The sequence below is a fragment of the Mauremys mutica genome, unplaced genomic scaffold (assembly GCF_020497125.1).
Source record: "Mauremys mutica isolate MM-2020 ecotype Southern unplaced genomic scaffold, ASM2049712v1 Super-Scaffold_100406, whole genome shotgun sequence".
NCBI classification, from domain to species: Eukaryota; Metazoa; Chordata; order Testudines; family Geoemydidae; genus Mauremys; species Mauremys mutica.
Window position 1 is genome coordinate 120,162 of NW_025423333.1, and position 72,089 is coordinate 192,250.

Sequence of the window (72,089 nt, forward strand, 5' to 3'; positions counted from 1 at the left end):
CTGACAACTGTATGTTTTTTATCATGCCTTTTTAGTTTATTTTCTGCTTATGAAGATAATGCTTTTATTAGATATTCCCACGAGGTTAAAACTCGTATTTTAGGAAATAGAAGTAATTGCTGGGTATGTACTCAATTTCCAGTAAATGCAGAACAGGGACTCCCCTTCACACCCATTCCCCTGACTACTGCTAATATGACTTGGATGCCACCAGCTAGAGTAAAAGATCCAGTCCAACACAATCTTACATGGGACAAAACAGAAGTGCCAATTAACAGATATCTCAGGGTGACCAATCAGACAGGATCACTGTGTTTTGTTAAAGAAAAGGGGTCAACTTTTGTGGGAACAAGTAAATGCAACATGTATTTTAATGGCACCGCCTTTAGTAAAAATCTTGGCTTCAAGCCTTGCGCATCCCACTTATCCCATATGTAGATCCCTCACAAGCCTTCAGAGTCAGCTTTTAAGAAACCCTGTGGGTCAGTTTATTCTTTTCCTACTTCAGCCAAAGGCCTTACTCTCTTCGAGTTGGCCCAGGCTGAAATTGCCAAGCGGCCCTTGGCTCCTTAAAATGGGGTGTAGCTGTTGGTAAATAGTTATCCCAATAGCTACAAATGGAGGAATGTTGAGTCTGAACTCTTTATGAACTGAAACTTAACTCAGACTACATGTCTGTGTCTGAAACTTTTAATCAAAAGTTTTGACCTGCAAACTACTCATGACCCTTCCCCTCCCAATAAGTAGCCATCTCTTCTTTTGTCTTTTCTAATTTACATTTTAACCTGTTTTATCCTGTAGAATCTTGATTGATTATGCATGACCATTAAGATCTGTTAATCACTTTGTTTACTTCTGTGTATAAACATTGATGCTCACCCCTAATAAACTGGCCACACTCCTCCAAAGCTTGGCTCTTAAGCTAAGGATGGTGTGAGCCCGTTGATCAACGAATTGTTGTCTGGTCTCTGACAGATTTCTGAGCCCTATACCAACTCCGCACAAACTCGGGTGCTGGAGAGGTGAGTAGGACTTGCTTTTTACCTAACATAGACATACCTAGGTATGTTTCAGAGTATGTTGACAGTATTATATCAACAGCAGATCAGTTCCATGGCTGGATAATTAAGACAGATAATCAATAAGAGATAGACAATTATTGATTCCCTTTCCCCTGATGTGTAAAGTATTATTAAATAAAAGTGAGGTAGACAGGCCATTAAATGGCCAGCACTCTGGAACAGACTTACTCAGATTGGCAGAAAGGTGCCTAAAATTTGGCTATCCTTTATGCAGAGTGGAAACATTTTATATTCAAGGAAGGATAACTACAGAATTTCCTTCTCACTTTAAGAATGGGTAGTAGGCCTGCCATTATTTCCATTAATAAGTAAATGGTAAACCTTCCCCCGCCCCCCTTGACTTCAGTGTCAGGATCAGGTCCTTTTTGAGTATACATTTTGGAAACATAGGGAGGCACCCCTTGCTAGTGCATACAGCCTTTGATTTAAGTGGGGGGGGGGGCACGATGCCTTTGAATTTGATTGGTGAATTTTTTTCCATGCCCCTTCTCCCTGCAAAATAATCCAGAGACAGAGACAATAGCTTCCCACACACACAGACCAGACCCCGCCCCCCCCCCCCCGCAATGAAATCAGTCAAAGAAAGGGGGAATGAGACATAGCAGGCACCAGACACCCCCTCCTAAAAGAATTCAAAGGTATCAGGAATTTGGCACCAGACATACACACAAACCTCCAGCGAAAATACCACTGCAAACCTCTTGTGGAGTTGAGCCAGCATAGATCTGCGGCCAAATCACTTGGGAACAAAGGCACCTGGGCAGCTACCTCCTAGAACTAGGTGCTAAGTGTATTAGATATGGCACCATGGCTAGGAGACAGCTCACAGCTCTTAAATAAGCTCTAACAGGCTGGAGCCTTTGGTGTGCTGGCCACAGTAACAGCCCACTTTGATGAACTCTTAATTAAGTGGGATTTTGTTCCTAAATTAGATTGCATGGGCAGTCGGGCAGTGAACTAGGAACCCAGAGAAAACCTAATCAGGCTAAAAGGATGCATGAACTAAAGAAACAGCACAAACCGTGGCTGTCTCGTTCCCCTCCCCCATGCCGGGTCAGTAGGGTCAATTCCCCATCAGGCATTCTTCACATTCCTAATTTAAATAAATAAAACTATTAGTGGGGGTTGATCTTACTTTCTTTAATGACACTGGCAAAACTCCTGTTGACTCCCACAACTCCAGCATGCGCACTGTGTGTTGCAACATAGTCATGTCATCCTTAATATATTTATTTTCACATATTTGCTATTGCCTTAAATAGTAAATATTGCTATTGTGCTCTATTATCATGTTAAAGGATAATAAAATGGTAATGACAATTAATAATGCCATTGCTTAAGTTGCAGCATCACTCTGTGCCTCAGTTTCCCCAGCTGTCAAATGGGGATAATGGCCCAGATCCACAAAGATATTGAAATCAATAGATCTGGGCCAACATTACTTACTTGCTTTGAGATTTACTGATGAAACGCCCTATGGTAGAGCTGGATATTATTATTATAAATAATAATAAAGAAACTGCATCAAAAAATAAGGCCCTGCAAAGAAGTATACACAGGCTTAACTTTATGTATATGGGTAGTGCCATGAAATTATGATGTCAAATTGAAGCATGTGCCTTTTGGATTGGGACCTAAGAGTTTAATTAATAAACAAAGACAAATATTATTTATTGTCATTGTTACTTTAATTGGCAAAACTGATCTATTATGTCAATAAAAATTACACATATATGGGTCTATATTGATCATTCACCTGCACCTTTGGCTTTGCAAAGTGCACCACTCAAAATGTTAATTTTAATACTATAATAATCTTAATACCGAGCTCCGCACATTGCTTTTCATGAGCAGACCTCCAAGTGTGGCAGAGACAAAGGGGAAGGATATGTTTTCTAAAGAGATTTTACAAAAGAGACAGAGGGCTAAATTCAGCCTGGGGGCAAACAGCTCTGATTGCCATTGTTGTCAGTGAGGGTAGTGCCTGCCTCTGCCAGGAGCAGAAAAGGAGCCAGGTTTTGAGCAGTGGTAGAGCCAACGGATGATGGGTCATTGGCATGCTACCTTCAGTTATACCCATTGGCTTGAAAAGACACCACACATGCACCTCAAAGCCAGGGGAGGGAGTCGCCTCTCAGGGAGATGGATTTAAAAATATTATTAAGATGATGTTTTTAAAAAGTGAATGGTACAGAGTTTAAGCATAGAAGTTTCTGGTTATCGGGGAATAATGTACAGATTTCAAGGGGTGCAAAATTCAGTTTAAGATTGGATGGCGTAAGGAATACATAATCTGCAATATTCCCCGATTGCAGGTAAAAGATTAACAGGTCAACGTTAAGATGTGGGGGGATGTTCTTCATATGAGTAATTTGGTACTAGTTGCAGCTTCTGTGAGGCTGCTACTGAGAGTCCTAAGTAGAGAGCACTGCAGAGGTTCGTGTGCGGATGTGGCAGAGGGCACAGCACAGCAGGGAGCCAGGGGCGGGCACACTGCAGGGGCATAGGGTGGGGTGCCAGGTGCTGCAGAGGTTCGTGTGCGGATGTGGCAGAGGGCACAGCACAGCAGGGAGCCAAGGGCGGGCACACTGCAGGGGTCACAGGGCTGGGTGCCGGGTGCTGCAGAGGCTCGTGTGGGGATGTGGCAGAGGGCACGGTCCAGCAGGGAGCCAGGGGTGGGCACACGGCACGGGTCACAGGGCGGGGTGCGGGTGCTGCACCGCAGCCTTTTTGGGGGGCATAGAGGGCCCCTGCGAGTCCAGTCTTAGTGCAGCCAATCCCCCCCCCCCCCCAGCTGAGTTCCGCCGACTCCATCCCGGGCTTTAGCTGCGACCTCCCCAGTGGCTGCTTGTGGTTTCACTCAGGCTCTGGCCACGTTTTGGGGCAGGGGTCCTGGCAGGGCCACTCAGTGCTGGCTCCTGGGGGAGGGGAGGGCAGAAAGAGGACACACTGCCCCCTTCCCCCACCCCAGGCGGGGGGAGGAGAATGCAAGGGGGCCTGTCAGACACTCCTCTCTTCAGGACTTCACCCGGGCTGGGACCTGGGCACGGAGCTGGCCAGGCACCTTGGCCCCATAGGAGCATATGGGTTCCCCCTCCATGGAGACAGCCAGACACCTGGGTCTCACAGGAACACGTGGAGATGCCCGGACTCCTGAGTCCTGTAGGAGAGTAGGCAGCTGTCGCTGGCCATGAGGGTCCCCCCAGGAGGCCCGGATGCCTGGGTCCCTCAGGAACAGACGAGGTCCCGTGCACAGAACGCAGCGTCCTCTAGGAGCCAGTCACCCCAGTGCTACATCCCCAGGGCGAGTCCAGGGCCACCCAGAGGGAGGGGGCAAGAGGGGCAATTTGCCCCAGGCCACACAGGGGCCCCCACGAGAGTTTTCCGAGGCCCCTGGAGTGGGGTCCTTCACTCGCTCCGGGAGCCCCAGAAAACTCTCGCGGGGCCAGGGCCCCCGGAGCTGCTTCTGCTCCCGGTCTTCGCCGGCGGGGGGGTCTTTCCGCTCCGGGGCGGAAGGACCCCCCGCCGGAGAAGTAATGCCGAAGCGGGACCCGCCGCCGACGTACAGCCCGGTCTTCGGTGGTAATTCGGCAGCGGGGGGCCCTTCCGTTCCGGGACCTGCCGCCGAAGTGCCCCGGAGACCCGCGGCGGGGGCCCCCTGCCACCGAATTACCGCCGAAGACCCAGCTGCACTTCGGCGGCGGGTCCCGCTTAGGCGGTAATTCGGCGGCAGGGGGGCCCCACTGCGGGTTTCTGGGGCACTTCGGCGGCGGGTCCCGGAGCGGAAGGGCCCCCCACCGCCGAATTACCGCCGAAGCGGGGGCCCCCCATCGCTGAAGACCCCAGGCCCCCGGAATCCTCTGGGCGGCCCTGGGCGACTCCCCTGGGGTCCCTGGGTTGGGAGGGGCGGCTGCCCCCAGGACTCCGCTGTCAGCTGCCCCCGCTGTCCCTGCTGCAAAGCCACTGCCCCTTGGCCACACCCACGGGCGGGCTCCCTGCCCCACACAGAGTCCGTGATTGGTCCAGCCCGGCACCTCTCAGGTGAATCCGATTGGGTGGCAGCCCCTGGACAATGGATGGGTGAAAGGCGCCAGGCAGAAGCAAGAGGTGATTGGTTGAGGTGTCCTGGCCAGGAGATGCAATTGGGTAGATGGCACCATGGAGTGCAGGCTCCAGCAGGCTTTCGGCCAATCGCAGAAAGGGCTTGGGGGCAGTGCCAGAGCCCATTGGCTGCCCCAGGGTGGGCGGGGGCATGTTTCCCTCCAGCTTCAACCCATGGAGGGGGCCAGGCATTGATGCCCCATTGGTGGCTCGGCAGTTTCTGGTCTCTGATTGGTTGGGGCAGTTCTGTAGGCTCCTGGGGTGTGAGGCAGGCTTGGGGCAGACAGTGGGGAGCCAGGGGAGGCGCTGGGCCGACCTGGGGGGAGAGAAAGGGGACATCAGGAATCAGCGCCAGAACCCCACTCCCCAAAGGGGAAACTGGAACCCCCCACCCGAGATCCCAACCCCTCCCCCCAGAACCCTTGGGTCCTCCCACTGCCCCCTGGGAAACTCTTTGCCCTCCCCAGGGAGCCTGCAGCTGTGAGGGGGTTGGTACGTCTCCCCATGGGGCTGGCTCCAGCAGGGGCGGCTCTAGCAATTTCGCTGCCCCAAGCACGGCAGCACGCCGCGGGGGGCGCTCTGCCAGTCGCCGGTCCCGCGGCTCCGGTGGACCTCCCGCAGACGTGCCTGCGGAGGGTCCGCTGGTCCCGCAGCTCCGGTGGTCCTCGCGTGGACGTGCCTGCGGATGCTCCACCGGAGCCGCAGGACCAGCGGACCCTCCGCAGGCACGGCTGCGGGAGGTGCACCGGAGCTGCCTGCCGCCCTCCCGGCGACCGGCAGAGCGGCCCCGCGGCTTGCCGCCCCAAGCACGCGCTTGGCGTGCTGGGGCCTGGAGCCGGCCCTGGGCTCCAGGGGTCATGGGCAGGAAGAGCAGAGCATGACCTTCAGACGGGGCACCCCCCAGGGGGCTCTGGGAGCTACGGGGGGGCACATGGGCCAAGGGAGCCAGTGGGGTGTTACTGCTGGGGGTCAGGCGGGCGCCAGGGGCACCGGGGGGGGGGAAGCACTCGCCGTTGGGAGTCAGGGGGGCGCCAGGAGCACCGGGGGGGCAGCACTCACCGTTGGGGGTCAGGGGGGCGCAGGGGGCACGGGGGGGCAGCACTCGCCGTTGGGGGTCAGGGGGGCGCAGGGGGCACTGGGGGGCAGCACTCGCCATTGGGGGTCAGGGGGGCGCCAAGGGCACCAGGGGGGCAGCATTAGCATCCACCCTAAAAAGAAAGAAACAACAGAAGGAAGATCAAAGCCAGGTCCCAGGCTGACAGTCACGCCTGCAATTGACGGGTGATCAAGCACCAAACCCAGAGGCAGGGTGACACAGCAAGACCTAGAGACTTTGAATCCAAACTAAAACAGAGAGCAACAATACCCAAAGTCCAAAGGCGCAAACAATTCGATGTTTATTGGGGTGAACTTCCAGCAAGCATGATTCCAGTTTCCTTCCTTAGTGTCCCCCTTCCCAGCTCTGACACCACAGAGCCTTGCCTGTGGCCCTGTTCCTGTTCCCATCCCGATCCCATTCCCCCTTTAGCAAAACATGATCCCAATTCCCCCACCCCCAGTCCCTGTGCCCATTCCCCCCCTTCCTGATTGAACCTGCGTTTTCCTTAGCTATTTCTTACCCAATCATTTTACTGAAATTTAACTAACCAACCCTAACATATTGTAACATGGTTATTTAACCAATTATACCCCACCACCTTCATTGGTTTACACCCAACAAAATGAATTATACAGCAGACAGAAACAATCACAGAACCAGACAGAGACCATGCAAATAAACATACAAAACAATACAGAAGTGAGGATTTCACAACTACATCGATATAGACATAAGGGTTTCCAGCTGTGTCTATTGATAAGTGAGTTCTTGCCAGACAGGATGCTATCAAACCAGGTTTCCTTTTACATCTTCTAGGCTCTTCTCTTTCTCTGGAGGTGATAGAAATATCAGGCCAGGATTGTATTCCTATCAGCCCAATAGCACCTTATTTCAATGGGACTAGTTTGGAATGTGAGGATGTGACCACACACTTCCCAGCTTATGGCTGCCTAACTACATCTTGGCTGAAGGCCTCAGACTGTCACAGTAAGAGAAGGCCATTCCACAGACAGTGATTTTGATTCTCTTTTATACCTCTATAACTAGTTTAGCAATAAGAATACACCTACATTCTTAAAGTAGAGGTGGCTGGTTTCAGTGGGGAAGACGGAAGCAGGAGTGGGGGGTTAGCGGGGGCTGCAGCCCGGGGAGAGCCGGCGGGGCTGGGAAAGTTGCAGGGGAACTTTCCGGCAGGGGGTCTGTGCGGTCTGGGCGCTTCGCCTCCCCGGGAGAAGCCCGGCTCCCCGCCCGCCCGCCCGCAGCCCCAGGCTCCCCCCGGCTGGCGCCGGCGAGGATGCAGTTAGGGGAGCAGCTCCTGGGCAGCGCCGCTAGCCTGGCCGGGCCCCCCTTCTACCCGCCCGAGAGCAGCAGCGCCCGTGGCGGCCACCGCGGCCAGCCCAGCTCGGGCTTCCCGCAGCGCCTGGACTTGGACAAGGGGCCGAAGAAGTGCGGCCGCGCTGGGCCGGGCATGCTGAGCGAGGCGGAGGCCGGCGAGCCCTTCCCCGGCGCGGGCTCCAAGCAGGGCGGCCCGGACGGGCGCAAGGCGGCCCCTGGCGGCGAGGCCGAGCTGCCCCCGGCCGCCGCCCGCTACCCACTGGACAGCCTGAGCCCGGAGCGCTACTACCTGCAGTCCCCGGGGCCGCAGGGCGCCGAGCTGGGCGCGCCCCGCTCGCTCTTCCCCTACCCGGCGGCGCAGCACGGCTCCGTCTACCCCGCGCCCGGCGGGGCGCGCTATCCCTACGGCTCCGTGCTGGCCCCGGGGGGCTTCTCGGCCGCCGTCTGCTCCCCGGGCGACCGCGCGCAGTTCGGGGGCGGCGGCGGCGGCGACGGCTACCAGTACGGCCAGGGGGCGGCGGGGCCCCTCTACAGCCCCTACCCGGCGGCGGGCTCCTGCGGCGGGCTGGGCGCCTTGGCCATGCCCGGCTCGGGGCCGGGGCTGCGGGCGCAGGTCTTCCTCTGCAACCGCCCGCTCTGGCTCAAGTTCCACCGGCACCAGACCGAGATGATCATCACCAAGCAGGGCAGGCGGATGTTTCCCTTCCTGAGCTTCAACATCACCGGCCTCAACCCCACGGCCCATTACAACGTGTTCGTGGAGGTGGTGCTGGCCGATCCCAACCACTGGCGCTTCCAGGGGGGCAAGTGGGTGACGTGCGGAAAAGCGGACAACAACATGCAAGGCAACAAGGTGTATGTTCACCCTGAGTCCCCAAACACTGGGGCTCACTGGATGATGCAGGAGATCTCTTTTGGAAAACTAAAACTGACCAATAACAAAGGTGCTAACAATAATAATACTCAGATGATAGTACTTCAGTCTCTACACAAGTACCAACCTCGACTTCATATTGTGGAAGTGACTGAAGATGGGGTTGAAGATCTGAATGACTCTTCAAAGACTCAGACGTTTATTTTCCTGGAAATCCAGTTCATAGCAGTTACTGCATATCAAAACACTGATATCACTCAGCTTAAAATTGACCATAATCCTTTTGCAAAGGGCTTCAGGGACAACTATGATTCATCCCACCAGATTGTCCCAGGAGCCCGGTACAGCGTGCAACCATTCTTCCAGGAACAGTTTGTCAACAACTTGCCACCAGCCAGATTTTACAATGGTGAGAGAACTGTACCTCAGACAAATGGCCTACTCTATCCTCAGCAAAATGAAGAGGTGGCCAATCCTCCCCAGAGATGGTTTGTTACTCCTGTGCAGCAACCTGGTACCAACAAACTGGACATGAACTCCTATGAAACAGAATATTCTCCTAGCACCTTGCTCCCCTATGGCATTAAATCCCTTCCGTTGCAGACATCCCATGCTTTGGGATATTATCCTGATCCAACATTCCCTTCCATGGCAGGGTGGGGAAGCAGAGGTTCTTATCAGAGAAAAATGGCGACTGGGTTACCTTGGACCTCCCGAACAAGTCCCCCGGCTTTCTCTGAAGACCATCTTCCCAAGGAGAAGGTGAAAGAAGAAATCAGCTCATCTTGGATAGAGACCCCACCTTCCATAAAATCTCTAGATTCAAATGATTCTGGCATCTACACTAGTGCTTGTAAGAGAAGACGACTCTCTCCTAGTACTTCCAGCAATGAAAATTCTCCAACAATGAAATGTGAAGACATGAATGCTGAGGACTATAGCAAAGACACTTCAAAAGGCATGGGCTACTATGCTTTCTATACTACTACTTAGAGCATTATTTCATCCCAATTGGCTAAATTTTCAGAGTGGCTTTGGTTTTTTCTTTTTTCTGCATAAAAGTTGCCAAAAAGGTTCTTGCCTTCCACCTTGAATGAATTGTTTTCTTAAAGTACAGGCCTTTGCAGACAGGCCCGAATATCTATATCCTAACAGGAGCCAGGACTCCTGTGTTCTATCCCTGGCTCTAGGAGGGGAGTGGCGGTGGGGACTGGGAATCGGGACACTCCCAGCTGCCTTTTTGCATTCTCACCCAACAGGTCTTTGCACACTCACCACCATTCTCCTGTGATCACCCTCCAGCACTCACCACCAATTTCTGTCAGCTCTCTGTCCTTGCACACACACCCACCCTTGTACCCTCACCACTGATCTTTGCACACTCATGCAAGGATGCACTCTCTGACCATTCTTGCACTCGCACATACCCTGACACATCCAGCACCCACTCCTTGCACACGTACCCACAGTGGTGCACTCACTGCACAGCTGTGTGCGCTGTCACCCCCCTTTGACACTGGTGCCTGCTCACACACTCATCCTTGTGCTCCCCTGCAGAACACGGCCTCTCAGGGGATGGGTGGGGGGTCAGGTTGGGTGAGCAGTGACCCCCCACCCATCCGCCCCCGCCCAGTGGGGGATGCAGGATGCCGAGCAGGGACTTAAAACAGTCAAAACAAAACTTCAAAGTGCAAAAGCAAAAAAAAAATCGGTGGTGGGGGGAGCCAAAATTTGTTTTGCTTGGGGCAGCAAAAAACCTAGAGCCAGCCCTGGCTGGGAGAGCTCTTTCTCAGCGCTCTGCTGCGACTACACAAGCCACGTTAAAGCGCTGCCAGTGTAGACTAGCCCGAGGCTCTTTCTACTTATGGTATATTCTCTCTATTTCAGTGAGATGTTCATTCCCTTCATGAATCTGTTGTGAAAACATACGAATGGCCATACTGAGTCAGACCACTGGTCCACCTGGCCCAGAATCTTGTCTTCCGACAATGGCTGGTGCCAGATGCTTCAGGAGGAATGAATGATACAGGACAATTTATTGAGTGATCCATTCATCCCGTTGTCCAGTCCCAGCTCCTGGCAGTCAAAGTTTAGGGACACCTACAGCATGGGGTTGCGTCCCTGACTGTCTTGGCTAATAGCCATTAATGAACTTTTTTGAACCCACTTATACATTGGGCCCCACCCTATGCCCCTGCAGTGTGCCCGCCCCTGGCTCCCTGCTGGACCGTGCCCTCTGCCACATCCGCACACGAGCCTCTGCAGCACCCGGAACCCCGCCCTGTGACCCCTGCAGTGTGCCCGCCCCTGGCTCCCTGCTGTGCTGTGCCCTCTTCCACATCCCCACACAAACCTCTGCAGCACCCGGCACCCCGCCCTGTGACCCTGCAGTGTGCCCGCCCCTGGCTCCCTGCTGTGCTGTGCCCTCTGCCACATCCGCACACGAGCCTCTGCAGCACCCGGAACCCCGCCCTGTGACCCCTGCAGTGTGCCCGCCCCTGGCTCCCTGCTGTGCTGTGCCCTCTGCCACATCCGCACACGAGCCTCTGCAGCACCCGGAACCCCGCCCTGTGACCCCTGCAGTGTGCCCGCCCCTGGCTCCCTGCTGTGCCATGCCCTCTGCCACATCCCCACACAAACCTCTGCAGCACCTGGCACCCCACCCGATGCCCCTGCAGTGTGCCCGCCCCTGGCTCCCTGCTGTGCTGTGCCCTCTGCCACATCCCCACACAAACCTCTGCAGCACCCGGAACCCCGCCCTGTGACCCCTGCAGTGTGCCCGCCCCTGGCTCCCTGCTGTGCTGTGCCCTCTGCCACATCCCCACACGAACCTCTGCAGCACCCGGAACCCCACCCTGTGACCCCTGCAGTGTGCCCGCCCCTGGCTCCCTGCTGTGCTGTGCCCTCTGCCACATCCGCACACGAGCCTCTGCAGCACCCAGAACCCCGCCCTGTGACCCCTGCAGTGTGCCCGCCCCTGGCTCCCTGCTGGGCCGTGCCCTCTGCCACATCCCCACACAAACCTCTGCAGTGCTCTCTACTTAGGACTCTCAGTAGCAGCCTCACAGAAGCTGCAACTAGTACCAAATTACTCATATGAAGAACATCCCCCCACATCTTAACGTTGACCTGTTAATCTTTTACCTGCAATCGGGGAATATTGCAGATTATGTATTCCTTACGCCATCCAATCTTAAACTGAATTTTGCACCCCTTGAAATCTGTACATTATTCCCCGATAACCAGAAACTTCTATGCTTAAACTCTGTACCATTCACTTTTTTAAAACATCATCTTAATAATATTTTTAAATCCATCTCCCTGAGAGGCGACTCCCTCCCCTGGCTTTGAGGTGCATGTGTGGTGTCTTTTCAAGCCAATGGGTATAACTGAAGGTAGCATGCCAATGACCCATCATCCGTTGGCTCTACCACTGCTCAAAACCTGGCTCCTTTTCTGCTCCTGGCAGAGGCAGGCACTACCCTCACTGACAACAATGGCAATCAGAGCTGTTTGCCCCCAGGCTGAATTTAGCCCTCTGTCTCTTTTGTAAAATCTCTTTAGAAAACATATCTTTCCCCTTTGTCTCTGCCACACTTGGAGGTCTGCTCATGAAAAGCAATGTGCAGAGCTCGGTATTAGGCGGGTCCGGCGGACCTTCCACAGTCATGCCTGCGGGAGGTCCACCAGAGCCCCGGGACGACCGGACCTCCCGTGGGCATGACTGCGGAGGGGGCGCTCGTCCCGCGGCTCCAGTGGACCTCCCGCAGGCATGACTGCGGACGGTTCACTGGTCGCGCGGCTCGGCTGGACCTCCCGCAGGCACGCCTGCGGACGCTCCACTGGAGCCGCCGGACCAGCGAACCCCCCGCAGCAGCGGGAGGTCCAGCCGAGATGCGCGACCAGCGGACCCTCCGCAGTCATGCCTGCCAGAGGTCCGCTGCTCCCGGGGTTCCGGGGCACCTCCCGCGCATGACTGCTTGGGGCGGCCAAATTTGTAGAGCCGCCCCTGATCGCAGGGGGGTGTCTGGTCTCTGTGTGTGGGAAGCTATTGTCTCTTTCTCTGGATTATTTTGCAGGGAGAAGGGGAATGGAAAAAAATTCACCAATCAAAGGCATCGTGCCCCCCACTTAAATCAAAGGCACTTTGGCAAAGTTTGTTGACTTCAGTGGCTCAGGATCAGGCAGCTCAAGCCTGGGGTTCTGCAGCAACTTTATTTTTTCCTGCACATGTTCTGCAGGTGTGCTTTTCAAACTCGATATTTTTCAGATTCATCCTGCAAACTTTCTCCCCTCTCCCCCTCCTCCCTCAAGTGAATGTGCTGCAGAGAAGCTCCTCAATGCTCCTCCCCCATCAGATTTGGAGATTTTTTTGAATCCATTGATTGCAGAAGAGGAATGATCTTCCCAGTATTTATTTTTAATTTTTTTAAATGAAAATAATAGCAACTTTGCCTTCTTTCCACTCCAAAATAAAATAAGTATTCTTAACTTTTAAAGCTAAGGCCCCCAAATTAAGCTTTATTTAACACCTTTATACATTAATGCAATTTTGTTTGCACTTTGAAGGTGTTTGGAAATGTATTTTTAAGTGGAGATTTTTTTTTTTGCACTAGGGTTGGGGAGGAGAAAAAGAGAGGGAGGAGAGAACATAGTAAACAAGGTTTTTGGTTTTTTTTTAAGAGCAAAAATTAGGGAATAGGTTTGAAAAATGAGCAGAAACAGCCTGCCAAAAGGCATGAAAAGGAGTAAGAAGTGCAAGGTGGATCTACACGTTGCCTCCCTCTAAATCCAATCCTGGGAATTTTGTTAATACCAAAAAGCTCATCAAATGAGCAAATCTGCTCTGAACTCACCTCTGCACAATTCATAGATTTAGATAACTGGTAGAGAGAGGAAAAAAAACTCTAAAATATTGTTGCATTAATTTGCAAGGAGGCTGAGTGGTTAACTGCTTGCAATTATAGCCCTGTTTTTCAATCTGCAGTGCAGACATACATGCTATCCTCATGCCACGGGGGAAACTCTGGGTTGGGGAAAGAGGGGGCTGTATGCACTAGCAAGGGGTGCAGAGAATCCTCCAGCAAGTGACCCGTGCCCCATGCTGCAGAGGAAGGCGAAAAACCTCCAGGGCCTCTGCCAATCTGCTCTGGAAGCAACTTTAGGCTGGTAACTATAATATCTACACAGAACTTGTATGAATGATTGTGTGAATGGATATATATATATATATATATATATATAATCATAGGAATAAGTAGTCAAACAACGTTGTTTGCTGTTATCTTCTATTTTATTATGATATTTACAATAAATGTGACAAATGTCTTTTCCCCTTTAATGAGATCCTGCTAGTTTTTATTGGTATAACAAAGATATGCATGTGCCATATGTACTAAAGATTCATATGTCCCTTCATGCTTCAACCACCATTCCAGAGGAAGTGCTATTTCTTTTACTTACCATTTTTACAGTGCATATATTTGTAATCAAAACTAATAATATAAAGTGAGCACTGTGCACTTTGTATGTGTATTGTAATTGAAATCAGTACTGAAAATGTAAATATTTAATACATTTCAATTGCTCTTATATTGTTATAAGTGCAATTAAAAATAATCGTGATTAATCACAATTAATTTTGAGTTAATCACCTGTGTTAACTGTGATTAATTGACAGCACTCGTATGTATGTATTATGTTTGTGGTGTGGGTATTAATAAACATTTACACAACAAATAGATCTTATTCTTGGTTAAATACACCTTTGTTTGGCAGAATTTTGGAAAATCTAGACTATTCAATTGGAGGGTCTTACAATATTGTAGACCTGTCCAGGCAAGGTGAATAGGTTGGGTTTTAAACCACGTTAGCAAACACATTATTTTTAAAAATATAGTATTATCCAGGACTTTTCACCTAGTGGAGACAGGGCAAGGTCTGTCTCCATGTGTTAGGTAGTCATGGGCAATCCCAAACTCCTGTTTTTCTACTCCAGACAGAGCCTAAATGTTTTCTAGACTCCAGGTTTGATTTCTTTACACAGCTGCAAGTCCATGTCAGAGGTCATGCAGGTTGAAATTTCAAAGTACCAATAATTCCACCAAACTGAGAACAGAAAGCACACCTATATCAAATCAATCAAATATCGGTGTGAGAGTCTCAGAATATATGTATACGCACACACGTACACAAAGCACCAATGAAATGCAGCATCCTCTAAGGTGAGAGTGTGGTAACCAACCAGTCTACTGCACAGTGCACAACAGCTGAGGATGGAAAGTTTAGTCCAAGCACAGCAGGAAAATTCATTGCTACTTCAAGAAGTGTAATTAGGTCTTTAATGTTTATGGAGGGAAAACAAGACCTTGTTTAAAAAAAAGGTTTAATTTAAAATAAACGATTTTAAAATCATTTTAACCAGGGCTAAACAAGTTTTGTTAAACTCTTGGCCACATATTCACAGATGTCAACACTGCTAGATGTGATCAAACCCAGCACCAGAAGAATCCATCACTTGTACTAAGGCTAGTCTAGGGAGTTGGCTTCACTGCAGAGTTAACAGTGCTCTAACTTGAGCGTTGCCCCCAGATCAAATCCCATCCACACAATATCTCTGAACTCAAGCATGGGAGTTCTTTAACTTGATTTGGCTGGCTGGTCAATGGAGCTCAAGTGAACACAACTCAGCGGGCAATTCAATCACTACAATCTGAATGTTATTTCACTGTGTAGCTGCTCTCATCCGAGTTAGGCTAATTTGAGGTATTATTACAAAGAAAATAACCAAACCGAGATGCCATCCTGCAAGCTGCTCCCAGTGGGGCTAGCCTCCTGTGCCTCTGTGGAGAAGCTCACAAAATCAGCCCATAACAGTCACCAGTCAGCAAAATTAGTCGAGTTCCTACTCTACCCTTTCTCTTCAAATGAACCTCACTCCTGCTCAGACAGGCTTTGCAAAGGAGTTTTTTAGGCCACAACAGGAAGAGGGGCCCTCACAGAACATATTAAAAATCCCCACTCCAACTGGTAGTATCAGGAAGGAGCTGCAGGATAGACTAGGCATGCACACTAACGTTCTTCCGCCTGGTGACGGTACATTGTTAGTGTGGTGTAAGGCTTACAGGAGCATGGCTCTCACTTACAGGAGCATGGAAAAAGACTAAGAAAGACGGAAATGCCAACAAGCAGGCTTTTAGAGGGTTTTTTTTCCAGCGCGATTGGCAATACCACCCATCAAGCAGATACAATTAAACCTGCTCCAGGTGTGGGCATCCTGTTGATTTATACAGAGGCAACAGGATATTTTCTGTCTTGTTATTGATCCCTTTCTTAATGCTTCCAACCATTGTTCGCTGCTCTGGCTGCAGGGCCGGCTCTACAGTTTTTGCCGCCCCAAGCAGCACGCTGAATTGCCGCCCTGGGCTGGGGGGAGGGGGGGGCAGTCCGTGTGCCCTTAGGGCGGCAGGTGCTTTTAAAGGGCTCTGGGCTCCCCGCGATTGCAGGCAGCCCAGAGCCCTCTGACTCCCGGCCGCGGCTGGGATTTAAAGGGCTCTGGGCTCCTCGCTGCAGCGGGCAGCCCAAAGCCCTCTGACTCCCCGCCTCGGCTGGGATTTAAAGGGACATGGGCTCCCCGTGGCTGCCGGCAGCGCAGAGCCCTCTGACTCCCCGCCTCGGCTGGGATTTAAAGGGCTCTGGGCTCCTCGCTGCAGCGGGCAGCCCAAAGCCCTCTGACTCCCAGCCGCGGCTGAGATTTAAAGGGACATGGGCTCCCCGCGGCTGCAGGCAGCCCAGAGCTCTCTGACTCCCCGCCTCGGCTGGGATTTAAAGGGTTCTGGGCGCCCCGCCGCGGGGGTGCTTTGGTGCATGCCTGCGGGAGGTCCACCGGGGCCATCTGCTGCCCTCACGCGGGATGCCGCCCCAAGCGCGTGCTTGGCGTGCTGGTGTCTGGAGCCGGCCCTGTCTGGCTGCCACTGCCCATTGAGTGGATGATTTCAGAGAACTCTCCACAGTGACGCTGGCCTTTGCTACGCTGGCACTTTCCAGCGCTGCAACTTTCTCGCTCAGGGGATGAAAACACCCCACTGTGACCCCCCTGAGCGGAGCGAGTTACAGCGTTGGAAAGCGCCACTGTAGACAGGGCCCCAGCGCTGGGAGCTGACCCCTCGGCCGGGACTGGGAGACGTGGGGGCTGGGCTGGGTCTGAACTGCTCCCCTCTCCCCATGCCGGCCGGCCGGACGAGGAGGAGGAGGAGGAGGAGGAGGAAGGGGCCATGCAGCCCAAGCTGGGGGAGCTCTCGACCTCCGAGGTCACCAAAGACTCCGTCCACCTCTCCTGGACCGTCCAGGCCGGGTCCTTCGACTCCTTCCTCCTGCAGTACCGGGACGCGGAGGGGAAACGCCAGGCGCTGCCCGTGGATGGGGATCCCGCACGCTCATCGTCTCCGACCTGCTCCCCTCCCGCAAGTACAAGTTCAACTTCTACGGCATCTCCGGCCACAAGCGCCTCGGCCCCATCTCCACCAATGCCATCACAGGTCAGTGCCGGGGGGTGGGGGCAGCCAGGGCTCCTCGACAGCCTGGGGCGCCCGGCTGGATTCTAACCAGCTCCCTTCCTGCCTCAGGTCTTCCCTCCGCAGCTGGACTCCTGGGTTCTCTCCCAGCTCTGGGAGGGGAGTGGGGGCTGGTGGGTTAGAGCAGGGGGGGGGCTGGGAGCCAGGACTCCTGGGTTCTCTTTCAGCTCTGCCTCTGACCTTCCGGGTGACCATGCAGGAAGCCCCATACCTGCCCCTGGCCTCGCTTTCCCCACCTGTAACACGGGGCTAACGATCCCATTGCGCTACTGACGAGCTGTGGGGACATACCCTTCTCTGCTGGGCCTCACCCCTGTGCCCCCTGCTCCTGACCCCCCCACTCCTGTCCTCCCTCCGTCCTCCCCCAACGCGGCAGTTAACCCTTTCCACTCTGTGACAGAGCCCCAAGTCAGGGCCTGGCTCCCGGTCAGGTGCATGATGGGATAGAATTAACCCCCTCTTGCCTGGCCCTGGCCCCTGGCCCCATCTCCCCCGGGGACAATTAACCCCGTCCTGCCCTTGCGGGAGCCTGAGCCCCCTCCTGCCCCCGCAGCCTTCCCGGAAGCCTCCAGTGTGACGCCCACCCGGCTGGAGCAGCTGCTCATCTCCGAGGTGACCCCGACCTCCCTGCGGCTGCACTGGGACACGCCCGAGGGCGACTTCGACACCTTCCTCGTCCGGTACCGGGCCGAGGGCCGGGGGCCCGCCCAGGAGGTGCCGGTGCCGGTGCCGGTGCCGGGCGCCCAGCGCTCGGCCGTGCTGCGGCCTGGCGCCGTGTACGGCCTGTGGCAGGGTGAGGAGACGGCCAATGTCCGCAGGGCCGCGCGGACCAGCAGCCTCGGTACGGCCTCACTGGGCTGGGTGGGGTGGGGTGGGGCATAGAGCCCGGCTGCCCCCCTGTCCCAGCGCCCCCTGCTGCCCCTTGTCCCAGCGCCCCCTGCTGCCCCCAGCCTGTCCCCGCAGCCCAGCGCCCCCTGCTGCCCCTCGTCCCAGTGCCCCCTGCTGCCCCCAGCCTGTCCCCTTCTCCCAGCGCCCCCTGCTGCCCCTTCTCCCAGCGCCCCCTGCTGCCCCCAGCCTGTCCCTTCAGCCCAGCGCCCCCTGCTGCCCCTTGTCCCAGCGCCCCCTGCTGCCCCCAGCCTGTCCCCGCAGCCCAGTGCCCCCTGCTGCCCCTTCTCCCAGCGCCCCTGCTGCCCCCAGCCTGTCCCTTCAGCCCAGCGCCCCCTGCTGCCCCTCGTCCCAGCGCCCCCTGCTGCCCCCAGCCTGTCCCATAGGCCCAGCGCCCCCTGCTGCCCCTTGTCCCAGCGCCCCCTGCTGCCCCTCGTCCCAGCGCCCCCTGCTGCCCCCAGCCTGTCCCCGCAGCCCAGCACCCCCTGCTGCCCCTCGTCCCAGCGCCCCCTGCTGCCCCCAGCCTGTCCCCACAGCCCAGCGCCCCCTGCTGCCCCTCGTCCCAGAGCCCCCTGCTGCCCCCAGTCTGTCCCCGCAGCCCAGCGCCCCCTGCTGCCCCTTCTCCCAGCGCCCCCTGCTGCCTCCTACGGCACTGCACTGGACAGTCTGCTCATGTGCAAGAAGTTGCAAGATCAGAGACTAAGGCCTGGTCTACACTAGGAGGGGGGATTGATCTAAGTTACGCAACTTCAGCTACATGAATAATGTACTGAAGTCGATGTACTTAGATCTACTCACCGCAGTGTCTTCACTTCACTGCAGTGAGTCGACTGCTGCCGCTCCCCCGTCGACTCTGCCTGCGCCTCTCCCGGCGCTGGAGTACAGGTGTCAATGGGAGAGTGCTTGGGGGTTGATTTATCATGTCTAGACTAGACATGATAAATCGACCCCCGCTGGATCAATCGCTGCCCGCTGATCCGGTGGGTAGTATAGACATACCATAATTCTGCTTCTGATTTAATTATTTAGCAATTCCCTGGAGACATGTGGTACCTTTATACCCACCACTTTGACGCTTTCCTCTCTATGACCCCCAAAATGAACACATTACAATGACTTTCATGCATTTGCCCTTCCGTTTGGAATGTTCTGACTCTTCTGTATACACCAGTCACCCGCAGCCCAAGTGCAAGAGAGGGTTATGATCTATTACAGTCAAACCGCTGTTTGCCACCAAACCATTAACTCCTTTGAGATTGTGACTATGTCAAAAATGGGATTTTTGTGGGGGGGGCGGAGTTTTTTTTTTATATAAGTAGCTGGGTAATGATCAAGTGACTATAAAAAAAAAACAACCAACAAAAATACAGCTATTTATATAAATATATTAATCCCTGCAGGCAATGTGTCTCTTCAGCTTCACCAAAAAGGTTCATGAACAGATTGCATAAGCAAAGAATTTCTACATTCTTTACACTTCTCCTCCCCAGAAAAAGAAAGGGTTTTTTTCCTCTTCTTTATATTGCAGGCACAGAATGGCAACTCTGGCACTCGATAATCCATTCCCGGAGGTCCAGAAGTCAGCACCCCTACATTTAACAGGGGGGTGTTTGTTTGTTTTTTATATATATATATATATATATATATCTCAAATCATCTTGGCTAGAGATTAGTTCCTTCAGGAGAAACAGTGCTTTTAGACTTCTTATACAGCAAAATGGGGAAAAAAATAACCCCAAACTTCTATGGCTCAACAACAAAAAGCTTCTTGAATTACCAAGCAGTTTCACGGAACAGCCTTCATTGCGCAATAGTCTCCCGAAGAGTGGGTGCTGTGTGTGTCCTGGCGGGCGGGGGAATACTGCTCAAATGGCACGGAGAAGGTCAAGGTACTCCTGCAAGGAGAGAAGTCACATGGTTACATGGTCAGGGGTGAGGGAGGAGAGATAGCTAATGATGCTGCAACACTTTTCAGTTACCACAAGCATTAGGGTTAGAGCTGGGGATGCCAGAGCTGGGTTTTGAACACCCCCAAAGCATGAGGGTTTGGGGATCTGGGATTTTGGCTTAGCCAATTATAAAGATAGGGGCCAGGTCTGAATTTCAAGCCACCTCCAGAGCGCAACTGCAGGGCTCTGGTTCAGGCCCATCTCTGCTCAGGACTGATCTTTAGCCAGAGAGAAACACTTACCTCCGTTGGTGTTACAGTCAGGACCCTATCCAGGTCTTCCACTAGCTGCTTAAAGGTTGGCCGTTCCGATGGGACTACATGCCAGCACTCCTTCATGATCATGTACCTGAGGAGAACAAAGAGCAAGAGGCCTTCCCTGTGATGGGGTGGGGGAGAGAGAAGAGCACGTGTGCAGATCTACATGTCCCAGCACAGCCAGGCTTTGGCCCATGCACCTGCTGGGGCAGAACCAGCCCCCACTCCTTTGCATTGCTCTAAACAAAGTGAGACATGCAGCTCCTTCTGTGCCTGAACCCACTGCCCAGCCCAGATACAGCCACCAGTCTGTGCATTGCTACAGGGCGTAACACAACCCAGCTGGTATGCCTGCAGCAGAAGTAAAGAAAGGGGATCCCCTAGGTAAACCTCTCCAGCACGGGGCCTTAGGAACCCACAGTGCCGGAGCCCAAGAGGGGCAGGTATGGAAACTGGGTGTGAAGAGGGAGGGAAAGCCCAGGCTACAGAGTACTGAGAAAGGCAGCTGGGTCTATCAGGAGTTTTATTACTGTAGCTGTCTATCACACAGTCCTTGGCAGCATAGGCCTAAGGTTGCCAATGGCTTGGTGCTCTATGTAGCCCCAGCATTCATGGCCTTGGCAGCAGGACCAGAGGCCCCAAAGGGAAATCAAGGAGGAGGAAATTCACACTTCAACTTCTTTGACATGCACGCACACCCCTTTACAATAAGGTGGGCGACCTGCAAATCACAAAGCTAGCCATAAACTGTCACATTTGACTAGGAAGCCATTGGATTATCCAAACAGAAGCCCCTAATGTCCTAGTCGGAAATCTGGTTTGTATGGTAAACAATGCTAAGGCCTGGCTCTCGCCCTGTCACTTTGCTAGGAGCAAGAGGACACTCATCAGGCCCTATTGGTCTTGAGTGCCCTCTCCCTTAAGCAGGAACCAATGATGTTTACAGGAGAGGGCGTCCTCCCACAGAGACAAGAGCAAATACCAATTTAATACAGATTGGTCTGCTTTGAAATCCAACATACAGCAGGAAAAGCTTTGCCTACAGCAGGTTTGTCCACAGTTTGTCCACAGTGTGGAGTAGGCAAAGCCAACTGGACCAGGGAAGAGTTAAAAGACAACAGCTGGGAACGGCGAGACAACAGGCTTAAAATGGAGTACTGCTAGCACGACACTCACCGAATAGTGATTTGTCCTGCCTCAGTCCCAGCGTACTGACTGGAGTTACACGCAGGCAATTAAATGTTACTTAATTCACATTTGTTTAGGGAGTTACTGAAGTTGAAACAACAAGAAAGGAAACTAAACGTAATGATGCCATTTTCAGAGGCTCAGAACCGGCCTCCTAGCAATGGTCTCAGGGCCAGAGAAAGTGTTTCTTGTCTGCACAGTGGCCAACGTGCCGGGAGCGGAGTACTGCTGCAATCAGACAAATACATCAGGCAGGAAATGCTGCATTCGAAGGGTAAGTCACCAGAGGCACTGCTAGCCCACTGGGGGCTCAAAGAAGGACTATCCTCTTCCCCTGCTCCACCCCAACAAATACTGCTTGGGGACCTAAGCGATTGCTTAGTCTGCTTATGCCTGAGCCTCCCTAGGCAAATCCACAGACCTGAGCTGGGCATGGGTTGACATGAATCGACCAAGCATAGCAAGCGTAGCTGCATATTTTGACTGTCGGTGATGTAATGAGTCTAAATGCATCAGGATCGGTAAGTCTATCTGGAGCCAGCCGGACAATCGCACAGCAGGACCAGTAAACAGTAGTAAGTGGGGGTCAGACAAAGGAATGGGCAGCAATATTTATACACACACACCCTGGAGAAACTGAATTAAGAAGGAAAATAAACTCGTGCGTCAGCCAAGGTTTCTAGAAATGAAGCCATAAAGCTACTCCCTCCCTCACTTACAGGTCATGAGTGCAGTTTGCTGGCTTGTCCAGCCGATTGCCTTCTTTTAAGAATTTGAAGAGTTCCTTGCTTGGAATTCCCGGATATGGAGACCCCCCCAAAGTAAAGATCTCCCACAGCAGCACTCCAAAAGACCAGCTGGGAACCAAAGAAAGATGTTTAAAATTCAATGAGGTTTTTCAGTTTGTTTGGTTTTTTGCTTTATTTCAGTGCAGCCATGCACAGCTAACACAGACGTCAATAGCATGACTAATTGCCTAGGCCATTTTCACTAGTTACTTGGAGATCTCTGCTGATCCAACTCACTAGCAAAGAACTCCCAGGCACCACGTCTGAAACTGAAATCAGCATTTAATCAGATAGGTGACAGCCCATTTATTACCCCTGGCTCTTCGTTAGGTCTTCCACCAGCTCCACTGAATGGAACAAATCCAATGATTCATGCCCAGCTTCACTGAATCACAGGCTAGGAACCACAGGCCACTGTGCAAGCTGATAGCAAAGCTTGCTTGTTACAACCCTTATTTCACTGGCCGGACTGGAACAGAAACCCCCTACAAAAATCAGCACAGGTCTAATGTTAAATGCCTTGGCACTGCTGCTGTGCTACATTTAAAAGTCCACTTTTTCAAAATATATTTTGCCTCCTTCATTTTCTTTTTTAAAATAGAGATTGTGTGTCTCTTTCTATCTCTCTAATTTAGGTAAACTGACGTGTCCATTGCTGCATTACCTACGTGCTGAAACTACGATTTTGGATCACTGAAGCTACAGCATGTGAAATTTACAGAAGAGAGAATACAAATAATGCTTACACATCGCTCTGGTGAGTGTAGACCCCGTCAAACAATGCTTCTAGAGCCATCCATTTCACAGGCAGCCGACCCTGTAATTAGGAAGACAAAGGGAATGTTCCATCAGCATATTCACTCAGCCACAAGGGCACTATCTGAATCTTCTATTCTAATCCAGTTTGAAACATTTTCATTAGTCACCACATCTGCTTCCCTGATCACTGTGCAGGCAGTAGTGGCCACATGTAAACAGAATATAACATTTGATCCCCGGTCTTCACTGACTATCTGCATTATAAACACCCTCACCCTCTTGCATGCTGCATTTCACTGCCAAGACAGGTTTAATGAATCAAGACATTTAAATCTCTGCATGAAAAACAGCATCCATCGTGTACGAACGCAGCTGTGGGGCTGGACAGTTTCAAAATAGAGTGGGACCAACACACACAGGCCTCGCTGGCTTGAAGAGATCATTTCACTCAGTGCAAAAATGCTGCTTAGTCTGAACTGTAGGGGGAAATCCACAGAGTGAATTCACCCAATGGCTTCACTGTGATCCCGCTGAAATCAAATGGGGTGTTTTTGTCATTTCAGCAGGACTATCGATGATCTCAACAGGGCTCCTTGTGGGTACAGGGGCCTGTCTGCCTGCTACCAATTGCTGGATCAGGGCCCAATGTTTTTCTCAATGCAGTAATTTGTTTAAAAAGAAGGTGTGGACCAAGGGCGTGTGCTGCTGACTCCTCCACCGCTGGGACCTGCCATGCACTTGGCAGCTGTGTACTCACACTGGCTGTTTTCTTGTAACAGCTGATGTTGCCAACATCTCTGGCTAGGCCGAAATCGGCTATTTTCATCACATTGTCTTCAGTGACTAACACGTTCCTGGCTGCCAAGTCTCGGTGAATGCACTGTGAAAGGTGAGCATGGAGATAAATATGGGCTCGTTAAACTGCTTATGATTCGTGGTTTATGCCGATTCATTTACCTGAAAGCCAATAAAGCTGCACCATTTAATTCTTCGCCCTTTAGATCATCGCTGCCACATGCAGTCTCAGACAAACGGCTTCTAAGCAACATCTACCAAACACACACACACACACACACACACACACACACACACACACACAGGCAAGACAGCAGTGCTTCTTCATCTGCTCTCTCAGGACAGGACACTCGGACTGGAGATCGGCTAGATCCCGGGGCTGAACACCAAGCTGCCACCACCAGGGAGGAGAGTCTGGGCTAATGGTTTACTTACAGGAGGGCAATGGGAATCAAGACACTAGGATTTGATTCCCTGCTCTACGACTGACTCACTGTGTATAAACTAATGTCCCAGTTTCCCCATCTGTAAGATGGGCCTGATTGTCAATTGCGAGACTAGTGTCAGGTCCAATGTTTGCAAAGTGCTTTCGGAGCCCACGGATGGCTCTATGTAAGTGTCAGGTCTTGTTATGAATGGGTCAAATCCTTCGCTGGGCTAACTCCAAGGGAGTCTACGTTCACCTGGTAACTAACCAGAGATACTGCTCTTCTAACAAATGAATGTTTGTCACAGGCTGTGTCTCTGCCTCAGCCTTGATGCTCTGCACTTTCAGCAGTACTGAAAAGGGGCCACAGAGGCTCCTGATTCTATTGTCTGAGATGAGATTCTCTCTCAAAGTGACTTTCAATTTTGCTGTCATGCTGACGCCACCAAGATGCAGCGTACAGCGCAGCATGGCTCTAAATCTGACTGTGGCCACCTCTGGCTAGTGGCTGAGACTGACTGAAGGTCGGACATCTGATAGTCAATTACTTCTGCCTTTAGACGTTTCTGTTGTGTGACATTTGTATTTGCTCACTGAAAACACGCAACTGAGGTCTGCCTTTCATACGGACTCTGCAATGTCCATGTATTGCCAAACTGTTCACACACTTACTCATAGACTCATGAAGCAGCAAAGAGTCCTGTGGCACCTTATAGACTAACAGACGTCTGAATCGTCTGTTAGTCTATAAGGTGCCACAGGACTCTTTGCTGCTTCTACAGAACCAGACTAACACGGCTACCCCTCTGATACTTGATCATAGACTCATAGACTTTAAGGTCAGAAGGGACCATTATGATCATCTAGTCTGACCTCCTGCACAATGCAGGCCACAGAATCTCACCCATCCACTTCTATAACAAACCCTTAGCCTATGTCTGAGTTACTGAAGTCCCCAAATTGCGGTTTGAAGACCTCAAGCTGCAGAGAATCCTTCAGCAAGTGACCCGTGACCCGTGCCCCATGCTGCAGAGGAAGGCGAAAAACCTCCAGGGCCTTTGCCAATCTGCCCTGGAGGAAAATTCCTTCCCGACCCCAAATATGGCAATCTAAACCCTGAGCATGTGGGCAAGACTCACCAGCCAGCACCCAGGAAAGAATTCTCTGTAGTAACTCAGATCCCAACCCATCTAACTTCCCATCACAGACCACTGGGCATACTTACCTGCTGATAATCAAAGATCAATTGCCAAATTAATTGCCAAATTTAGGCTATCCCATCATACCATCCCCTCCACACATTTATCAAGCTTAGTCTTACTGTTGGATTGTTGATTACAGCAAAGGGGCACCCAGCTAAAATCGCTCATAAATGGATGTGATCATACACAAATGGACTTCTAGGTCCCTTAACAATGCTTCTTTGCAAGCAGCAATGCATTTCTTACTGAAAAAAATAATTCCTGTACTAGGCTCTTAAGGGTAGAACCCAGTCATATATTTGCCCACAATGCACTGTGCACACCTATCACATGACACATATGTTTATGTACGTGATAAATAACAGACTCCAAGTCACTCAACTCACTTTCTGAGATGCCAAATATTCCATGCCACAGGACACCTGGTAGGCGCACGAGACTAAATCTTTAAATGTTAACTGCTCTTCTGGCAGCTTGCAGGTGTTGAGTGAAAATGTGTCAGGCGGCCGACGATCCCAGAGATATTCCTTCAAGTTCCCTTTTGACGCATATTCTACCAGAATGTAAAGTGGGCCTGCCAACAAAAAAACAGTCACAATCTGGCTCTTACATCATAATTACAAAGCGCCTTGCAAAGCAGAGTGAGAGTCACTAGCCTCATTTTACTGAAAGGGAAAGAGGGGTGAGGTGACATTATGGTGATCAACAGATGGCTCAGGCAGTGGTGCTATAAGGAGGGCTTTGGGATGTATGGCCACTGGGAAGCATTCATGGGCGGAAGACTGTTCTCTTGGGCTGGACTTCACCTAAGTAGGGAGGGAAATAGATTTCTAGGATGGCGGCTGGTGCACAACTGATTAAGAGAGCTTTAAACTAGGAATCTGGGGGAGATGTCCAGGTAATCTCCATGCCGGAATTTAACATTGAGAGGGAAGAAAACAAAGCAAGAAAGGATACAGCCGTGGGTAGGAGAATGGACATAAGGAGGAAGGATAGTGTAGATACCAGTCTAATAGGTGATACTGGCAGGGCCGGCTCTAGGTTTTTTGCCGCCCCAAGCAAAAAAAATTTTGGCTGCCCCCCCCCGCCCCCAGACATGAGCCCCCCCCGCCCACCAGTACCCCCCACTCACACCCCCTGTTGCCCCAGCACTGGCCTCCCCCCAAAATGTGGGATCCGCTACCAGCACACTGCAGCAGAAGCCTGGCCCAGCTGTGACTCTGTCCCCATGCGGGTGGAGCTGCTGGGCGGCGCGGAGCGGGAGTACTTCCAGGTGGCGGCACGGCTACGGGGTGGCATAAAGAACACGGCCCCCTCCCTGGGCTTCGCAGCACTGCTGGTGGCCAAGGTGGATCAGTTCGCGCTCACCGCCCTCACCCTCGACATGCTGGCGGCCAAAGACCTGGAGAGCCCCCTGGACCTGCTGCTCTTCAGCCTCACGGTGCCCTGGCCCAGCCCTGGCAGGAGGGAAGGCGAGGATCTCCGGCTGCGGGGCTACCTGCTCAGCACCGACGAACCCAGCCGGCCGCTCACCTCCTCACACACTCCAGGAGCCCCTCGCCGCCATCGCAGCTGGGGCTCGGCTCCAGGGGACCCCGTTTCCCTCCCTCCCTGGCCGCCCAGAGGATTCAGGGCAAAGCAATTTTGGGGACCCCTTCCATAAAAAAAGTTGCAATACTATAGTAACATGTATTTGGAAATGTAAAAAATAACTAGTGAAAATTAATTTGTAATAATTTGAAAATACACCAAATACATTATTTAAAAACATTAAATGCTTTACTGGTCTGTCTACATTTGCAATTACATAATGGGCTGTTGCTGGGTGATGGTGATGGTTGGTGCCAATGGGCTGTCACTGCCTGGAGGTGGTGCTGCTGTTGCCCAGGGCTGGGTGGGGAGCTGGGCTCTGGGGGGTGCCCGGCTCACAGGGGCTGGGCTCAGGTCTGTGGGGAGATGGGGTCGGAGGTTGTCTGGCTCAGAGGGGCTCGCCTCAGAGCTGGGGGTCTGGGGTGGGGGTTGGGGTCGGAGGGTGCCCAGCTCAAAGGGGCTGGGCTTGGAGATGAGGGTCAGGGCTGTGGGGGATGGGGTCGGGGGGTGCCCGGCTCAACGGGGCTGGGCTCGGAGCTGGGGGGCTGGGGTGAGGGAGATAGTGTCAGGGGGTGCCCACCTCAGAGCAGCTGGGCTCAGAGCTGGGGGTCAGGGCAGTGGGGGATGGGGTCGGGGGTGTCCGGATCAGAGGGGCTGGGCTCAGAGCTGGGGGTCAGGGCAGTGGGGGATGGGGTCGGGGGTGTCCGGATCAGAGGGGCTGGGCTCAGAGCTGGGGGTCAGGGCTGTGGGGGGAATGGGGTCAGGGGGGTGTCCGGATCAGAGGGGCTGGGCTCAGAGCTGGGGGTCAGGGCTGTGGGGGGAATGGGGTGAGGGGGGTGTCCGGATCAGAGGGGCTGGGCTCAGAGCTGGGGGTCAGGGCTGTGGGGGGGAATGGGGTGAGGGGGGTGTCTGGATCAGAGGGGCTGGGCTCGGAGCTGGGGGTCAGGGCTGTGGGGGGAATGGGGTGAGGGGGGTGTCTGGATCAGAGGGGCTGGGCTCGGAGCTGGGGGTCAGGGCTGTGGGGGGAATGGGGTGAGGGGGGTGTCTGGATCAGAGGGGCTGGGCTCGGAGCTGGGGGTCAGGGCTGTGAGGCGGATGGGGCTGGGGGGGTGCCCAGGTCCTAGGGGCTGGGGTTGGAGCTGGGGATCAGGGCTGGGTGGGGAGGATGGGTTTGGGGGGGTGCCCACCTCAGAGGGGCTGGGCCTGGGGGGGTAATGGGGTCGGGAGGTGCCTGACAAACACCTCCCTGAGACCCCCCCAATCCAACCCCCCTTCCCTGGCCTCTGACCGCCCCCCCCACAGAACCTGTGCCCCCTCCCTGCCCCCTGTGTGTCCCCGGGACTCCCTGCCCCTTAGCCACTCCCCCCGCCCCGGCTGCTTACCCCCAGCTCACCGCGCGGCAGCCGCATGGCTCCGGACGGGGCTGAGCTCTTCCCCGCTCAGAGCCGCGTGGGGAGGGGGCGGGGCCGCGAGCTCCAGGCTGAGCTCAGCTGCCTCCGCTCGGCCCGGAGCTTGCAGCCCCGCCCCCACCCCACGCGGCTCTGAGCGGGGCGGAGCTCAGCCCCGCCCCCCCTCCCCCAGCCAAGCGGCTGCAGCGCTGTTTAGGACCTGGGAAACAAGCGGAGGAGGAGCGGCCCGTCTTCTGCAGCCAGGCGGGGCCGCGCTACCGGTAAGGGGCCATCCCTCTCCCCCAAGCGGAGCCGGTAGCGCGGCCCTGCCTGGCTGCAGGGGACGGGCCGCTCCTCGGCTCGCAGCGGCAGGATGAGCTGGGGCCCCAGCCTTTTGCCGCCCCCTATATTTTGCCGCCCTAGGCACCAGCTTGTTTTGCTGGTGCCTAGAGCCGTCCCTGGATACTGGTGGTAGAATGTCTGTGCCTAATCGGGTAAAGAATGTCAGTGAAGCCAAACGGCAAAAAAATAAGATGTTTGTACACTAATGCAAGGAGCCTAGGTAAAAAAATGAAGGAACTAGAGCTACTGGTGCAGAAAGTGAAACCGGATATTATAGGGATAACAGAAACATGGTGGAATAGTAGTCATGACTGGAGTACAGGTATTGAAGGGTATGTGCTGTTTAGGAAAGACAGAAATAAAGGCAAAGGTGGTGGAGTAGCACTGTATATCAATGATGAGGTAGACTAAAGAAATAAGGAATGGATAAGATAGAGTCTGTCTGGGTAAAAATAACATTGGGGAAGAAAGCTACTAGAGCCACCCCTGAGATAGTGCTTGGGGTGTGCTACAGACCGCCAGGATCTGATCTGGATATGGATAGAGACCTCTTTAATGTTTTAATGAAGTAAACACTAATGGGAATTGTGTGATCATGGGAGACTTTTACTTCCCAGATATGGACTGGAGGACAAGTGCTAGTTATCATAATAGGGCTCAGATTTTTCTGGATGCAATAGCTGATGGATTCCTTCACCAAGTAGTTGAAGAACCAACAAGAGAGGATGCCATTTTAGAGTTGGTTTTGGTGAGTAGTGAGTACCTCATAGAAGAAATGGTTGTAGGGGACAACCTTGGTTCGAGTGATCATGAGCTAATTCAGTTCAAACTAGATGGAAGGATAAACAAAAATAGATCTGGGACTAGGGTTTTTGATTTCAAAAGGGCTAACTTTAAAGAATTAAGGAAATTAGTTAGGGAAGTGGATTGGACTGAAGAACTTGTGGATCTAAAGGCAGAGGAGGCCTGGAACTACTTCAGGTCAAAGTTGCAGAAACTATCAGAAGCCTGCATCCCAAGAAAGGGGAAAAAATTCATAGGCAGGAGTTGTAGACCAAGCTGGATGAGCAAGCATCTCAGAGAGGTGATTAAGAAAAATCAGAAAGCCTACAAGGAATGGAAGATGGGAGTGATCAGCAAGGAAAGCTACCTTATTGAGGTCAGAACATGTAGGGATAAAGTGAGAAAGGCCAAAAGCCATGTACAGTTGGACCTTGCAAAGGGAATTAAACCCAATAGTAAAAGGTTCTATAGCCATCTAAATAAGAAGAAAACAAAGAAAGAAGAAGTGGGGCCGCTAAACACTGAGGATGGAGTGGAGGTTAAGGATAATCTAGGCATGGCCCAATATCTAAGCAAATACTTTGCCTCAGTCTTCAATGAGGCTAATGAGCAGCTTAGGGATAATGGTAGGATGACAAATGGGAATGAGGATATGGAGGTAGATATTATCACATCCGAGGTAGAAGCCAAACTCGAACAGCTTAATGGGATGAAATTGGGGGGCCCAGATAATGTTCATCCAAGAATATTAAAGGAACTGGCACATAAAATTGCAAGCTCATTATCATAGTTCCTATTTTTAAGAAAGGGAAAAAAAGTGATCCGAGTAACTATAGGCCTGTTAGTTTGACATCTGTAGTATGCAAGGTCTTGGGAAAAAAATGAAGGAAAAAGTAGTTAAGGACACTGAGGTAAATGGTAACTGGGACAAAACACAACATGGTTTTACAGAAGGTAGATCGTGCCAAACCAACCTGATCTCCTTCTTGGAGAAGGTAACAGATTTGTTAGACAAAGGAAACGCAGTGGATCTAATCTACCTCGATTTCAGTAAGGCATTTGATATGCTTCCACATGGGAGTTATTAGTTAAATTGGAAAAGATGGGGATCAATATGAAAACTGAAAGGTGGATAAGGAACTGGTTAAAGGGGAGACTACAATTGGTTGTACTGAAAGGCGAACTGTCAGGCTGGAGGGAGGTTTCTAGTGGAGTTCCTCAGGGATCGGTTTTGGGACCAATCTTATTTAATCTTTTTATTACTGACCTTGGCACAAAAAGTGGGAATGTGCTAATAAAGTCTGCGGATGACACAAAGCTGGGAGGTATTGCTAACACAGAGAAGGACCGGGATATCATACAGGAAGATCTGGATGACCTTGTAAACTGGAGTAATAGTAATAGGATGAAATGTAATAGTGAAAAGTGCAAGGTCATGCATTTAGGGATTAATTTTGGTTATAAATTGGGGACACATCAGTTGAAAGTAACAGAGGAGAAGGACTTCGGAGTATTGGTTGATCACAGGATGACTATGAGCTGCCAATGTGATATGGCCGTTAAAAACGCTAATGCGGTCTTGGGATGCATCAGGTGAGGTATTTCCAGTAAAGATAAGGAGGTGTTAGTACCGTTATATAAGGCATTGGTGAGACCTCATCTGGTCTCCCATGTTTAAGAAGGATGAATTCAAACTGGAACAGGTTTAGAGACGGGCTACTAGGATGATCCGAGGAATGGAAAACCTGTCTTATAAAAGGAGACTCAAAGAGCTTGGCTTGTTTAGCCTGACCAATATCAGGGAGGGAGAGGAATTATTTAAGCTTAGTACCAATGTGGACACAAGAACAAATGGATATAAACTGGACACTAGGAAGTTTAGACTTGAAATTAGATGAAGGTTTCTAACCATTAGAGGAGTGAAGTTCTGGAACAGCCTTCCAAGGGGAGTAGTGGAGACAAAAGACATATCTGGCTTCAAGACTAAGCTTGATAAATTTATGGAGGGGATGGTATGATGGGATAGCCTAATTTTGGCAATTAATTGATCTTTGATTATTAGCAGGTAAATATACCCAATGGTCTGTGATGGGATGTTAGATGGGGTGTGATCTGAGTTACTACAGAGAATTCTTTCCTGGGTGCTGGCTGGTGAGTCTTGCCCACATGCTCAGGGTTTAGCTGATCGCCATATTTGGGGTCGGGAACCAATTTTCCTCCAGGGCAGATTGGCAGAGGCCCTGGAGGTTTTTTGCCTTCCTCTGCAGCATGGGGCACGGGTCATGGGTCACTTGCTGGAGGATTCTCTGCACCCTGAGGTCCTCAAACCACAATTTGAGGACTTCCATAACTCAGACATAGGTTAGGGGTTTGTTACAGGAGTGGGTGTGTGAGATTCTGTGGCCTGCGTTGTGCAGGAGGTCAGACTAGATGATCATGACGGTCCCTTCTGATGCAGAGTCTATGAGGCAGGTCAGCCGCAAATGTAGCACTGAAGAGGAAGGGCCAATGGTTAGAACACTAGCTTAGGAAATGCAAATTCAAGTCCCAGCTCTGCCACAAAGTTCCTGTATGACCCTGGGTGAGTCACTTTGTCTCTGTGCCTCAGTTCCCCATCTGTGAACTTCCCTACCGCACAGGGGTGTTCTGGGGGTAAATGAATTAAAGACTATGAGGTGCTCAGATACTATAGTATTGAGGGCCACCGAAGTACCTAAGAAGGTTAGATAGGGACAGGACTCGGGTCAGGTTCCCTAGCCAAGCGGCCACTGACAAACATCTCTCTTCAGAACCGACACACAAACATTAACTCAACTGCCTCACTGCCCTGTGGGCGAGCATTATCCTTTCCGTTTGATGGCTGGGAAGGCTTAGACATAGAGAGTATTATGTGAATTGCCTAAACCCACAGGGCTGGGACTCAAAGCCAGCATATTTTGGGCATTCAGGGAGTAAATAATAATAAATGACAGTCCAACCACCACTCTCTCTGCTTCCAGCTCCATTTTTTTCCCAAAAAAGGAGGACAATAAGGAAAAGCTTTTGAAAAACCAGTATCGATAACAGGTAGAGCCATATATATATTTGCTCCAACATCTAAAAGCCACCCAACTTCTCACTGAGCAAAGCAGTTTAATTGTGTGCACAGACATAACTAATCTTGTGGCTAATTCAGATGCATGAAGAAAAGGTGAAATCCTCCTGGCCTCTACACAGCCGGAATAAGAGGCTCCAGTAGCACAATATTACATTACAGGAGGAAACCCCTCTGCTTGCTGGGCCAGAAACCTGCAGTAGAGGTATGGAAAAGCAACTGTGTACACATAAGGCTGAGCTAGTACGGTGTGCACCACAGAGCAGAATGGGACTGCTTCCCACTGAAATCATGAAGTACGATGGTAGCATATGGCCTTCTCTGAAACATACCATCCTGCGTGCAGGCGCCTAGGAGGTTAATGATATTTTTGTGATTCCCAATCATTTTCAACATTTCCATTTCGGACACCAGGTCAGAAAGATCCTCGTCAGTAGCATCATCTGGAGAAGACGGGGGGAAAAAAGAGAAAGAAACTGTTAGGAAGGGAATAGGCGTTTCTTAGAGTCTAGAGAGTAAAAGCATAACTAGATTGCATTAGTACTATACAGTATGTTATACACTCAGTGAACGGAGGCTGGCCATGTGGCCATCTGAGCATTTCTGAGAGCTGGTCATCCTGCAGGAAATGTTAATCAGGAATCACAGAACTGGAAGGGACCTCGAGAGGTCATCTAGTCCAGTTCCCTGCACTCATGCAGGACTAAGTATTATCTAGACCATCCCTGACAGGTGTTTGTCCAGCCTGCTCTTAAAAATCCCTATTTGCTTTTGCCCCAAATCAGGGTGAAAACTTGAAACATCAAAACTTGTTGCCAAACAAAAAGTTCTGAAAAATTTTGACACGGAAATAAAACATTGTGAGTTTTGTTTTGATGTTTAGAAACTGAAAAAAAAATTGGATTGTCAACTTCAGTTTTAGGATTTTTGGGGCTTCACCGCCACTCTACCCCACCTTTTCCCATACATACAAACAAACTTTCTCCAATTTTTTTCGTACTGGAAAAGAACCAGGGGCAGGTAAAATATGTCTGGAATCGTGGGGTAAAAGCCCCCAGAATAAATTGGAAAACCAATTTTTTTTTGTTAGTTTTCAAAATCAAACCAAAACACAAAACATCAAAATGTTTCAGTTTGGCAATGTTGAAATCTTCCCCATCAAAAAAAGTTTAATCAAAATTGATCAATGAGGTTTTGTCAAACCCCACTTTCTCATGGAAAAAATTTTCATTTGAAAAAAGTTGCAGCTGGTGTTAGTATTAATACTGCGCAGAACCTCAGCACTTCTTGCTTTGGCTTAGCCATGCCACTCCCCTCCAGGTGTTTTCCACAGCTAGTCAAGTCACTGCAGCTTCAGTGCTTTAGGCAGGGAAAACAGGAGAATCTGGAGGAGCCCAACCAATCTCATTGTTTTGCCTCTTCTTAAGCTGTTGAGATGTAATCTCAGGGAGCTTGGCCAGGGTTCAATTTGATAGGAAGATCTATTGAAGTGCTTATATGACCCTCATCACCCAAGTAGACAAGCACTTTACAACCCTGAATGGATTTTATACTCAATACCCCCATGAGATCGGGAAGCAGTATCCCTATTTTAAAGGCCAGGTGCTCCGACAAAGGGTAAAGAAAGTGACTTGTCCAACATCATAGAGGAAACCTGTGGTTGAACTGAACCCAGGTCTCCTGTAGCCAAGTCCAATGCTGTATCCGCTTAGGTACCCTTAAGATAACACTCAGCACTTCCTGTGACCCACCTAACAGAAATCTGTGGAAACAAGCATCAGTTATGGAAGCCAAAGGGAGAATTTGGCCTTAGGTTTGCTCTTCTTATGTAGTCATATTTTTTAAATAAAAAATGAACCCCAAACCAAGATAAATGCCAAGGGCAAATGCCTAACAGCCCCAACTCCTGCCATTCCTTCATGGTGCTGTTCTCTGTACCTTTTAACATCTTGACAGCTACAGTGATGGCCTTGTCTGGTTTGTCCTTATCGATCCCAGTCGCTTCTGCCATCACCACTTGACCAAAACAACCTTCACCCAGAGGTTTCCCCAGAGTCAGGCTGAAGTGACAGACACAAACAAATGAATTAATGTGTGACCGGGCTGAGGACTGGAATGAAGACAGAAGAACGACACGTTTAACTGACCGAGATCTTGTTAATTCCCACTTGGGATCAGCAGGCAGCTCGAGCTCTGAGACATTTGCTAGCTTCAGCCCATCGCTGGATGAGAGGTGGGTGAGATTGACCAGCGGGGTACCGGAATTCATGGAAGGGTTTGACTCCAATGACACCGGCTTCAATAGAGCAAATAAAATGTTATTGCCAACTGCCTCTGTGTCAGATACACGCAGCGGTGCTTGAAAAGGAACCAGCCAAGAAAATCACTTTGAACTAATCTTTGATTATTGAAGACTTACAATCAATTGTAACCTGGAAATTAAAAATATCAGTCTCATATTATGGGAGTGTATCTATCTAGGCAGGCAGAGCCAGATCCTCAGACAGTGTAAACCAGAGCAGCCTCACTGAAGACAGTACTCTATTGATTTACACCAGCTACATCAGTTTAGAGCAGCTAAAGTTCTGGCCTATATGCATGGAGTGTGTTTGTGTCCATGGAGTCAGTCCCAGCTTTCCAGTCCCAATAGGTGGTTTACAGCCAGAGAGGCTGAACCAGCAGGGTTTGCAGTCCTTTTTAATTCCTACGCTTACTGCTCTGCAGTGCCAGTCCCTGATGCACGACTGGATGGGATTTTTATTGTACAGAGTGCCATCATTGTCCCTTGCGGAAAGAAGGCCCAATCCTGGACCCACAGAAATCAGTGGAAGTTTTGCGAGTGACTTCAGTGGGACCAGGACCAGGACTGCACTTCTTTTCCCACTCCTCCCCTTCATGCTGGCTACGGGCACAGGACTGTAGGCTATTCTCTGGAAGGTCCATTTTCCCTGGGGTGTTGTTACGAGTGGCCAGCAGGGCTGGTTTAAGGGTCTGTTTTACTAGTCCTAGGTAAGCCCAGGGCTCTGGGGAATTGCTGGCCTCTGACAAACAATAATTGCAAACTAAAAAGAGAGTTAACTGCCACTCACTAAGTTTTCACTGAAAAAAATAAATGAATAAGTGAAACAAACTGAGACACGGGGCCTGACCCTCATGCAGGCAAAGGGCCCGCTGATGTTAATGGGATTGTTGCCTGAGTAAAAACATAGGGTCACGTTCCTAACGTAGAAAGGAAATGTAAAGGTAGGTTGGGGCTATAGGAATCTTGTATCTACTTTCTGTTACCTGTACAGTAGGGGTGTTCATGGCTTTTTTGTTGGTCATTTTCACCCTACAGACAATCATGATGACAACCACCAAGAAGAAGAAAACGAAGCCAACCCCACAGCGGAGGATCACAGCAAAAATGGAGCCAGAATCATCCGCCTCCACTAGCTCTGTAGAGTAACAAGAGATGGAAGTGAGGACAGGCGACAGCAGCCAACATGTACACATGTAGTGCGAGAAATTCTGGTAGGGCCTGAGCGAAAACTCACTGTCACCAATGGGAATCTTCCCATTGACTTCAGTGCGAATTGGATCAGGCCTAGGTTGGACACCTCTTTGTCTATGCGTAACCCCGTTGGACTTGACCCAGGAGCCCTCCCAAATCCACAACTCTGAATGCCTACAACAGGTGTTTTGCTTTTGCAAACAATGCAGGATCAGGCCCTTCCTCTATTTCACTCATCAGTTTTGACTCCAATGCTGGCAACAGATGTGCCCCAGACAAGGGATTAACATGGCAACTCAAGCTAAGATTTCAGTTTATCCCACCTGAATCACGCCTGTCTCCAAAGTATGGTGAGGTTAAAAACACGATACTTGGGGGAGGATAAATGGGAAACTTGGCTTAATTATATTATAATTCATAATGTAAATATTTTGTTCGGACAAGTAAAGGAAGGACAGATGATCCCAATAATTTTAGCAAAAATCCCACCCCAGGATTCCAGAAAGTCGGAACTTCCCGTAGGCCCCTTGAACAGGCATGAGCGCAATCATTTTGATGGCTAGAACATAATTAGCATCATGCACTCAGAGCTCAATCCTGCAACCCCCCTCAAGCAAAGCGCAAATCAAGAATGATTCCCCACCTGCTCCCTTCAGTCCAGGCACTTCTGAATTTACAAGGGGTCAAGGCAAAACCAAAAACATACTAACAGAAAGAAGATGCACCATGATTCTTTAATCAGCAGTGGAACTCCTTATAGTGAAATTACTCTGCTTCCTTTCACACAGTCACTTCACTCTGGGCTAAATGCTGAGCTGGGTAAGCTGGGTGCATGTGACTTGAAAGCAGTTGTACAGCTGCACTCATGGGCACAGTAATGAAGAAAACTCACGGGGGAACACTAATCCTTTGTGGGCAAAGGGGATATGGAACCACTCAAGCTCCACCCCAAAGCCTATTGATTTCAATGAGTCTTTCCACTGACTTTATTGCACTTTGGATCAGGCTCTCAGTGACTGCGCCCATGAAGGAACATAGCAATGTGAAAAATGGGGGTTCCACCCATAATCAGGGCATGGCTATTGTCAAAGTTAGACTCAGGACTCACAGTTTGTCAGACCACTCTGTTTTATTAGCACAGCGCTCTGCTAATAACACCCAGATAATGTGAGCACCATGCAAGACACAAACTATCTTATTTATACAGATAAAAGGGTGAGAACTTAACAAGATAACAAAGGAGGCAGAATCAGATACGTTTATCTGGGCTAGGCATGCATATCTTATTTCCTTACTAACTATTACCCATCTTCTGTTAATGTTTCGCCATTAGCACCATTGTTTATGCCTAATGTTTCTTTTCCTGGCACCTGTATTTCAACATTTCTTATTTCTGCTTAAAGGTACATACAACATTTTCTTTAATCCATTCTTATTTTTACAATATAATTCATTCTACTTTCACACTATTGTCTATACATACACGTACAGACTGTGCAGCAAGCTACATGGCTGTGAGCCAGCTTAGCAGATGAGCTGTGGCATTTCTAAATTGAACACTGAAGCATCACCAAGAGGAAAGAAAGGGCACAGCGCAGAAGGAAATACCTGGTAGAACCGTCAGCCAAGCAGAATGATGTGAAAACCCCATAGAATTGCCAGCGAGACAAATATATTCCCCTGCATCCTCAAAAGTAACATTTCGCAAGTACAGAATTTCTAGCTCCTCATCCGCTGTGTTAACACCTGACGTCTACAAGGGGGAAAAATACACATATATAGAAAGAGGAAAAACACAGGATAAGCCACATTCCCAGCACGTTTGAGGACACCACACAGATTTACAGGCAAATTTCAAAAGCAGATGAAGATTTTTTTGTTTCTTTGTTCTCAGTGGCCCATCTTCCACATTTATTTATTCATTCCCGTTTGCAACTTGGCGTAAAAGCAAAAGGTTCCCTTCTCCAGGCTCTTACGCTGTCCCACTAATGAAGCATGCAAGCAAGGAAAAATTGCCCCCACAACAGGACTGACTGTTTTGAAAAATTCAAAAGCAGATGAAGATTTTTTTGTTTCTTTGTTCTCAGTGGCCCATCTTCCACATTTATTTATTCATTCCCGTTTGAAACCTGGCGTAAAAGCAAAAGGTTCCCTTCTCCAGGCTCTTACGCTGTCCCACTAATGAAGCATGCAAGCAAGGAAAAATTGCCCCCACAACAGGACTGACTGTTTTGAAAAATTCAAAAGCAGATGAAGATTTTTTTGTTTCTTTGTTCTCAGTGGCCCATCTTCCACATTTATTTATTCATTCCCGTTTGAAACCTGGCGTAAAAGCAAAAGGTTCCCTTCTCCAGGCTCTTACGCTGTCCCACTAATGAAGCATGCAAGCAAGGAAAAATTGCCCCCACAACAGGACTGACTGTTTTGAAAAATTCAAAAGGAAAAATTGCCCCCACAACAGGACTGACTGTTGGTTAGTAGGGTGAGTGTGGGGGAGAAAAGGGTAAAGTGCTGACCAGATAAACGGTGACTTACTACAGAAAAATATTTATGGAGGGACACATTGTTTTAATGTCAATTTCAACACCAAAACCTATCTATTAATACAGCTCTTGATGCTATCATGTAATTCTGGATCTCCATTACAAAGCGTCCTTTAGGGAACATTCCTACATTATCAGGGAGCTAGACTGGCTGACTTGCCTCTCACTTTATAATTAGTCTACCAACCTTTAGCACCGTGACATATGCCCCGTTGGATCCATATTTACTGCCGTTGACTTCCACGTGTTTCAGCCACTGGATGTGAGGCTGGGCATCACTGTACACCTTGCAGTGGAACTCGACATGACTCCCTACCACCACAGTCTGGTTGGCAGGCAGTCCAGCCTGGAGAATAGGCCGGTGGCGGAACCTTTCTGAAGTGAAAATGGGGAACCCGTTTTTAACACCTCTCCCCACTGAACATGCCTGTCTGTGGCTTTCAGCGCCACTACCAATGTCTGCACAGGAGCTTGGGCTAGGGCTCATGAAAGGTGCTGGATGAGCAACCCCTGAGAACACAGCTCTTTGCTTACCCACAGAAAGGGTACGCCTGGGGAGATGCAGCGTAGGCTTCCCAGACACTGCCCCAGTCAACGTGCCTCAGTCCTGAACAGGAAGCATTATGTCCAGGATAGTGCATTCACTCCTTGAACGCTTGCTGAGAAGGAGGGCCAGCTGGGTTTGTGGTTATGGACCCGCATCATTCACTTCAGGGGACGGACTATATGATTAAGCCCAAAATCATCATTGCACATAAGCCATCTTGATGACGACTGTGTATCAGAAGTGAAGAGGAAGTAGAGAAATCTTACCTACTACATCTAGCTGGTAAGTGTGCCTAATGCTGCCATATTTGTTCTCTACAATGCACGTGTAGTTCCCTCGGTCTGACGGAACCACACTCTCCATCACTAGGCTCCACTGCTGATGCCGTAACTAGAGGGAGGAAAAAACAGATCAGCCAATCATAAGATATCACCAGCTAATATTTCATTGGACCATTATAATCAATGAACAAATGGCAAAACACAATGGGCCTCATTCTTGTTTATTCCCAGGCCTCTTCCCCCGCTCCCCACTCTGCCAGCGTGCTAGGGCTGCAGCACGTCTGTAAATGTAAGTTATGACCACTTTAAGGACAATTTACGCTGCCTGCCTGGTGGAAAGTGGTCTTTATGTGAGAATCAAGCCCAATGAATCAACTGTACAGTGGGCTGTATTACAGGCGCGGATCCTGCCGCGGGCTGTAGATGCTCCCATAATATAAATAATGGGCTGTAAGCCCGTTGGGACATGGACCATCTTTTTGTTCTACGTTTGTACAGCACCAAGCACAATGAGGGCCAGGTCTACAGCTAGAGCTCACAGGAGCTAAGGTAAAACAAATAATTGCTAGCTGCACTTCTATCTTGTGCCTTTCATCTGAGGAACTGAAAGTGCTTCAAAGACATTAAATAAGATAGCATCACATACTCCAGTCAACTGAGGGCCAGAGAAGTTAAATGGACTCCATCAGCTTAAAGAACCACACCTTTGGGGTTGGTTTTTTTGGCAAATCTTTAACCTACTTGTGTTACCAGTAACACCTACCTGCCGATCACTAGAACTGAAAGAGACCAGTGAGAAAAAAAATTCTATTTTTTACAGTTTGTTTACTCTGGGTATTAGGCAGCACTTTATGTACAGTCAGCCTCACTAGTTCCTTTATATAGTTATCTGTTTCCCTTTCTCAATGGGTATGTCTTCCAGTGGGTAACAGGTGAGAGACAAACATTAAAAACCATAGGAAAACCATGAGTGTAAAGCACAAAACTGCCAGGGTGTCCGACACTGGCTCGAGTATAGTACATAGTACTTTTCTTTAACTGATTGGATTTCAGACCAATGGTGTCCACTTTAAGTGACTTGGCCAAGGTGACAGGGGGCCCATCAGTTGCAGGGCGGAAAATGAATGTTGGCGTCCTTGCCTCAAAGTGATTCATGCACGTGCACACGCACACGTGCTCGGTGTGCATAATCCCCGTGAGCAGAGTTAGTTAACCTTCCCAAGCCTCTGGACATCAGTTAGAAGCCAACTGCCCCCATACAGCTGTCAACAGTATTTTAACAACGCGTTTTGGAGCGTATTCTTGGTACACAGAATCAACTGGCATCAGTGATGCCAGTTCTGCACACTACAGAAAACCAAGGGCTGATGCAGAAAATGAGTGGTTAATCAGCTGTCAGCACTTTTAGCTACAGCAGGTGAATTCAAACGGAGCCACTGTAACCATCTTTCACTAGTTGTTATCTGGATCCCCATGCCTTGTTTGAAAGGAATCAGAGCACAATTAACCTGTCAAAAGCAGCGTTACTGCACTGGACATTGGGTGTAAGGGCTATGAAGCAAATATGGCTTGGTTTTAATGGAGGGTGTCACGCTCTTGCCATAAAACTATACTTTCCCCCCACCTTTTGTATCTCGGCATCTGCTCAAGTAACAGTGTTGACTGGCCTACATTCCTAACTTGTTTCTAAGTGTTGACAACAAAGCATGTCACTGCATTTAAATGTATACGTAATAGAAAGACAGAAAGGTTTTGACTGAAGAAAGGTTTTGGCTGCTGACGATGATGGGTTCAATTCTGATGCTCTTCCTGGAGATTTCACTGGGCATTCTGTCAAGTAATTTTCTGGTTGAAACTGGACCAGATTTGATGCCAGAACTTGGGGTGGGGAGAGGGGTGTCTCGATCTAAACCTGTTACTGATCTGTCTCTATAGTGGCTTATATCATAGCCTTGCATCTTCACACCCCTCTTTATCCTTCTCTCCTAGGCATTTGTAAAGCACCCATCATGGTAGTATCTAGGATCTGAACTCTGGTAAAGCTTGGCTCCAGATACGAAGCATGTGTCATAAACCTAGATCCAAACACTCCAAACATCCAACCACGTGTCTTGCCTATTCTAGATATAAAGTGTCCATCACCTCATTGTATGGGACTTGAGCTCTGGGGAAGTGGGCTCTGAATACAGATTCAAACTGTGGGTCAGAGCTCTGTTCCTGTGACACAGAAGGTGTCTGGAAAGGTTTTTTAAAAACAACTAAGGAAAAGTTTTAGTCGAAAGCTGAGTCCAGACCCAGGGGATCACAAGAAGGATGTTCCCAATTTTGGGCAGTCAGTGTACTCGATAAACCATTAGAAACATGAAGTAACTCGTTGCAGACTTTAATCAAATCAGTGAGACACTGGAAATCCCTCTGGTTTATTTGGTGTTGTCACCAGGGCTGACGAGAGGGTAGGGGGAAGCCAGTACAAATTACCGGGGCCCGGCAGTCTAGAATGGGACCCTGGCTTCCCCAGCTTCATCGGCCCTGTTTAGCCAGTCCACTCTTGCTGGGGGGCCTGAAAATTGTTTTTCGCTGGGGCCCGAACCCGCTCTCGGTGGCCCTGGTTGTCACTCTTGGCTCCTTGAGAGACAAACATTTGCAGACACACTTAGAAACTAAGACCATGTTTGCTAGACTGATACGCAAGCCGGTGCAATGGTCTGGGGAAGGGATAATCCTCAGTCTCCCCCTTCCAGCCCCCCATTCCTTTCTAGCGTCATTTAACACACACAGGCTTACAATATTATAGATTCCAGCAAGGATTCTATAATATTAATTCTCTTTGGGAAATTTCATGTGATAAGTCATATGAATTTCACTCCTCTGCCATTTAAGAATGAACTGTATATAATTTATTTCAGCCATGTTTGGAAGTCTTCTCTTCCCCCGTTTTGAGTTTTGATGCACATTAGGGGGTATCTAAATGCCTTTTACCAGAGGTAAAAATTAGAGGTTAGGATGGGATATTAAAAAAAAAAAAAATCCAAACTTGCATGTTGCAAGTTCCAGCTTTCTTCTGCTGGCCACGGATTTCCAAAGAGCAAAGTCTAAACTACTCTGAACTTTGGAGAAAAAGAGAAAGAGGAAATGTTAATTTGTGATTCTGGTCTTTGCAGGTTAATCCACTGGGCTTGATCCTCAGCTGGTGTAAACTGTCCAAGCTCCACCAGCTGTTGATCTGGCCATTCACTTTTACCGGGCCTAAATCCTGGGATAGAAACTCCATCGTACCTGAAGAGCTTAATCTTCAATAAATGATACACTGAACTGATTTATTTTTTACTTTCTTTCTGGCGCAGATCCTCACCTGATATAAATGGGCATATCTATCTATCTAAGCTCTACGAGGGTAGGAGGCAAGAAAGAGAGAAATAAAGCGATGTTTCTGTATCTAGAGAGAGAGAGATCTTTTTCTAGGCAGACAGAGGGATTACACTCCTATTGGTTTAACAGACCACACACTGCCTCCGATAGCTTTTTAAACATTTACTTATTGCTGGAAGGTGCCTCTAGAGAAAATAAAGTGCTATGGTGCAAGAGATGTGACTGTGATGCAGAGGATGAAACTTTTCTATCTGAACTCAAGGGTAGATTCACACCACAGGAAAGTGGGAAGTGGAATTACTTTTACCTTTAGGTTTAATTCTGCAAGCATAATTTAGTGCAGCTGTCGTCACACATTTTTGTATAAATGCACATGCAAGCCTGAAAGAGCATGTAATTAGTACATTAGTACATTAGTATTTACATGTAATTAGTACAAAATGTTTGTGCTGCACTGGGTGACTTGGAAATGTTATCTATTATCAGATCAGTTGCAGAGAGGAGTTACCTCCCTGATTCTCCTCTCGCCTTAACTTCTCCAAAGATCTAGAACTGCCTGTGTGCCCTCAACCTTGTCAACAAACCACAATGTGCTGATTAGGAAGCTTCAAAGGTTTAAGTGAAACAAACATATTCAGCTCTTCCAGGAGGAGCCTGAGTGAAGGAGGAGGAAACAGTCTGGAAAGAGAGAGATTTTTCTTTCTTATGACTCTGCTGTGTTTATAACCATCCCACCAACTATTCTGTTCCCCAAAATGGTAAACAGGAAGGCATTTGTATAGTACAAGAGGGGGAAAAAAATCAAGAGCAACTGATTTTCCTGCTAAGTTACTGCCTTATTTTGATGTACAATTACAAGGTGGCACAGAAATTGTGGTCAGATACGTCGCCTGGTTAGGCATTCATTTACTGGTTTTCGGTGTCTGTGGGCTCTGTTTGTAGACATCAAAATCACACTGCCAACCGGTCCCTCTTTGCTATTACCCAGGGCAAAGGGGCTTCCAGCATTTCACCACAAGAATGTTACTGAATCGAGTCTCAGTATTTCTGCCGGGCTCGTGTTACACGTCTGAATGATGACAGAGAGAGGTCTGCTTAAGAGCTTAGATCAGATGCTGATCTCTGTTACATGGGTGTAAGTCAGGAATCACTTCACTGATTTCAGTGGTATCACTCAGGTTTTTATGCAAGTTACAAAAATGTAAACCCAATCTCTTTGTACCTTGTTGCATCTAGTTATTGCAGCGAGCACAGCAATACACCTGATCTATTTTTTTCAAGGTTACTTTTAAAAGAGACTAGCAACATGAGCAAATGCTCAGAGTTGGAATTCCACCAGAACGGGCAGCAGCTAATTTTAAGAGTTATTTGAACAATTAGTATGGTTATCAAAAATACCCCCATTCTGAACCACAGTGACTGTGGTTTATGAAGATACACACTGATATCCTTCTCTCTCACTTATGACAAAGTTGCCAGGATTATGGGCAGTACTACGGGAAATGCAATTTGTACATATCATAGAAAAAACATCTTGAGCAGAAAAATGTCACAAGCCCTAATGGTCATGGAAATATTTACTATGTAAAGCCAGGGATCTCATGCTTGCTTGCCCCTATCAGGATTGCTCAGTGAACGCTGGCTCCGATCGAGCCATCAATAATAGCTCCAGAGATGAATGAACACAGCATAGCCAAGATTAGACCCACAATGCCTTACTTTGATGCCCCCAATTCGATGTTCTCCCTTGAATTCTTTGCCATTTTTCAGCCAGTATATGGATGGGGTGGGGTTGCCTGCTGCAGGGCAATGGAAGCGAACAGTACTTGCTGCCGGCACAGCTAGCAGCTTCTTCTCCATCCTTTTTAAATGGGTCCAATAAGGAGCACCTGAGAAGTGAAAGACACAAAACAAATGGGCTTATTTCTGCAGAGCATAACATGGGGTAGAGCAGCTGCTTTCTAAGTGCTTGGTACTGTATCTAAAGCTGCCCAGGTCCAGAGCCTCCCATCCCCTACTTTTCATTTTAAATTCTAGTGGGATCCATGTACCTCCCTTGCCAGGCTTCAGATAGAGAGGGGCACTGTCCATTTAGTCCCCCCAATTCCTTCTTTGGGGGCTGCAAGGCGAGGTCACACCAGTATCCCTAATCCAGTCTGGTGACGTCTTCTGAAGGGGATATCTGGGCCAAAGCCTACTCCTTGAGCATACGACTAGGGTTATCATACGTCCGTATTTTCATGGACATGTCCGGCTTTGGGGGTTTTAAATAGCGATCAAACTCTCAGAAGGTCCGGGATTTTCCTCCCAATGCAGAGCGCAGCATGGCTGACATAGTGGCTCAGCCAGATTGAGCCGCTTGCATCGGGGTCTGCAGCATCCAGTGCCCCTCCTCTGCTCCCCCACTCCTGAAGCCTCAGCATGCCACGCCAGCAGCGCTCTGGGGAGGGCGGGGCTGTGCACTCCACAGGGGAGCGCAGCAGCAGCGTGTCTGCGGAAGAGTGTTGGGCTCTGCACAGAGCCAGACACACTGGTCTGAGCGGCACAGTAAGGGGACTGGGGGGTTGGAGAAGGGGTAGGGGGTCCCGGGGGCAGTCAAGGGACAGGTAGCTGGGGGGTTGGATGGCTCAGGGGACAGGCAGTGATTGGATAGGTGTGGGAGTCCCAGGGGTCTGTTAGGGGGCAGGGGTGTGGATGGGGGCCAGGGCAGTCAGGGGACAGTTAAGGTGAGGGGGTCTCAGGAGGGGACAGTCAGGGACAGGGAGAAGGGAGGCTTAGATAAGGGGTGGGGTCCCGGGGGGGCAGTCAGGGGCAGGGTTTCAGGGGGTGATCAGGGGGGTTGGATGGTTTGGGGGGGGCAGTCAGGGGGTGGGAATTGGGGTCTCCCTGCCCTTCCCAGTGTAGCTCTCCATTCACACCAAGCTGCAGCATGAGGTCTCAGTACCTCACTCCCCCATCCCTTTCCTGTTGATAGCAGCCAAGGGAATGCTGGGAAATGTAGTTCTTTCCCTGCTCCAGGGCTGGCTCTATAGGTAGGGAGCTAACGAAGGAACTACAGCTCCCAGGCCCCCCTGTTCATTCTCAGCTCCCATGCTGGATCCCTGCCGCCCCTGCATATGGGCCACCCGGAGCATAGGTAATAATTGGAGATATACCAATCTCCTAGAACTGGAAGGGACCTTGAAAGGTCATTGAGTCCAGCCCCCTGCCTTCTCTAGCAGGACCAATTTTTGCCCCAGATCCCTAAGTGGCCTCCTCAAGGATTGAACTCAACTCTGGGTTTAGCAGGCCAATGCTCAAACCACTGAGCTATCCCTCCCCCAAACAGCAATGGGCTGTTTACTTTTACCATGCATCTTCTCCCATGAGATTTGTGTTATTTCAATTAGGCATTTCAGGGTGACATTCTTCCCCCAAACTGCTGTTACATGTGAATCAACAACTGGTCCAGCCAAGGCACCTAAAACCAAAGAAATGTTATGTTAGTTGAGAGATGGGTCCGAATCACTAAGTTAAGAACCATATTCCAAGATAGTTGTCAATAGGGAAGGTGGGACCTTGAGCTGTTCAGGGTGTTGGGATCCAAAGTTTTATTGGGGCTCAGTGCACAGAGCAGAATCATGAAGTTAATTTTCTCCTACTGATTACTACCTTCCTATCACACATTAAATCATTGAGAGCAAACTGACTATACAAAGGTACTACTACTGTTTCTTCTGGCCATTTGGTTTAACTGTATCATGTCTTATTAGGGAGCCAGAGTAAGATTCCCTAAAGCACCAAAAAAAAAAAAATCCTGCAAAACAAACCACATGTCCAGTACTGAAGGATTGTAGGTGAGTCACAGAACGTTGAACTGTTTAATACAGCGGTCTCCTAAGTGGGGTGCGCAAGAGGATCCTTCGGGGTGCGCTGCAGGAGCGCCGTACTGACAGCTAAAATGCTGTACTTTCCCAGACTGCACTGTGGTTTGGAGATTCTTAAGCTGCGATTCTCCACACTGAACTTTTCCTTTCCTAATAAAATTGAACAGTTAGCGGTTATCTTTCAGCTCACCACCCTGTCAGAATTACATTGCGGAACACTTTTTTCTCCTTACCCTTTGTGTGCATGGAGAGTAGCAAGATCAAGGAAACGTGAAGCTGCCAGTTTGATGCTTCCAGCCAACCCATTGCTGCAGGAGAGGAGTGATTCTGATTTGCCTGTGTTCTTCTGGGTAGTCCCTGTGCTTCACCTCTGTCAGATCCTCAGACAAGTCTGCCAGCAAGCCTGAGAGGAGAATGTGAAAGACAAGCCTGTTACAAACCAGTTCTGTCACCACACAGACCTCAGTTGATCACCTCATGGGGAGGACAACAGCAGGGCAGCAAGGATCCCAAGCTGGAGTGAATTCCCGAGACAGGAGCATGGCCTGACTGCCCACACAGGGATCTGTGTAAACTTGGAAGCTGCCCCCACCCTCAGTTCCTTCTTGCTGGAAACGCTGACAGAGGGGAAGGAGGGTGGGTCGTGGAATGGACATGAGCAACACATCTCCAGGAACACCAGTTACGGAACAGGTAACTGTCTTTTCTTCGGCCAGCGCTTGCTCATGTCCATTCCACATTAGGTGACCCAGCAGTTCCTGTGTAGGTGGGTAGGAGTGCACAGATACACAGACTGTAATACAGCTCTGCCAAGCCAAGGCCCCCTGGACGTCCAGTCTTGTGTGGCCTGGGACAGAGCACAGGCAGGAATACGTCCCGGCTCATGTGGAAGGAAGATACCACCTTTGGTAGGAAGGCTGGGTGGGGCCGTAGCTGGACCTTGTCCTCATAAAACACTCCATTTACAAGAACTCTAGTTCACACGAATAAAGCCTAAGCAACGCTAGTAAGAGCGGCAAACGTCCCATGCACCGCCACTGGCTGCAAGAAGGAACTGAGGGTGGGGGGAGCCGGCAGCACCCCCTATACCATGCCATGTGGGCGCCACTCCAGAGGGGGCCGGAGCAGCTCCCCTATGGATACTGCTGGTGGAAAAACGTCCCGCACCGGTGCTTGTGGAGAGCACTCACACAATGTGCAATGGACATGAGCAGGCACCCGAAGGACTGGAGTCAGCCTTCACACCACAAAAGGGTTAGTTATTCTCCTGCAATAATAAGAGCTATATCTGAGGTAAAAATTGTTGGACGTGGTTTATTCAGAATAGTAAAGTACTCTTTCAAAAGTTCAAACCATACATAGTTGGAGGAAAAGCAACTAGGAGAAGGTGCTGTGGTTACTAATTGCTGATGTTAGGTAAAAAGCAAGTCCTACTCACCTCTCCAGCACCCGAGTTTGTGCGGAGTTGGTATAGGGCTCAGAAAACTGTCAGAGACCAGACAATAATTCATTGATCAACGGGCTCACACCATCCTTAGCTTAAGAGAAAAGCTTCGGAGTAAGTGTGGCAAGTTTATTAGGGGTGAGCATTAATGTTTATACACAGAAGTAAACAAAGTGATTAACAGATCATAATGGTCATGCATAATCAATGAAGATTCTACAGGACAAAACAGGTTAAAATGTAAATTAGAAAAGACAAAGGGGGAAATGGCTACTTGTTGGGAGGGGGAGGTGTCATGAGTAGTTCGCAGGTCAGAACTTTGATTAAAAGTTTCAGATAGAGACATCAAGTCTGGATTAAGTTTAAACTCATAAAAAGTTCAGACTCAACACTGATGTTCAAAAGTTTGATAACAAAGAACTTTGAACCAAGTAGACGAGGGTTGGAACAACTTTGCCTACATTTCTCTCTTATCGCCAGTACAGTGTAACCTATTTTCTTAAGACAAATGAAATGTTTCTGTAGATTCCTAATTTCACCAGATATGAAGCTATCAGAGCAACAAATTCAGCAGACAGGTCCCCAGATTTATACACTTAAGAAGTCTGGTATTGATTGTAGAGTGGTGCAAATCATCTGATAAGAATTTCCCAAACCATCTGATTTAGCCATCTCAAAAGAAGCGGTGAGTAGAGTACTACTAAATTTTGCAGGTGGTAAATTCAAGGGTTGCAATAGTATTTTATACTTATACAGCACCTTTCAAATGCAAGGATCTCAAAACCCTACAGAAATGATATACCTAGAATGCTGCTTGTGTTCAGCCACCTCTGGAGCTAGGGAGAGCACCCAGATGGACAGCACACTATAGTAGGGATGGCAGGATAGGAAACGTGGATGGACACCTAGACAAACCCACTATCCCTACAGAACTGCCATGGGGTCATGAATGTCCATCTAGGACCATGGTTTTTAAAGTCTTGTGCAAAAGTCAACCAGCCAAACGTTGCATGGACCTTCAAATACGTACTTAAAAGAAAAGATAAATGGCTGAGCTGATAGATGAACCTGTGGTTGCAGAGTGTGGAAGGCGCAGCCCCCTCCACAGACATTCCCCAACTCTCTGCGTGGGGGCAATGATCAGCTTGTGTCTGCCTGAAATTCTATCAGGATTAGTCACTGTCTGAAAGCAAAGTAGTGTCGTTGGGTTTCTCTTTAAGCGTGTGACTATTCGGGTGAGAAGGCTGACTCTCCTCCTAGCCCCGAGCGCTACTAATGTTCCAGCAGTGCTGACAAGGCACAAATTGGAGAGAAGAAAAGCGACTTTGGACCATTAATGAAAAGCGCATTTCTGTTTGGGGGGGGGGCAATAAAAGCCTAAGGTGAGTTTTTAAAACCTCTCTTTTCGTGACCTTCGTGTTCTGCATAAAGAGCAAACAAACCCAGCCTAACCCACTTCTCCTACAATGAAAGCAAAAGCGCTGGATCTCTAAGGCTTTCCTGCTACCAGGGGCGGCTCTACAAATTCGGCCGCCCCAAGCAGTCATGCCCGGGAGGCGCCCCCGAGCCGCGGGAGCAGCGGACCTCCCGCGGGCATGACTGCAGAGGGTCCGCTGGTCCCGCGTGGCTCGGCTGGACCTCCCGCGGCTGCGGGCGGTTCGCTGGTCCGGCGGCTCCGGTTGAGCTGCCGCAGTCATGCCTGCGGGAGGTCCAGCCGAGCCGCGGGACCAGCGAACCGTCCGCAGTCATGCCCGCGGGAGGTCCGCTGCTCCCGGGGCTCCGGTGGACCTCCCGCAGGCATGACTGCCGCCCCCCCCGCCGCCGCTGCTGCAGGGGACTGCGGCAGGTCCACCGGCTGCCCCGCTGGGCTCTGGAGCCGGCCCTGCCTGCTACAATAAACACTGCCACACTACAGTTCAGCTCGGGCCCAATCCTGCTCCCTGCAAACACTGGGAGTTTTGCCACTGCCGTCAGTGGGAACCGGATCACTCGTGCAGGAACCCATACAACCTTCCTTTGAGCAGGACAAGGGCACACACGATGCGTTGGTTTTTCGTGGCTAGATTTGCAGGGAGAGTGAGAGAGAGAACGAGGAACTGCCTGTAGGCTGGCCAAATCAGCCTGCAGATTGAGCAGTGCTGGATCCAGCAACCTAGATCGCCGCCGTGGTACTTACCTGTTTCAGCTCATTAGTGAAGGAAAGGAAAGTCACCGCCACGCAAATGGATTGCAGCAGCACAGCGGAGATCAGCACAAGCCCACAGGTCTGGCCAGTGCTGGGGCCGGCCGTTGGCAGCCTCATGGTGCGCCCGGCTGTGGCTACACTTAGCACTTCAAACAGGGCCGTCCTTAGGATTTCTGGTGCCCTAGGCAAGATTATTAAACTGGTGCCCCTGTGCCTGATCTGCTCTTAGCAACACAAATATAAGCATACAGTATTGGAAAACTTGCCACATTCACGTTATTAAAACCAGTTTAACTTAATTAAGCACACTGTAATGCTGATGCACTAGCACTAAAGAAGTAGCACTATAGAAAAAATTCTGATTTGACAGAATGATGCAAATAATATAAATTTGAATCAGATAAGTTTACCTGGGCTAGGTATGCATATCTTATTTCCTTACTATTACTGATCTTCTGTTAATGTTTTGCCATTAGCACCCTTGTTGATGCCTAATGTTTCTTTTCCTGGCACCTGTATTTCAACATTTTTTATTTCTGCTTAAAGGTACATACAACATTTCTTTAATCCATTCTTATTTTTACAATATAATTAATTCTACTTTCACATCTGTAAGGGTGAAGCTTACCCCTGGGCACTGAGGTAAGTTTTGTCCTTAGAGGATCTTCCCATGTGTAATAAGACGGTTTTTAGCATGGTTAGACCTCTTTCTGCCTATGAGGGAGAGAAGTTCTTGGCTGCCATAGACCTTGAGAGGATTCGCTTGAAGCAAACACTGTTATCTTATTGCTATTTAAGACTGAGCTGCTGTAAAGTGTTAATTGTATGCGGTGTTGTAGCCGTGTTGGCCCCAGGATACTAGAGAGACAAGGTGGATGAGGTAATATCTTTTAATATCTGTCCAGACCTGAGGAAGAGCTCTGTATAAGCTCAAAAGCGTGTCTCTCTTGCAAGCAGAACTTGGCCAAATAAAAGATATTGCCGCACCCACCTTGTCTCTGTAAAGCATTAATGGTTTGTTTCTTGTTGCTCTGACTTAGGGTTTGCCTATACAGGAAAACTGACTACAGCACAGCTAGTAGAACTCCTCCATGTAGATATTTTATTCTGGAATAAAAGTGACTTTACTCCAGAATAGGTATTCTGGATGCTAGTCAGACTTGCCCCCCGGTGTATCTGCTGACTTTAGTGAAATAAATGTTTACTGATTTTTGTAAATCTGTTAACCAGAGAGCCAACATTATTGGATTTGCTTCCTTCTTATGCATCACCAACGCAATTGTTGCTAAATGCCAGTCAGCTGAAGACAATGGGATTACACAGGTGTTGCTTTATCATTGGTGATGATGAATGAGATGGAAGGAATCCACCTTGATTCAAACACCCAAGCATGAGTTTGCAGAGCTGGAAGTTGGAAAGAACTTTTTGTGTGTAAATGAAGCACATTTGATACAGAAATCGTTGAGAGCTTTTAGCTAAAGGGATCTGCAAATATATTTGTACAGTCACTTTTCAGACTAGAAACATTTAAAGCTAAAATAAATGGTATTCTTCCTATTAATAGCTAATCACCCCCCTCCGAAGTGTCTGTATCAAGTTTCAATAACCTTGAGACATTTGCTGTGCAGTAAGATAAGCATCTTATGGAGGGAAAAGAGCTTGTAAATGCAATAGTTACTGTAATGCAAAATCTTTGGACCAGGTTCTTAGCTGATATAAACCAGCATAGATCCACTAACTTTAATAATAAATAATGCCTAACTCTTTTATAGAACTTTTCATCAGTAAATATTAAAGAGCTTTACAGAGGAGGGCAGTAATATTTTCCCCATTTTACAGATGGGGAAACTGAGGCACAGAGCAGTGAAGTGGCCTGCCCAGGATCACCTAGCAGACCAGAGCCACAAATAGAATCCACATCTCCACAGTTCCAGTCCAGTAATCCTACCGACTAGGCCATGCTGTCTCTAGGATCTAGAGCTACCCTATACACCAGCAGAGGTGGTGTTCACTTTTGTACTGACGAACTCTGACTGTTGTTCCTTCAGCTACTGGGATGGGGAATTCCACAGTCTCAGGTAGCATCTAGTTTCCTGATAACTGTTCCCTGAACTGGCGCCAAGTTTTGTAGTACTCACCAGGAAAAAAACTCCCTCAGAAAACAATGGGAGTGTAGACTTCATTAGGGCTCTGAAAGAGAGTGCAGGACTGCGCCTACTAGCCTCACAGACATACAACCGCACTCATTCAGTTGAAAAGATATGGTTTATACTGGCTGTGCAGAAAGTTACAGTTCACATTAGGGTCAATATTTCTTATTCAAGCAAATATTTTGGTAGTTACGTGTTAAGTTTGCCACCATGAGGTGGCTTTGAAGTTAGTTGGGGATTGGTCCTGCTTTGAGCAGGGGGTTGGACTAGATGACCTCCTGAGGTCCCTTCCAACCCTGACATTCTATGATTAGCATGCCATGCCACCGAGAGACAGGATCAGTTCCCAGAGAGTCTCTTACAACCTTTGAGATAGGTAAACAAACCCAGAGAGGTTAAGTCCAAAACTTTCAGACCTTGACTCATATAGGGCTCTTTGGTAAGCCATCCATTACAGAGATGGGGAAAAAAACCCAAAAGCTCTGACTCTTAGTTGCATGCCCAAAGTACTAGTCTTGCTTTAACAGTCCCAACCATGTTATTACACATACTGTGTGAATTTAAATAGAAATGAGCCATGTTAGTTCAGTGAACGTTGGGTATTAATGTGCTTGACAATGTTCACAGATCTGTAATTCATAGAATTATAGAATTAAGACAATAGGTAAGAGAAATCTATTGACTTCTTTCTAACCTGTGATAATCCATGATCTTTGGTGTTGCCAGAACCAAAATATTGCTCTGAAAGTTGATCAGGGAATGACATGGCAGCTTCTCATTAATCAAAAAAGTTTACAAGTCTTGGGTCCGATTCTCAGCTGGTGTAGGTCAGCATAGACTTACTGCAACCAGGGGAGCTAGGCTTATTTACACCAACTGAGGACCTGGACTCTTTTTTATTAAGGAAAAGAATATTTGTTAATATAGTGTCAAGTTTCAGTTTCCCCAAGTCTAAGTTAGTTTCACTCATGTTTTCTCAGTGACAGCATGAGTAATCAGGATTAATAAACAAACCACTGGGGGAGTTACACCCAATTCCATGTCAAGTCTCTACATTCTGGCAAAGCTTATTGGTAAAACATCTCAGTTGTTGCCAGTATTGCAGAAAACAAGTTGTTTTCAAGTAACAATCAAAAATAAAAGAAAATACTGCAGATAAAGAACAATGTGCAGCTCTTCTTTCCATGTTGAATGCAAGCCTATAAAAGCATGCCCATAAGAAAAACTTTAACACTGAAATTGAGGTAGCAGGCACATCAGTGGTTTGAAAGTATATTTATTGCCTATTGATAACAGTACAATTAAAAGGTTAGAAATGCAGGAAATGTTGTGTTACAGTTGTACTTGTAGTTGGGATGTCTGGTTCTAGTTTACATTTTGCCCCATGGAGGTGCCAGCCTGTCATATTCCTTTCTTCACACATCTGAATCCAAATCCTTCCTGCATTATTGGATGCCACTTAGGGTCCGAACAAAACAGCCATCCCCATCTCTCCTGGGCCACTCTTTGTGCAGAAGGTATTGAAGATGAGCACCACAGAACCTTGGTTCTATAGTTTGTTACATTCATATATGCCTCCTGTCCTAAACGTGACTTTTTGTTCTTTCCATGTAAGCGCTGTGTTTCCATGCTCTAGGAGTAGGTTTTCCATATGGAGATGTTTTGGGCTGCAACACAGAATCACAGGGCTCAAACCTGCAAGGTGTTGAGTACTTCTGTAGGTCTTTAATGAAAGGGTGGGGAATGACAGACTTCACTAGATTATTTGTTTTATCTTTATCTATTTCTTTTTAAGATTCTTTACTGTTTACTCTGATGATAAAGGACAATAGGCACTCTGCTATTAAGATTAAGGCATTCTAGTTTTTTAGGGTCACTGATAAAAGCATGAGGAGTACTTGTGGCACCTTAGAGACTAACAAATTTATTTGGGCATAAGCTTTCATGGGCTAAAACCCACTTCATCAGATGCATGGTGTAGAAAATATAGTAGGAAGATATATACTTACAGAGAACATGAAAAGATGAGGGTTGCCATACCAACTCTAACCAGACAAATTAATTAAGGTGAGCTATTTGCAGGAGGAAAAAAAATATTTTGTAGTAATAATCAGGATGGCCCATTTCAAACAGTTGACAAGAAGGTGTGAGTAACAGTAGTGGTGGAAATTAGCATGGGGAAATAGTTTTTAGTTTGTGTAATGACCCATCCCCTCCCAGTCTTTTTCAAGCCTAATTTAATGGTGACCAGTTTGCAAATTAATTCCAGTTCTGCAGTTTCTCATTGGAGTCTGGTTTTGAAGTTTTTTTGTTGAAGAATTGCGACTTTTTGGTCTGTAATTGAGTGTCCATGGAGGTTGACATATTCTCCAATTGGTTTTTGAGTGTTATAATTCTTGACGTCTGATTTGTGTCCATTTATTCTTTTGTGTAGAGACTGTCCAGTTTGGCCAATGTACATGGCAGAGGGCATTGTTGGCACATGATAGCATATATCAGATTGGGAGATGTCCAGGTGAATGAGCCTCTGACGATATGGCTGACGTGATTAGTATCATGGGTATCAGTATGAGAAAATAGTTAATCTGTCCTCAAGATCTGCTGCCAGGGAAGCGTCTTCAGAGACCTTTGCTTTCACTTAAACAGACTGTCCCATATTTAGAAACACAACAAAGATCAAGAAAGGTACAATACAGTTTATGCCAATTCAAAACTGAGGTTGGGAAGGGTGAGTCAGTGACTACTCCACTGGGCTCTAGAGGGAACATAATCGTAATCAGCAGCCCCACAAGAAGAGTGCCAACCATCTGTCATTGTTGTAAAGTCATCTGCTCAGCATCCTTTCAAGTTGTGCTTGGAAATAAACTGCAGGCACTAAGTACCTGGTTTTAAAGCCACAGTATCTCTTGAAAAGAAACCACAATAGTAGTGAACTCCATTGCAGCCATTAACTTTTACCACATTAAAGCTACCAAGGACAGAAATAACATCAGGTATGAAAATAATGATTAGTTCTAGTATCTGTTTTCTGTAATAGTCCGTCAATTCAATATTGCCTGGTTTACCACAGGATCATACTCCTGAATCTTCCAAGATTTTTTTTTTAAATATGTGGTTATATCACAAGAGGTAAATCAAATTTAATTTATAATCTGGTAGGAGTGGCAAGTATATATGCAAAACACTGACTAAATGTAACACATAGTAAGGGATTATTAATGCAACACATAGTATATTGTGGATTAAAAGAAGCAAATAAGAGGGTCTTTGAATGATTTTGCTTGATTTTAATATTCTGGTTATAACTTTGTGGCAGCCTACACTTTAGTGTCTATTCTAATCTTAGTATTATAGAGCTGAGTTGAGGTGCACTTTATTTTTTTGTAGAAAAATCATATTACAAAACTACAAATTAACATTTTCTGTCTTAAATGTAACATGTTTTAATACTATTTCAGAACTGGAAATTTACAATTTGTACTAAATTAATAAAATTCTCTTGCTTCCAAAGACTGGGCCCCAAACCACAGATTCAAAAGAGAGAAAATGAGTAAAGTTTACAAGACCTTTATAACACTTTTGATTTTCTTATTATTGCTTTTAATGAGAAAACAAGGGTATAGTCCATCCACACAACAGACATAATTAAACTGAAGTGCCATTGATCAAATGCACAGATGGTTTGAGGCGATTTAAAACATTTTAACAGTTATTTTAGTTAGCCTTACATTCTGAAGCTGCTTCAAAAATTAAACAATGGCATGAATTCTGCCATGTGGTTTTTTTCATATCTAATTTTCACTGTGGACTTTTCCCCTGTGTGGTCTTCAGACAAGTAACTGAGATACAGTTTTGTTCAGATGATTCTTATGTCTTTTTTAAGCTGACAAGGAAAGGAAAGAGCTTAATGCTTACAGGCAGCAGAGGGGGCTAATGGAAAAATCTAGCCCAGACTAAGCCATGTCTACACTAGCGGGTTTATAGCAGCACAGCTGTAGCGATGCAGCTGCGCCGCTGTAAGATCGCTCTTGTAGCCGCTCAATGACGATGGGAGAGAGCTCTCCTATCAACACAATAAAACCACCTCCACGAGCAGCCATAGGTATGTCGGCAGGAGAAGCGGTCCCACCAACATAGCGCTGTGCACACTATTACTTATGCCAGCAAAACTTATGTCACTCAGGGGTGTGTTTTTTTCACATCCCTGAGCGACTTAAGTTTTGCCAATACAAAGGGTAGTGTAGACATGGCCTTATAAATATAATAATCTTTACACATATTTTCTTAGTGGGGCTGAGCCAAGGCCCAAAGCTCATTGCAGTCAATGGAAACACGCCCATTGACTACGATGGGTTTTGGATCAGGGTCACCATGCACTAGGCTCAAAAGCACTCAGCACTGGTCTGGCTGCTTAAATGATTTCAGAGGGAGCAGAGTTAGGCCAGCACTGACCACGTGTCTATATTTTTTATGTGGATGCATATTAGAGAAGGATGCGAACCCTTCAGGGCAGAGATTGTCTTTTTCCTGGGTTTGTGCAGTACCCAGCGCAATGGGGCACTAATGCTGACTGAGGTCTTTGGTTGCCACTATAATATACATATTTACTACTACAGCTAACGCTGCTACCGGCTTTCTTACCCAGTGCTACATTTCTAAACTGTAATTACATACTGACAGATGTGGTTGCTGAAATCAGCCGTAAGGAGACCTGGCGAGCTCTAAAAGGTGAATGGATGCTTTGCTTATTTCCTTGGTGGTTCATGGCCCTGAAAAAAAATCAGCTTTTCATTAAAGGAATCGTTGGAAAATGTTGTTGAAACTGATACTGCAGAAATAAGTCTGCTTCAGTGCTGCCTGCCCATTTTATAATGGCCCTTGCATTAGGGGGCTTGAGGGGGAGGCCACTGATGTCCATTTACTTTAGTAAAGATTGTTATTGAATGAAACCTTTAACGGGGCATTTATGATCCCACTCAGCTAAGAGCTCAGCGCTTGTCTTAGAATAGTCTTTCTCTCCACCTTGACAGCTATTAGAGAATCAATACAGGTAATATGTCAGCTAGTGGTCAGCACTCCTGTAAACAGTAAGGTGGGGCTGAAATGGAAACTGACAGGTAGCCACTTAGAGCGAGTCTGTGGGTCAAACACATCGTCTCCAGGGAGTGTCATCATTCCCCAGTCAGCACTGGGAGCAGATTGGAGGAGGTAAGGCACAAAGGCCAGACTCCCTTAAAACCACACAGAGTACAGTGCTTACCACCTTGCCAAAAGGCCTGGTGTCTTGTCTGCTGCCCTGTACAGCAAATCACAGAGATGTACTGGGTCAATATCACTCCATTGACTTCCCTGGGCTTACACTCAGAATGAGTTCAGCCCAGTCCCTCTCACAGGATTGCTATCTTGAAGTCACCTAAGAGATCATACCTTTGAATTGGATCTATTGTTTAACTATAATCCGGGGTCATTTCCTCTTTGGCTTAATATTGATTTTAATGGTTACAGTGACCCTAGTTCTAGAGAGATGCTTCAAAATAGGCCCAGTTAAATCCAACAGTGGCAATACATCCAGTAAGCTGGCATGGACAGAGGAAATGTTCTTTACTACTGAAAGGCTAATTTAGATTTTAGTTTTTTGATCCATGAAATGTATTTTTCTAACTCCTGCATCTCTGCTGACTAGTCTGCAAACCTCTGTGGCAGTCGAAGTCCACAGAGAATGGCTTTCCCTCCCTGTCCCCTTTGCAGCGTGAGGATGATCTATTTTGTGCCTCTCTAGCACCTTCCATGCAGAATCTCAAAGGCTTGAACGATGTCCTACTAGTCCCCTGCAGGGTAAACAGGATCAGCATGAAAATTTAATATTCCAGCAGTGTCCACCGTTGCCAGTCAGAATAGGGGACCCACTGTACGAGGCGCTGTACAAACCTATAGGCAGATACGGTCCCTGCCCCAAGGCTCTCAGACCCTAGGCTTTGTCTAGACTGAAGATTTTTTTCATGTATGTAGAGATGCTGTTTCGATCTTCACCTTGTAGCTGGGTTGATCTGGTGCAAGATGGGGCTAGCACCTGTGTGATTTACTCTGGCAAATTACTGAGATAAACTGGAGTAAAAGTCTCAGGAATGCAAACCTGCTTCCCACTCAGCTACATTCAGGGTTCTTACCAGTGTGACTAAACTGATGTAGCTACACCAATGCTAAGAAACTTGGTATAAACAGGGGCTATGTATTATTGCTCCATATTACTGAGGAACAGAAAAGTTAAGGCCAGGATATTCAAGTGATTCTGCATACCTCACATTGTGGGAGCCCAACCTTACTCACCTCAAAGGGGCCCACTTTTCAGAAAGTACTGGGCACCTACTCTTTGAATATCAGTCCCCTTTAAGATGTCTTATGGTGGACACCCAACATCACTAGTCACTTTTTAAAATCTTGGCCTAAGTGGCTTACAAGTAGGGTGACCAGATGTCCCGATTTTATAGGGACAGTCCCGATATTTGGGGCTTTTTCTTATATAGGCTCCTATTACCCCCCACCCCTGTCCCGATTTTTCACACTTGCTATCTGGTCACCCTACTTACAAGGTGACACAACCCAGACAGTAACAGAGTTTTCACCATTACACCAGGTGCTGCCTGGGGTTCCACAGTGGAATGTCTGGTACTGACCCTGCCAGGATCAGGGAGGGGTTAGAGGATCAACATCTCTTTCTCCAAGCCTGTGTTTTTAAACACTGGCGGTGGGGGTGGGGGTAAGGTAGCAGAGCAGGGAGGGAAGAAGATTGAATGTATTTGATCTAATCCACATTTCCGTATTGCACTAGTCACTGTGATCAGAATGCCATGGAATCAGGTGTGGAAGGAACACAGTGGGTACCTATTTGCTACTGTGGGATTTGGTTGTTCTAAAAGCAACAATCAGGTTTTGAATCAGGCATCAGACTAACACCTGGGACATTTCCCACTGAATCTGTAGCCTGATTTTTCTTCCTTGTAGAGGGTGTTGTGGAAAAATTGACCACGCCTTTGATTTTGGGTCAGACACAGCCTTGAGGCACCTTTATTATTACAAGCATGCATGCAGGGAGAGGGTTAAGCTTCCCTCTCCTGTTACAAATTTTACCAAGCTTATAAAGGTTAAAACCGCAAATTAACACGTACTTAGATTTCCTTATTTGGTTTTTCCTGTTATTGTTCTTTGACAGTTTTCGTTGGTAGTCTGTCTGCCTGTAAGACCCCTCCTTTGCGGTTGCATTGGATAAGGCTCAGCATTCTAGCTGAGCTTCCCTCAGTTCCCCTTTCTCTGGTTTCTTCATCACCCCCCCCCCCCTCGTGCCCCTGATATAGACAGACAAGAATTGCAGAAGTTAACCTTTGTTCTATATAGCAATTGGGTTTTGCTAACAGGCCTGGGCCTGAAAGGCAGGGGTTAGGATGCAGTTTGCTTCTGACCCTATGGGTGGGGGTCTGGATCTTAATTGTTAATAACGCCTTATTGTTTACCAAATTGCCCAATACAACTGCTTCCAATAGAGTTGCACAGCAAGCCCCCTCCCAACTACATGGGCCCCCTCCCAACTGCGCCCACCTACGTGCGGCTACATTGTACAAGACCCTTTATTAATTTTCCATTGCTAATATGCTGTTATACTAGGCCATGTTTCACAATTATCTGTAGGCGTTGGTTCCCCTTTCTCCTGTTGGCCTTTCGATTATGCCATACCAGCTATCCTATGTCTTAATATCAAGCTGACCTATAATGGCCTAATGTTAATTATGCTCAGCTAATTCAACATGGGGCAAGCGGGACACAGTCTGGGGCAAGTGGGACCCCTTAAAATCCCTAACATTTCCCTCCTTTTGATGCCAATGGCATCAACTTCCTCAATGTGAATATTTATTAAGTGCCGGACTCCAGAATTTATAGGCTAATTTTATAGGGGTGCTTCCAGGATTTCAGACAGACAGGGATTTAATTTCCTCAAGGGAACAAGGGCCACTTAGTAAAGTGGCATAAACAAAGCAAATATAGGGCAGGGACAACAAGCTCTACAGCAACAATAATAAAAAAACAAATATATAATGACAACCCTCCTTTGGAAAGGCCCCAGTATATGTACCTAGAGGTATGGAGGGCTAGAGGGTTTTGATAATGTCCTGTAAAACAATTGAGTTAACAAGAACGCAGCTATCATTGGCCTGGATAAGAGGTTGGGAAGCAAGGGTTGTTATGTGGCCGTTACCTTCCTAACAAACATGATCATGATCAGTAACAATTTCTCCAGGGTTAAGCTTTCAGATGGACTGGAGATGAGGGGGTTCTAAGGGTCATAATGTCCATAGGTTACCTAGTCCTATCCAGAGATCCGGTCTTATTTTCATGGTACCGATTAAGAACCAGTTAGGGCCGTGGGGTGGTTTAACTGGTTCACCACCTTTTCTGTAGTTCCAAAAGCAAGCTCAGCTGTCATAATATAACAGATATTCTGGTTTCCCTTTATCCAATTCTAGTTCCTCTTTTTGGGGCCCTGACCACATCTGTCTGCCCCCACATGCCCTTTGTACAGAAAAGCCACTGTTCCATTTTGGGAACTTTCCACTGAGACTCCTTTTACCTTTTGACACACAGAAGCAACTTTCTATCACTCTTACATCACTCTGTCCCCCTCCTCTCCTCCCCTTATACACAGAGACAAGCTGAACCAAAACAGCCTGAAAACAGACTTATCCAAAGTTTAGGCCTAAAAGCCTAGTCAAAGTTCTAAGCCCACCGTAATTTCCTTCTTGTCCTGCTTATCCTTATACACATTCATCACCGCTTCTGGCTTTCCTTCTTTCCAACTGTTGCCATAAAGTTCATTAACAATCATTAGCTTCACATGCTCTTATGCATTAAATCAAGCAGTTAATACTGGGCAAGCAATGATAAATGCATCCATTACAAAAGCAACAATAACATAACCCCATACCAAACAATAATAATAAAAGCAATAACAGTTCTATGGCAATAAAACAATGGGGTTGGGATTACTAAAGAGTTTTAGTTACAAAACACAAAACATCATATTTAATACACAAAATAGAAACCCTATAGGCTATATAAAAGCATTATTTTCATTTTGATATATATTCTGGAATATGTGACTTTGCCATTGAAGCTCAGAAATTTTTGTACTACTGGTAAGACTGCAAACAAATTCTGGAACCAGTCAGGTACTAGGGTAGTCCAATTAAAGGGTATCTAAGCCTAAAGGGCTGGTTACAAAATGTCTCTTTCTAGGCCAATTCAATATGACTGCAGTGGTGAGATTAAATATGCAGCAGTGGTGAGATTAAATGTATGTCTTGTAAATAGTGGTCTCTACAAGCACACAACTATCATTAGCTTAAAGAAGCAGGTGTCCTGTCAGGATAGTTTCTTGTTCTATATTCTTCTAACAAAACTGAATATGATCACTTCTCCTGGCTTCAGTTTACATACACACTGAAGCTGTGGGGGTTCTAATGGCGAGAGCATCCATTGGTTTCCTATCCCAATCCAAATATTGTTGTAGGAGCACTAACTATGAATTGGCTAGGCATATCAGGTGGCTTGATTTCCAAAAGGTCTTGGTGAATCACCCAATCTCATATACAACCTTCCCACGGGCCTGGAAGGATTCGGTATGTGGAAGCTCACACTTCCTTTAACTGGTCCATATGCTTGGAAGGAGCACTGTGAATGCACACACTTTTGCCCAGAGAATTCCAATTATGCCTCCATGACCACAGGTCAGATGGTACTCCTGAGATGTCTGTAAGGGCCGTGGGCCAAGCCTGGTTCTCAAGATCACCCTGAATGGCCATTAGCTGGTCACCCAGAAAATCCCAAACATGCCAGATCCCACTGCAATGCCTTCCCAGCATCAGTGATATTTAATACCACCTCTTTTAATACCTTCTGGGTCATAGAACTAAGGGCTGAAATAACGTGCAATTCACCCATTTCCACCTACGCCTGAGTTAACCACGCCCCAGTAATAAGACTGGGTATACTTTTCCAGTTGGTCCAATCTATCATTATGTTGTTAGGTTTTACAAATACTCCAAGCGGAGACAGCACTGTGGGCCCTTCTCCACAATGTGTCAGTGATATTCCTTCTTTTCCTGGACCTGTGACTCCAAAGGTGTTGCAACATTAGTTAAATGGCCCTTTTAGGAACAATTTGGATAGATAGCGGCAATTTGAGAGTGAGTTAACCGTAAAGTAAACCTGATAGTCCCTAACGTGGCATTAAGTATAGTTCATTTGAATCCCTCTGGGTCTCTTTTCTATAGGGGCTATACCACAACTGTTGGTTATATACGTGGATATTTTCCTGCGATGCCTCTGGGTTTGTAGTATGAGAGGGAGAATACTGTAAAAAGGTACAGGTGATGTTATTTGCTACAGGGGTGGCCTCTAGGCAGGAAAACAGACAAGTTCTGTGGATATACGTTTGGTTATTTACCAAATAGGTAACCAAATAGCAAAGGGGACCTTTTCATGAGTATCATGGCAGAGTCCAGAAACTAGCATTTAATCTACCTATCATAAACGCATCTATTTCAAAGATTGTTTCCTTACACAAGTTGGCTAGTTTGTCTGTATGTTCCCCTTTTCCCATTCCACTGCCCACGCACTCTGAGGGTGGTGAGCACAATGTAAATGCTGCTCAATGTGGAGAGCCTTGTGGACTTGTTGCATGACCTGACCCATAAAGTGGATACCTTGGTCACTGTTCATAGAAACAGGGAGACCGAATTATGAATAAAAATTCCTAAACAATTTCTTTGCTACTGTGATGGAGGCAGCCTCTGCACAAGGTAAGGCTCCAATCCATCCAGAGACTATACAGACACATATTCATATGACCAACCGTTTGGCATGTTGATAAAGTCAATCCAGATATTCACAGACAGGCCCCACAGAGTGGGGTGAGCTGCCGGTTAGTCCGGACTGGCTTACCACTATTGTGTACTACTAGTGTCGTGACACCAGTGCAATTATCCCTCCTTTGCTCACATGGGCCAAACCATGAGGCACATGAGCAAAGCAAGGCAACAAAGTTTTGGGCGCTACCGAGCGACCATCCAGCTGCTCCATCAGCCCCATCCCACCCTAAGTTCATTAAGGAGGAGAGTTTGAGGAACACTACAAGTTTCATTTTCAGGTAGCTTTGGCTAGCTTCCGCAAGCTATTCTTCGAGATTTCGTAGTCTTAATTCACTTAGCTGTCCGGCAGTGAGGCAGCAAGGGAGAGGTTTCTAGTACAATCACCTTGCTTGCTTGGAGGCTTTATTATGTCCTCAGGTGGAAAGGTTGTGTTCTTAGTAAGATTCAAAGGCTCAGTGGGTCTGTCAGCAGACAAAGGAAAAGTTGCCACATTTTTACCCTGTCCTTTACTCCTGTTGTCTAGAAGGAGCAACAACGCCAGAAGGAAAGATAGACTGTTCATCAGTTGGAGAGTCATTACAGTGAGAAACATGGGCAGATAGTCAGTTCTCGGCACTTCACAGCGGTGTTGGTAATTAACAGGATTTGATAAGGGTCTTTCAGAATGAGGCCAGAGTAGTGTCTCACCGGTGGACCTCCATGTAGATCCAGCCTTCTGGTTTCAGCAAGCAGCAGAACTACTGTATATAAAAAGACCTAACACATTTCATTAGTTTCTTACAATAATTAAGCATTGTATTATTTATCAAATGAATGTCCATCTGAGCCAAAGCCAGCAGGGCACTGTTGATAGTTGCATTGGGTGCCCTGGTATAAATTTTATAAAAGCTTAATCAGGCCTTTCAATTGGGAGTGGCCTTCAAAAGGCATGTGACCATACTAGATCTGTGAAGCTGCACATAACTTATTACACTTTGTCCAGTATATTAAGTTCACAATCACTGTTGCTACTCACAGGTATGCCAAAGTTATACAGCAGTTTTGGCATTTGCCTTTTTACAAGAAAATACTTTACTAAAACGAACACATACTTACAATTACAACATTCAAACATAAAATTAATCTAAATAATTTTTCTTTATAAATACCCTTACTGATTGCAGGGAAAAGTGAGGAATTACTCAAATTACTCCCCATATTTTCCTGTATTTGTTTTATAGACAGGTCAGGTTTTAATGGTTTTTATCTTTTAACTCCTGTTCTTAAATACATGTTGATTTTTAAATGGAAAACACAATCCATTTTGGCTTTCCTTTGACAACGTAACCGTTGATTGCATGGAGCCACCTTAAGGTTCAGTGTGGGGGTTCTTACTACAGCTTCTATTTGCTATTTGTTACCAAAACAGATTCAAAATCTCTTACCAAAATTTTATAACACATTACATTACCTTAAGGATTAAATATTAAATTCCAAAATTAACACTAGTTTCTTTTTGTTTGTGTTTACAACCCCAAAACAACACCAATTATTATAAAACAAAGATTGTACCCACCATACGTGTTCTTAACAGACTTGACTATCTTTTTATAGTCAAATGATTTTACTTAAATAACCTCTTGCCTGGATTATTCACAGACACTCCTAAAGGAATGACTGCAAAGAAACCAAGATATTTCTTTTCATAACCCCTTCTTTTAATATTTGTATATAGTTTTACTGCTTAATTTCCTCCAATAACTACAGAGTTAATTTTTAACTTTCCTTCTTTAACTTCCTCAAACTGCGGTTGCCTGCTTGTATGGGCCCAATCCTTTTTTCTTGCTACATTTTTTTTTTCTTTTCTCTTCTCTCCATGGGCATAGGCATTGTTTCACTACCAATTTAGCAAGGAGGGCGGGCTTTTGACTTAACCTCCATTCATCCCTTTATATACACACATTACATCTTGATGCATTTTATTCAATAATAACATTTTTCTATGTCCGAACTTAATACAATCCTCCTCTGAGGCGGTGACAACCCCTCAGTACCGAAAACAACAGCATGAACAGCACAGTAAAATTCCTCTCTTGGTCTACTTTGAGAGAGGGTTTCACTACACTTTGGGAAATGGTCTTGCTGGGTTTAGACAAATTTTAGCCAGTTGGGCAGCCCCAATGTGCCCAACCTGGTTGGCATGATCAGCTCACAATGCCCACAGGGAGGGAGAGACCTTAACCAGCTGTTCCTGTTGCAACGAGGAAGGGCTGGGGTCGGTCTGCTCCTTCAGAGTGTCCCTCTGAAAACCTGCCAGGACCTCATTGTGAGCGGGATCAGACACATCCAGATACACACCAATTGGGGTACAACAGATTGCACAATTTAATCCACAAAGCAAATCTTTTGATATTTCTTCCCCTCAGGACCAGTGGAGGCTGGGCAACAGCTCCCTGCCTACTTCCTAGGACCATAATTTGGATATATATACGTGACTGGAGTGCCCTTCTCTGGCATGGGAATCTACCTAGATTCCCCCTTGCCCCCATTATGGATACCAGGCAGACAATTACAACCTAGCTGACAGGCATCCCTAAAGGGCTAAATATAAAACACTTAACAGACAGGCTAGCACAGTGGACAAAACATACAACAAAACACACCACATTTACCGTGTGCCCCTTCACCCCCTGTCACCATCAGTCAGGGTGTAACTCTTAATTATTTCAGCATTCACTGGCACATCTATGGGCTGTTAGCTTCAATTACTGGCAGCTAGTTGTACGGCCCCTCCACTGTCTGCCTATTGCTGACGGGAGCCTTGGCCAACCTTATCTCTAGGGCCACCCTGGGGTTACTCACTTCCCCAGGGTTCATAGTGGCTTCTACCTCGGGGGTTCTAACCCCAAACCTAGAACCGACACAAAACAACCTTCACAATACAGGCATGGCGTTGACAAGGAGTGCACCCCTGAGGTGTACAATCCTGTCAAGGTCAAAACTTCCCTTCAGGGGAAACTGCAGTTTTGGATCATCTCAGGTATACCAATTCCATTTTTCTAAATATTTACACGTCGACGACCCATAATGTACGTACATGTAAGCAGCAGGCGTGCCTTTGGGTGGGGCCGGCAGGATTTTTGATCCTTTGGCCCCCATTCTTGCCACAGCACACTTTACTCAAGCCACTCACACCAGGATGCTAACTCGGGGGTCACCACAGTTCTACACTAATGGCCCAACTCGGCCTGCCCTTGTTTCATGGCAGGAACACAAGGGTGCAGGTTCCCGGGCATTTTCCTTCTGGCGAACCTGCAGGAAAATGGACAAGGGGGGCGGGCTGACTGGACAACCCGTGGTCCTCGTACGTCCCTCTCCAGCCCTGGGCACCAGCCTTCAAGCCAACGGTGCTGCAGCGGCTTTTGAGCTGACGGTACAGTTTCCTGGGGCTTCCCTCCTCTCCGAGGAAGGAAGGGAGCTTATGGCTCCGGGGGGAACGAAAAGGGACTCTGCGGCCTTTTACAAGGCAGTGCTCAAAGAGCGGTCACAGGGCCATGGGGATATGGAGGGGTAGGGACGACAGGATAGGGAACACACAAGCACCCAGACAGGTTAGCCACTTACCAAAGCCTGCCAGTCAGGGAAGCTTTTCACTCTCTCTACAAGCAGGTTGTGGAGCTTGCTTTCAGAACACCTCCGGTCACGAGCTATTTGCTTCGCAGAGGGTCTGGGGCGTCTTTCCACAGCCAACTCACTCCGGCCGCTCGGCCTTATACACATACACAGGCCGCACGGCCTCACTCACACAGGCACATTTCCTGGCACAGCTGCCAGGGCGAAAACTACCCCTGGTCCCTCCCAACCTAGTGGCTCCGGGACGCCGAACGCCCAGCTCTAATAGGCGATCAGTTTTCTCCGGACCCAAAGAGCGCGGTCCGAGGGGCTGCCGGCACTCCGAAACACCGTCTCCCGACTACGTCTCCCGACTACGTCTCCCGACGAGACTGAGATTATAGCTCAGCCTACCTTAAATATTTACACGTCTCCCGACGACTCAATTCCTGTTCCCTCCCAACCCTAGCTCGAGTCTACCAAGGCCTAAGCAAGGGCCTCAGGTGTGTCTGACCGTGTCCCAAGGTTGGATCCAGCTTGTGACTTACCCCAGCCAGAGCCTACGGACCAGTCCTCTCCCAAGCCCCTAGCAGCAGAGATTTCAAAAGGTCTCTTACCTCTCAGATGGGCCCTGGGGTTGGAAGGGAACTGCCCGCGGTCCTCTGATCCAGGGATGTCATCTGTGGATCCCGGACGAGCCCCCAAATTGTTGTGGAAAAATTGACCACGCCTTTGATTTTGGGTCAGACACAGCCTTGAGGCACCTTTATTATTACAAGCATGCATGCAGGGAGAGGGTTAAGCTTCCCTCTCCTGTTACAAATTTTACCAAGCTTATAAAGGTTAAAACCGCAAATTAACACGTACTTAGATTTCCTTATTTGGTTTTTCCTGTTATTGTTCTTTGACAGTTTTCGTTGGTAGTCTGTCTGCCTGTAAGACCCCTCCTTTGCGGTTGCATTGGATAAGGCTCAGCATTCTAGCTGAGCTTCCCTCAGTTCCCCTTTCTCTGGTTTCTTCATCACCCCCCCCCCTCGTGCCCCTGATATAGACAGACAAGAATTGCAGAAGTTAACCTTTGTTCTATATAGCAATTGGGTTTTGCTAACAGGCCTGGGCCTGAAAGGCAGGGGTTAGGATGCAGTTTGCTTCTGACCCTATGGGTGGGGGTCTGGATCTTAATTGTTAATAACGCCTTATTGTTTACCAAATTGCCCAATACAACTGCTTCCAATAGAGTTGCACAGCAAGCCCCCTCCCAACTACATGGGCCCCCTCCCAACTGCGCCCACCTACGTGCGGCTACATTGTACAAGACCCTTTATTAATTTTCCATTGCTAATATGCTGTTATACTAGGCCATGTTTCACAATTATCTGTAGGCGTTGGTTCCCCTTTCTCCTGTTGGCCTTTCGATTATGCCATACCAGCTATCCTATGTCTTAATATCAAGCTGACCTATAATGGCCTAATGTTAATTATGCTCAGCTAATTCAACATGGGGCAAGCGGGACACAGTCTGGGGCAAGTGGGACCCCTTAAAATCCCTAACAAGGGTTTCCACCTGAATATGTGCCAGTGATTTCATGCCTTACTTTTTCCATGTATGCAGTGTAGTTGTAGCTGTGTTGGTCCCAGGATATTAGCAAGACAAGGCGGGTGAGATAATCAAATAAAATATATCACCTCACCCACCTTGTCTCTTTACTTTCCCATGGTCACTTATGAGAGAATTGGGGGAAAGATCTCTAAAGAAATTGTTTTGTTTTGGTACATGGATGACAGCTGAATGGAGGACTTAGATGGTTTGTTCAAGTCTCTATGGAAATGCAGATTTGGACTGTCAGCAGAGCAATAGGAAACCAGTTGTATGTCTCCCACTGCTCCTGTATTTGCTGCTGGGCAGGGTGGGTGAAATTTTTTGTGTGCGAGTGAGAGAGAGTGTTTGTGAGAGAGAGAGAGTGATATAATTTGTATGTGTGTGAGTGAGAGAGAGATATAGCGTGCGTGTGTGTGTGTGTGTGTGTGTGTGTGTGTGTGTGTGTGAGAGAGAGAGAGAGATAGAGTTAGCATGTTTGTTAGAGAGAAAGTTTCCAAGTGTTTGTAGGGCTAAACAGGAGATTGCAGAGAAACTTCTGTCAGGTGGAGAGAACACCCCACACTCGGGCCCCGTAGGTAGAATGATTTCCCTTGTTTAATGAACAGTTTGCCTTAATCAATATTTGTTTGCTGCATTATCTGTAACTCACTAAGCTGCTTTCCACGATACTTAACTGCCTACATCTTTCACTCATTCCCCTACTGAATACAGGACAGTGCTTTGAAGAAGAAAAAAAAAGCATTTGAACATTTGGTAACATGCTGGACACAGCCAAAGGACAGCAGATGTCACTGGAGTGGCTTTCGTTTTGTTGCACTTGTCAGGCAGAGCTTTAGGACCATCTTATTGTTGTAGTCTCTCTATTGTCATTCACATTGTGCCTTTTCAGAAGTTATACACTCCCCTGCCCCTGAAACCCAAGGGAAGGGCTGAGATTGCTATCACCCTCTGGTTTCTATTTAGATCACCTCCCATTTAGCATTTAAAATACCTTTATACAGATGAAGCAAAGCACTTAAATCAATTAGTTTCCCAAAGGTTAGATTTATCATGATGACTTTACTTACCCCTCCCATTGTCAGGCACCTCTCTTCACAGACATGGCAAAAATTGGCAGAACACCACAAGCTGTGTGTGATAAGGCAAGTCCCATGGTCATTTCACCTGAGCTAAAAGGATGCTACAGTATTTGGGCCAGATCCTGCTCCCAGAGAACTCTCTGCAAACCTCCTCTAGGATCTGCATGGATATGGAACATACAATTGTGTATGTTAACCAAAGATTCCTCCTAGTTTCTGTTAAGGCAGCTGGATAGAAATGCTGTGTTTTATGTATTACCTCAGATATGGCTAGCATAATTTAATTATTTGGTGCAAAGGGATCTAACAGCTGGGATAATCCCAGGAGAAAGGATCCTGAGACTTTACAGTTAGCTTTGTCATGAATATTCTCCCTTACATGGGACAAACAGCACAGCTGCTTTAATGGCAGTGCCTTGCTACATCCTTCGGAGAACATGCCAGATGAAAAAGTGCAGCACACCCTTCCCTAAACACTGCCCCCTGCCCCCAATACATGGACATGAAATCCCATTCGCAGCTGAGCCGTCTGGGGCTATTTTTGCCAGGCCCCTAGCAGCATTTCAACAGAAGGGGCAAACATTATTTTACTATTTAAATCCTCTAGAAGGAAACATTAGCACATTGTCCACAAACAGGACATGCATAGACTACAGAAGGTAAAAGGAGCATTCCCTAATATAAGCCTCATCTTTCTCCTGCTTTACGCTGCAGGAACCTCAATGCATGTGCATATGCTTACTTTGACAATCATTGCATTTCCCCTGGCAGAGACTAAGAATTGACAGCCCTGTCCCACCCTAGCAATTCAAGCTACTTTCACGCTTGCTGTGTTCTGCAGAGCCACGCGGCTTTATTTCCTTTTCTCCACTCTAGTGCATTGGTCAGTTGCCACCCTCCGTCCCAGAGACAGTTGCATTTCAGGTGCTGTGTAATGGGAATTGCAGGTAGAATTGGGATTCTCCACACATATATTTCCGCGTGGCAAAAGGCTTTTATTGGCATAAGCCTGGGATCATCACGTGATTCACAATGGGGAGGAAGCTGGATCTATGATTCAGTGGCCAGAACTCAGGCATATCCATTTAGGCCCATTCCTGTAAAGTGCTTGGCAGTCTCATCTCCCATTGAAGCCAACTGCCATCTAGCCAGCCCTTAATTCCCAGCACAGAGACCAGCTGCTCCAGCTGTATTAGGGATGTGTGATTTACACTCAAGATGCATTTAGCTGAGTTTGCCAAGATGTCAATTGCTTCATTTTATATTTCTGTATAAGGATTTAGAATGTAAATACATGTATTACCAATCAAATGGAGAAACTCTGCAGCCCTCTTCTGAAAGCCAGAACCTCATAGCATTTATTTAGTTTGAGTGCTTTCTGCATTAGTAGCATTCTTAATAATTAACATAAAAACACAGATTTACAGGTTTGAAATGCAATATAACAAACAGGATACCTACTATCAGAATCGCATTCCCCCTCACAGTTTGATAAAACTGCGCTATAGCAGAGTTTCAAAACCACGGCTTGTGGTTTCATACAGAGTGTAACTTTCTACCAGAGGAAAGTATAGACAACTAAAGGACTACAAACAATGAGGCCCCACAGTTCCATAAATAATCCTCACATATGTGCGATGGTGAGCGTTACCTACCCGGGAAACTATCTGTATGCATTTCACAGCACTTCTAGCTAATTCTTAGTAAGTCAGACACATTTGGTTCATTGCTGAGGTAGCTGATGATTTCATAGAATCCTGAGTTAATTAAGGGCCTGAACCAAAAAGCTCTTCACACACCAAACTCCCATTTTTGTGAATGGGAGTTCTCTATAAGGGTGAAAATCACCTCTGTGTAGAGGGCCAGCAAGTGAAGTCCCATATAAACCCCCCAACTATACTTCAGCATGATTTGAGTAATGTATGAGCTCCGTGCTGGCTGTCTGCATGGGAGGGAATTTCATCAATTCAGCACTTAGGCTCTTAATGTGTCCTTTCTATGCTATCAGCATCTTTGGTACCAAAATATGTGCAAAATATTCCAGAACAAACAAAACCTTCATCCACTTTCCCCTACACATATATACAATATTTATTGACTAGATTGCCTAATGCTGAACCTAAACATTTCATTTACAATTAAATCATTTTATAAATATTCCTTGCAAGATTTTTATCCATGAAAACCATGAGTGTGCAACAATAAATAGAAATATTAGTGCAAATCAATATATACATATTATTTGGCTAGTGTCATGAAACAAGCAAGCAACATTTTTCTAGCTCTGTGACTAAAAGGGACACGGTCCAGATCTGTAGGCTCAAAATGTGATCCATATTTCTCCATTATTTGTGTGCAAAGTCCATGTAAATCCTTACTGGGCTGGGAAGAGGTTTTTAAACAAAGGTTTCAATTCTCTTTGTTTTTCTTTAAAAAGTAAAAGAAAGAATCGCAGCTTCCCAGTCACAGGTAATCGGTGGGTGAAATTCATACTGGTGCAAAGGGCTACCA

The 72,089-nt window shown here is 47.7% G+C and overlaps 1 protein-coding gene and 1 pseudogene across 1 annotated transcript; one reads left to right on the plus strand and one right to left on the minus strand.

The window, feature by feature from the left end:
• Positions 1 to 7,561: 7,561 nt before the first annotated feature.
• On the plus strand, positions 7,562 to 9,580 carry LOC123361204 (eomesodermin homolog). Its single transcript, XM_045001335.1, has one exon. It carries the CDS (start codon positions 7,577 to 7,579, stop codon positions 9,482 to 9,484), a length of 1,908 nt encoding a protein of 635 aa, XP_044857270.1. The 5' UTR covers positions 7,562 to 7,576; the 3' UTR covers positions 9,485 to 9,580.
• Positions 9,581 to 19,735: 10,155 nt separating this feature from the next.
• On the minus strand, positions 19,736 to 44,625 carry LOC123361201 (annotated as a pseudogene).
• Between the last annotated feature and the right edge of the window lie 27,464 nt (positions 44,626 to 72,089).

What these genes read in the sequence shown, in the direction of transcription:
- LOC123361204 (XM_045001335.1), top strand. Translation starts at nt 7,577, where the DNA reads ATGCAGTTAGGGGAGCAGCTCCTGGGCAGCGCCGCTAGCCTGGCCGGG.